Source organism: Terrapene carolina, unplaced genomic scaffold, assembly GCF_002925995.2.
Source record: "Terrapene carolina triunguis isolate 2854851 unplaced genomic scaffold, T_m_triunguis-2.0 Scaffold141, whole genome shotgun sequence".
NCBI lineage: Eukaryota > Metazoa > Chordata > Testudines > Emydidae > Terrapene > Terrapene triunguis.
The window spans coordinates 11,163,484-11,232,499 of NW_020664492.1; the positions used below are offsets into that span (position 1 = coordinate 11,163,484).

At 43.2% G+C, this 69,016-nt stretch overlaps 1 protein-coding gene across 2 annotated transcripts; it reads left to right on the plus strand.

The window, feature by feature from the left end:
* The first annotated feature begins 30,376 nt into the window (after positions 1–30,376).
* LOC112121023 (serine-rich and transmembrane domain-containing protein 1) lies at positions 30,377–55,783 on the plus strand. 2 transcript variants are annotated; one of them, XM_024220147.2, is made up of 2 exons: positions 30,377–30,436; positions 55,175–55,783. In XM_024220147.2, the coding sequence occupies exon 2, from the start codon at positions 55,361–55,363 to the stop codon at positions 55,682–55,684; it is 324 nt and encodes a 107-aa protein (XP_024075915.1). In that variant the 5' UTR covers positions 30,377–30,436; positions 55,175–55,360; the 3' UTR covers positions 55,685–55,783. The 2 variants fall into 2 exon arrangements, with proteins under 2 accessions (XP_024075915.1, XP_024075919.1); XM_024220151.2 differs by lacking the exon at positions 30,377–30,436 and adding an exon at positions 30,649–30,707.
* Positions 55,784–69,016: the final 13,233 nt, after the last annotated feature.

Below are 69,016 nucleotides of genomic sequence, written 5' to 3' on the forward strand. Positions count from 1 at the left end.
TTGTTCTCCCACCTCAACCTTTCCCTGCATTGTCATTTCCTGGTGGGGTTGTTTAATTTATACTGCAAACTCTTTAGGGCAGAGACTCCATCCTTACCCACTTTTGCAAAGATGCATGCACATCTATAGTGCTATATAAGTAGCACCCCCTGTCTTGAAGTGATTTCCATCATATCCAGGGTTTACAGTTTGGTTCAATGGCTCTGTGGCGGGGCGAAGACTCACTGGCGTGGTGCCGCCTGCTGGTTGTCTCGGGAATTAGCTCTCCAGCTCCAGAGCGCCCTCTGCCGGCTGATGTCTCACCTGCCGCTGGCCCCCGTGTCCCTCCCGGACCCCAATGCCCTTTGCCCAGGGGTTCTGCCCACTGCAGCAACCCACAATCTGGGTCTCCCCACCCAGGGGAACACCCGATCCCCTATCCCCACCTTGCCTCAGTGGCTACTGCCAGTCTCCATTTAGCCCCCGCTCCCTGGGGCAGACGGCAGTCTGTTAACCACTCATCATCGGCAAGGGGGGTTGGACCAGCTGCCTCTGCCTATTCCTGGGCTGCTTCTCTCCAGCCCTAGTACCCTTTTTGTGGGCCCTTAACTCGGCCTGCACCCTAGGGTTTAGCTAGGCTGGAGCTCCCCAGGTCCCTCTGCCCTTCCCCAGACTGCTCCACCCTAGGTACCTGCCTCAGCTTCCCAGGTAGCCAGGTCCTTCTCTCTCAAGAGACTAGAGAGAAAGTCTGTCTTCATCCGTCTGGCCCACCGCCCTCTTATAAGGGCCAGCTGGGCCCTGATTCCACTGTGTGGCTGCTTTCCCAACAAGCCCAGGTTTTCCCCTGCCATAGCCCTCTCCCAGGGCTGTTTTAAGCCCTTCAGGGCAGGAGCGGGGTAATCACCCCACTACAGCCCGCCAACCTTAAGCATATTCTCACCAGCAACCACGCACCGCACCATAACAACTCTAACTCAGGAACCAACCCATGCAACAAACCTCGATGCCAACTCTGCCCACATATCTACACCAGCAACACCATCACAGGACCTAACCAGATCAGCTACAACATCACTGGCTCATTCACCTGCACGTCCACCAATGTTATATATGCCATCATGTGCCAGCAATGCCCCTCTGCTATGTACATTGGCCAAACTGGACAGTCACTACGCAAGAGGATAAATGGACACAAGTCAGATATCAGGAATGGCAATATACAAAAACCTGTAGGAGAAAACTTCAACCTCCCTGGCCACACAATAGCAGATGTAAAGGTAGCCATCTTACAGCAAAAAAAACTTCAGGACCAGACTCCAAAGAGAAACTGCTGAGCTCCAGTTCATTTGCAAATTTGACACCATCAGATCAGGATTAAACAAAGACTGTGAATGGCTATCCAACTACTGAAGCAGTTTCTCCTCCCTTGGTGTTCACACCTCAACTGCTAGCAGAGCACCTCACCCTCCCTGATTGAACTAACCTCGTTATCTCCATACTGATTTATACCTGCCTCTGGAAATTTCCATTACTTGCATCTGATGAAGTGGGCATTCACCCAAGAAAGTTTATGCTCCAATACTTCTGTTAGTCTTAAAGGTGCCACAGGACCCTCTGTTGCTTTTCACCCCACTACAGGCTCTCAGCCCCCTTGCTATAAAAATGGTTCCAGCACCCCTAGGGAAAGCTGAAGTTTCCAAAATGACCTTTATTATTCATTCATTTCCATCAGACTAATACTTTCTCACAGTCTCTCAGGATATTGCTAACCAGTGCTTTACATCTGCATCTAGTAAAGATACTGAATGATAACAATCTTTAGCACTTGTACTGCATGTTACATTTTCAAAGAACTGTACAAACACTACATAAATTGATGAATCCTTTGACTCCTCCAGCATAAAAGGACATGCTATGAATTGCAAGACATATGCCAACCTTTTTGTAACATATGCACAATACACTTATTTTCAGACATTGCAAACAAGACAGGAATAAAATGAAGAATATCTTAGCTTACCCTTTGCTGCTGCTATGTGCTCTGAGCAAGCTATGGCTAAAACCAACCTCATACTAAGCATCTTCACTTCATCTATTTCTACCACAGGTAGAAATAATCTGTGTGGAATGACTGTGCATAGGCACTATTGCTGGGCAGACAGTACATGTGCATAAATATATAGACTGCACCCCCTGATCCTTAAGCCATCACTCTTTATGTCCTTTCACTTTTCCTGACATAGAAAGCTTGTAGAGCACCCTCTCCTTATTCTTTTGGACCACCAGCTTCTATCCCGAGCTCCCACTTCTGACTCTATTAGGTGGTTCAGGTACTATAGTGAGGGGTATGATATGGGAAACCAGGTGATAGGTAGAGTGATATTTTCCAGCATGCACATATGCAAAACACAAGCCACAAATGACTCAAAGAATGTATTAATGCTAATTAGACTGCATAGGTTAAGATGTTAAACACATAATACTGGTACATAATTAATTACTGCATTCCCCTTGTAAACTCCGGTGACTGTCTGTGACGTTATTGATATAATCTGGGACCATATAGATCATTGTTGCAACCAAGGTCCTTTAGTGGCACCCAAATCTTGTATAAAGGGGGTCAAATGGGGTGTCTAAGACAAGGTTATGGTTTACTGGTTATGATTAGGCTGTCTATATGTGTGTATCAATTTTGTAGTTGAAGTTATGAATATTAGCTCTATACTGTCTGTATTTCAAACTTATGCTATGCTGCTGGGTGACATCCCAGACAAACTGGTGTTAGCTCTGCCTAGCCTGCTTGATGGCCCATTAAGGACCATCAGCTATACAATGGACCCATTGAGAGAAGGCAAATATGCCTTGAGACTCAGCAAAGTATGCAGGAACTTGCCCATGTGACTCCAGACTCCATTTTGCTGTAATTTTCCACAGTAAGGACAAAGAGGTGTTCTTACACCTGGAAAAGACTATATAAGGCTGACGCCTCATCTCCATCTGGTCTTCAATCCTGCTTCATACCTCTGGAGGAACTTTGCTACAAGCTGAAGCTTTGAACAAAGGACTGAGGACCCATCCCAGCGGGGGATGTATTCCAGAGACTTGATTTGAACCTGCAGTTTATTCTATCGCTGCTGCAAGCCTGAACCAAGAACTTTGCCATTACTGTATGTAATTGATTCCATTTAACCAATTCTAGCTCTCATCTCTATCTTTTTCCTTTTATGAATAAACCTTTAGATTTTAGATTCTAAAGGATTGGCAACAGTGTGATTTGTGGGTAAGATCTGATTTGTATATTGACCTGGGTCTGGGGCTTGATCCTTTGGGATCAGGAGAACCGTTTTCTTTTACTGGGGTCTTGGTTTTCATAACCATTTGTCCCCATAACGAGTGGCACTGGTGGTAATACTGGGAAACTGGAGTGTCTAAGGAGATTGCTTGTGAGACTTGCGGTTAGCCAGTGGGGTGAGACCGAAGTCCTCTTAGTCTGGCTGGTTTGGTTTGCCTTAGAGGTGGAAAAACCCCCAGCCTTGGGCTGTAACTGCCCTGTTTGAGCAATTTGTCCTGAGTTGGCACTCTCAGTTGGGTTCTGCCAGAACCGCATTGTCACACTGTCTTAATAATATTTTCAACAAAAATAGGAAACAAAAAAGAAAGCAATAATATTTCTAACACATGGTTTCCAAAAGTTCAGAATGTCCACATTTTTCTCTTTGAAAATCGACTGTTTTAATTGAAATGCATAATACCACCCATTCAAAAGAAATCAAGCCTCCTTCCTTTGATTCTTTTTGAATGGCTCGGAATTTATCCTTTCATCTTCTTGTAAATACATAGCTGAGTGCATGCCAGTAATATGACTGGTAATTTAATCATCCGCTACCCTCCCTCCTTGCTCTCAAGAAAGAATGAGTGAGACAATTTTAGGATCAGGTTCTATATCACAGTAGTTCCAAACAGCTTCAAAATATCAATGAGAAGCCTGAGCCACTATAGCTTCAGTTTATTACTTTCCTATATCGTATGTCCATTTGTGCCTACTGTAGGGCATCATTAGCGAGACACATTATCATTTATTATTTATATTGTAGTAACACCTAGGCCAGGACTATCTCTCCCAACCCCTTGCAACCTAGCAGGATTACAACATTGTCCATGCACATATCAGTAACAATAAATGCTACATTTTACTGTGATATCTAGCTCTAGTTTAAACCACACTCCACTCCTCCCCATGCAAGGGGAGTTGCTCATGATGATTCCCAGTTTTTACTTAGTAACTTTATCAGTCTTTGTCAAAGCATAGATTGCTATATGGCAAAAACTTTGATACAAATTGTCCAGCTGTGGTTTCCATAGTTATTAACTGTTCTATGTCCAATAAGCTAAGTAACTAAGTTTTTGTATTCAGTAGGAGTTGTGGGCACTCAACACTGTACGGGGTTGAGCCCAGACCCTCAAAGGCAGTTTGCAGCTAACACCCATTAATTTCAATTGGAATTAGGTGCCTAAAATACCTTTGAGCTTCTGGGCCTTAGTGACTAAATGACTTACCTAAGATCACATGAGTCAGTTGCAGAGGTAAAACTAGAAGCCAGGTCTCCAAACCCCAAGTCTTATGCTGTAACCACACGACACTCTACCTCCAATATTGCCTACTTGTGTATAATGCATGTACTTACTTGCACATGCATTTATTTTTTTGATGAAATTAAGGCAATTGAAAAGAGCCCTTAATATCCAATACAGTGGTTCTTTATTTTTATTTTTTAAAGTTTATTGGGCCAGATTTTGATCTCCACTACACTGATGTAAATCCAGAGTAACAATTGACTTCAACTCAGTTACTCTGGATTTACACCATTTTTACTGAGTGAGATCAGAATTTCCCTATTTTCTCTAAATCACAAGGTCCAGATGAAATCCTACCACATAAAACCAACCAATAAATCTACAAAAATGTAAATGAAAATTTCTTTGTAAGCTTTATAAAACTCAGTTAAGGTTCCTGGGACTTTTCCTAAATCCAGCAGATTAATAAAATTGCTCACTTGAGCAATAACATAGTAAATTCAGTCATTTCAGTTACATGCAAAATCAGATAAATCAGTCTCAAGCTCGCTAACGTCTTGACATGAAAGTGACTCGATAGCCATTGGTTTCAAATAACTTTCTAGTTAAGAGGAAAAAAGCATCACCTCAGTGAGGGAAAATGTTCTATATTACTCTGGAGCAATCTGATTAATAAAAAGGGCCATATATAGCTCTAGTAGCTCATTTCATTTCAGAAATAGCCCTATCCTCCTTGTCCCACTTAAGCTGCCACCGTAATAAATTGCCTGTCTGTTCCCCCATGCATAAACCTTGGATCAGTGAGATTATAGCTGCGTTTCAAACTACCTCAATCAGGAGTTTATTAAGCTCTCATGGTGAATAATATTGTATCTGTTAAGAAGACATCAGGACAATGTGTTTTCCTCCTGTGGGTCTCTTCTAGTTATTTAATTATCCTACCTAGATATTCATGCTGTGCTTTTTTCCCCCATTAATGCTAATAAAATTAGGTTTAATCTTATAACCATTTTCAGTGTCTCCCAGAACAAGATTAAACAAGGGACGGAGCCCTTTAAAAAATATAGCACAGCTCAGCTTGAGGAAGAGGCAACACATACACTGTCCTTCACTTTTGCATAGCTCCTAACGCAGTGGGGCTCCAACTTCATTGAGGCCTCTTGGTGCAACTGCAGTATAAATACTAACAACAATATAATGTCACCATTAAAAAAAAAATCAATATTTATCACCAGTATCATCACAGTAGGATCTGACATATGGTAGACTTGACCTGTTCTAAGGAGAGAGAAATACTGCAGTATTTCAGCTACCTCACCATGGTAACTGGTCATAAAGCTGACTTTTCAAATGGCTGCCATTGAGGATGGTGCGAAAAGAGAGCCCGCGTGCACGCAGCTTCTGAGTCATATCAGCCTTTGCAGAGCTTGCTGATTTTGTCATCCTTTTAAGACCAATACCCCTGGACTAAAATCACTTAATACACAGTCTTATTTTGAATTCCACTGCCTCAATAACAGTAGTCCTACTAAAGGCCCAGTGCTACTCTCTCATAATCTTCATCCACATTATTTCTAGTATTGTTATGCTGATTGATGACTGCTTTCATCACAAACCTCTTTGAGACCGGATGTGAATGCAACCTTCAAGTAACAAAACGGTCAGGTTAATCAGGAGCCCTCCACCCAAGACGAACCCACCCAGGAGTTTGTTTGGGGAGGTGTGCGTGTGAAGGAAGGGCGAACACACAGAAGCCGAGAATGGACAAGAACAGAAAGAGAGGCAGCAGCACAAAAGCAGAGCACCAGCCAGGGAGCCCCGTGTGACTTTGGGAAAAGCTAGAGAGCGAGCGTTTGGGTCTGGTGTTGGCTAACAAGGCTTGGGGCTATAAGATAAGAAACTGTTCTTTTTGTTCTTGCTTCCTGAGTTTGGTGAAGCCGGACTTTGTACATTCTTAGTAAATAAACAGGATTGGAAGGGCCCATAACAGGGTGGTCTGACTTAATGGTTAGAGCTTGGAATTGAGTTAGGGTCATGATCAGAAGCCACACCAAACATCCAGCCAAAGTCAGAGTTGGGAATCATGCCAAGGGTCCAAGCCAAAATCAGAAACCACACTCAGGATTAAGCCAGAGTCAGAAGTCACACCAAGGGTCAAAGATGGAGTCAGCAGCAGGGTCTGGGTATAGAAGCAGGAGCAGCGATGAAGCATGGTAACAGGAACAAGGAACAAGGCAAGGTAGCAGGGGGAAGGATCAAGGAGTTGGAGCCAGGTGAGGAGGCAACGACTTGATTTCAGGGGTCTAGGCAACAACAGGCCTAGCAACTAGTTGCTCAGACAAGGGGTAGGACAAGAACAGGAAGCTTTATACTTGATGGTGTCCAATCAGCAGTCTGCTGCTAATCACCTGACCCTGCTGAGTCAGCATGTGCAGCCTCTGGTGGCAGATTATTAGACACAGTTCCCTCATCTGACCTGGTAGTACAGTGAGATAGAATGTAAGGCTCTCTGCTTGGCAAGCCCATGGGCCTGGCTTTGAGACCTGCAATGCCTGACAAATGCCTCACAAGCACCAGTTTTTTGTCCTAACTGAAACATTCCCCAGGGTCCTGAACTTTGACTAGCTGCTCAGGTCAAAAAGGGGCAACAATATTACACTGGTGCCTAGAGGCCCCATCCAAGTTCCGAGCCCTATTGTGCTAGGTGCTGTACAAACACATAGCAAGAAACTGGTGTTGCCCTGAAGAGCTTACAGTCTAGCTAGACATGGCAAAGAAAGGAATTATTATTGCTCCAATTTTACAGATGGGGAATTGAGGCACAAAGAAATTAAATGACTTGCCCCACATCACAGGGAAATCTGTGGCAGGAAGCTGAACCCAGTTCTTCTAAGTGCCAGTTTAATGCCTTACCCACATAGCCATCCGTACTCCTGTGGAGTTGAGCCCTAAGAGAGGAACGGGTACTCATTTCCCAGAACATGTGCTTTAACAAAAATCCAGAGGGGAAAGGTGAGGAGATTGGTACTAATATCGGAGGAGCTGGATATGAGAAACTTCTTTCCTCAAACACCTGGATGAAATGGCCCAAATAATTATCTCATTTCCACTAATGTAAAACCTGAATTAACTCCACTGAAGCTAATTACCTTATACAATTACCTGGATGTAACTGAGATCAGAGTCTGGGCTTCTTACAGCCACTTTTCCACCTTAGGAAGCTTGAGCCAGGTTGGCACAAATTTGAGGGGGAAATAATTAAAGCCACAGGCATGGCAGTACAGAAGCAAATGCATCAGGCTGAACAGCAAGAGACTAGAGCATGAGCTGTGTTTAAAAGTTCTTTAAAAATTAAAGTATTTGGCACTTTGTCACAGCCAGGAAACACAGAGGCCAGAGTTTGCAGTGACCCAAGACATGGGGGGGAAAGGAGACAGATGGATCATAGCCAGCCTAAAGCAGTGCTACCAAGATGGGGAGTGAGGTGGCCAGACTGCAGATGGCTAGAAATGCTGCTCTTTTAATGAAGATGAAGCTTATCCATCTGCTAGCCTACCCCACAGCCAGTCAAGGTGAGATAAAGCCTGACACAGCCCAAATCTGCACAGAGACAGCAAGAGAGACAAATCCTATCAGCAATCCATAGACAGCACAGAGGGAGGGAGAAATCCCATTCATCATCTCAGTAGTACAAGGCAGAGAGAGAGTCTGTCAGAAAGTTTGACTGCCCACTGCGAATCTGGAGAGCGACAGATTGTCGTCCACAGCCAGTCAATCCACCTAGCCAAGAAGTGTCAACCAGACAGCCAAGAAGAAGCCAGCTGGCTATCTTAGAAGTGCCAGCCATGCATGGAGGTGTTGGGTAAGAGGTGTCAAAGGGTCTTTGGGACTCTGACAGTAAAGCATGATTGTAAGTAAATCTTTCTTCATGATCTTAAAGCCACAGGAGAACACAGCCAGGGAGAAATGGATCCAAGGGCTGGGCCTAGATAATTCTGCATAATGCAGGACTTGTTGAGTACTGCAAAATCAGGGTTTCTGCATGTTCATTCAAATTCACAACAGTTGTTTACTTCACCTTGTTGCTACTTGCGCGCATTCATTCAAACAGGTTTTTTCTACATGTGTATGCTTTCAGAATGGTTGTTCATGCAAGTGACGGTTACCTCAGACGCAACCAAAGTATTGGTTATTCAGCTGGGTGAATAATGGATTTTTGGCTACAGTTCGGGGGGAGGCGGGGAAGAGGGAGTTCTGGGTTAATCCAAAACCAAATTTTTCAGCAAATTGAAAAGAAAAAAATTTCATTTCAGGTCACATGAAATGTTTTGTCAATTTTAAGCATTTTTTAATTTTTGTTTTAAATTAAATGAAAAATTATTTTGAATAAAAAAATGGAAATGTTTCATTAGAAAATGTCAAAATAAAACATTTTAAAAACATTTTGACCAACAATTCAGTGAAATGTACACAAATTCATGAAATGTTTTAGCCAATCCAAATTTGCATCTTTTGCCAAAAAAAAAATTTGGCCAAATATTTTTGCCCAGCTGTAATTTGTTATTTATTATTCACAATTATGTCATCAAATCATAGAACAAAAACAATACCATGTGACTTAGGTGCCCAATCACACCTAACAAATAATCAACAGTGCACAGCAAATATGCAAACAGTTTGTGAAAGACAATTAGATGAACATTGTTCATCCTGACTATTTGGCGTATACCTAACAATTATGGCTGCAGAAATCAGTATTCATGGACAATACAGGAACTGAAATAAGGGATATACGTTTATCAGATAACTTAGTCACAGTGAACAATTCAACATCTCTAGTGCAATATATGTTTATTCAAGAGGCAAAGTAGAGACGGTCAGGGAACCAAATCTCAGATTTGGAGCTGAGCATCAGGCAAATGTGCTTCTGTGAGAAAAATTAATGAAACAAGGGGGTGGTTTCCCCCTTAAATGTGAGCATTTTTGCTAAGTTAATGTGCCCAAATATATGAAGTGCTGTGCTTTTGATGGCAGTAGACCTCATATCATTTTTATAAAGCTGAGTTTGGACATAAACTAAAAGCTCTTAACTGAGAATCATTTAGCACCCACAGTAAATAAGGAGTGTAAGGACTATTTATCCTAAGGCAATGTTTGAAGTTAGTTTGAATTTTTTATGATTGTGTGCAGCTCTGTTGTACTTTCTGGTCCTGGTTCCTCTCTCACTTATCCCTGTTGTAGGCCAGTGTAGCTCTATTTACTTCAGAACTGTTACTTGTGATTTACACCAGTGCAAGTGAGAGGAGAAACAGGCCCTGTGAAAGCAACATCTGTACATCAGTGAAAATTAAAAAATGTTTTTGATAACTTCATTTGATATCAATTAATTGCACTGCTAGCTCTGATTAACTGGAAGCTGGGAACCATCATATCATGGACTGCATGACAATTAACAGCAATGATAGTTTGATAAGGGCTTATTTTTGGAAAATGTTTAATGGCTTTGCTTCAATTTAATTGATGACTGAATTTTGATAAACCTTGCTGTGGGATTGTGTGAGGCATGTCAGAAAGGCCAATACGATTCTGGTGTTCTGATGTCCGTTGGGTTATTCCTAAATCAAATGAAGGTACTATACAAGGGACATGATATACATTGTTTGTATATAATGTTCTTATATCTGTAAAGTGATTTGAGAGCCTTTGAGATGGACAGTACTACATGAATCTGTTTACTAAGCATGGCTAATATATTGAAACAATCTCATTTCACATGAACCATAAAATAATTATGAAGTGGTAACTCTGCAACATTTGGTTACTGCTGACCTGGACTGGATATGAACCACTGACCTTGGGGCTAAGGACACTATACCCCAGTACCTATCTTGTAAGTACTTAGAATGCCAAATTCTTTCTAATTACTGTAAGACCTCATAATTATATATTCAATTGCTGTACTGGGAATCCAGTGCTGATGTATAACAATAAACCATTTTCAGTGGTAACAGAATTATGCTATTAAATAGCAGTTACCTCATCTTAACAATTACAAAATACTGGGCCAAATCCTCCCCTCAGCTAGACCTATGCAACTTCAGTCAATGGACAATATTAATTGATGTATTCCAGACTATTTGCATCGCCAAAGCAGTGTAAAGCAGCCCAAAATGTATCAGTGAATCTGTAATCAGAGACAGAATTTGTCCCTCATATCTTCTGTGTTGTGCTGCATACTACTATGATTAGAAACCAAGGTGGTAGGCATCTTACAAATATGACAGACACATAGACAGAGTTGCATGAGTGGAAATCAGTGGAATGTAGAACTACACAAATCCAGATCCTAAGCAGTGGTGGTAGTGTTTTAATTACAGAGACTAAAAAATCTTCACCAGCTGAGCACTTTTAATCAATTACAAAGGACAACTTGAAATGGACAAAGAGCTATTATCAACCAAATTATAGTCTTGTTTTCAGTAGCTCTGTTAGCAGCATTAGCAAATAGCTGCCAAGTAGTAATCATTTCACAGATATAAATATTGGAAAGGGGGCGCAAGTCGACTGCATTCCAGAGTATACAGTGGAAATTAATCTCTCAATTTGTGGATAATCAGCAGGGTATTTGAATTAGTTTCAATGGTCCAGCTTGTACTGGCACTAATCATTGATGCCAATGAAGTTACAAAGGTATAAAACTGGTATGAGAAGAAAATCAGTTCTGGTCCCATTGGCTTTGCCATTAACACATGGTCATCAGCCATGGTCCACAATACCCTGAAATTCCTCAGCCAATTTTCTGTCACTGCTTGAGCCCAGTTGTCCTCACTGCATTGCTGATATGTTTGATTTCTCACTATATTATTATTTAATCATGAATTTTATGAGAATAATATATTTTATAGCATCTTTCATTGGAAGGGATCTCAAATGCTCTAATACATTACAGATGACACTGTGGAATTCTGGGGAGAGCTCTCATTAAAGACGTTGAGACAAATCGTTCCTTCTAGGCACAGGAGGTACAAGTTGCATCTCTCTGAACCAGCACACCCCTTAACACACATGGGGAAGTTCCCCCAAAGGGAGGGAAGACAGATTTAGTTTAATCACTGCCTTTGCAGAAGTCCCTGTAAATGAGACTGTCAATGGGATGAGCTGAATTATCCCCACCCACAGAATTATCCCCACCCTAGCCTCTTCCTATCAAGCACTGTTCATATTTTCGGTCATGCTGGATCCTCTTGAACTCTTCAGTGAAGGGAAGGATGTGGATGTGTTTTCATAGCATCCACATTTCCGTAACTTCAGTGGAGCTGTGCTGCTTCATACCATCTGAGGATCTGGCCTATGATTTTTAAATTGACAGTGTCTCTATAAAAATAATATTCATTCTATAAGTAAATCCCTGATTTTTTGTGTGTGTGCAAATTGAAGCACACTCCTCTTATCATCATGTGAAGGAACTCATATTCTTAGAATGGCTGCAGTCCTTCTGTTAAACTATTTATTTAATATGTGCCTTATTTAAATAACACCAAGGTTTTGCAAATTAATGGAAATTATAATTTAAAAATGGGGAGAAAATATATCCAAGATTAAAACTAGGCAGACTGCAGGCTCAAAACACAGGGAACCCAACTTGGAACTCTGTTATATGTAAGACTCTGACTTACATGTCTCCTGTCCTCATAAATGTCAATAGGGCTGCAGCAGGTCTTTGTGGAAATGGCACCTCTTCCTCTCAATGCTCTTCTTATTGTTTTCCAGTAGTGCCTTAAAACCCCAATCAAGCTGGGGGCCTCATTGTGTCAGGCACCGAATTTACTTCTGGCCTGGGAAACAGCCAAATCTGAAACAATAATAGGAACCTTTGGACAAAGGCACATAAAATAAAAGGGCAAAAGTTAATACAATGAACCTCTGGACTAAGCCCCCTATTTGGCATCATGCAGAATTTTACAATTGGGAGGGCATTATCAGAAAGAACCAAAGGAGGCAGAAATAAGAGTTCTGTGAGATTTATAACAAGGATCAAGCATGGTTACATAATACAGCTTACATCCTGGACTTGCTTTAGGGGAAGAACAACATATGTAGATGCAAAGATCCACATCCTGCAGTGTGCTGGGCATGTCCTGTGAACCTGTTAATTCTAGGGCACCCTTTGCTGTAGTAAATGAGCAGCAAATGCAGAGCTGGGAGATGAGAACCTGCAGCATATGGCAGGAGGTGCTTGTTCAGCACCTCACAGGATCAGACCCATAAGGTTTAAAGACTGTCTGTAAAAGTGGGCAGCCCAATTAGCACTGTTGAGTCAGTTGGTGATCCAGAGAGACAGTATTTGTTCCTCTTTCATAGGTTTTTGTATCCCAGGTCAGAGACAACATGCCAGCGAATGTCTAAAATCTATCCATTATTATTTATCCCAAGCGTTATCAACCTCCAAGGCTGGATGGGAATTCACAATTTCCTTAGAGCTATGAATGAGAATAAACCACAAGGGGGAATGCTAACAGTTATTATTTCTCCACTCTTGCCTGGTGACAGAAACTGCATTATTTTAAGGGGTTGAGAAGAAAAATTAGTCTCATAGGAAAACCGTACTCAGATGTTCCTTGGCTGGGCTTGAGCCAATGCATACTCAGAAGGCATAAGCTTGATATGTTATCAGAATTCTTTTAGCACCCCAGCTAATGTCACAGAATTTTATGCTACTATACTTTTATATAATTTTATGCCCCTGGTCCATGACTAGCCTCCACAGGCACTATGGTAATTCTCTGAATAACTCTCTATGGTGATAATATAGTAGGTAGATTTTCTTTTATCCTGATGAGGCCAGGGGTTTTTTGGATGAGAAAATGGCCTCTCAAGAACTGAGGGAAGAAGCAACCATTGACCTTTCAGATGATAAAATTGTCAAAACCTCTCATGTCCTTAAATTCTAATGAAGGTTGTTTTCCCCCCCTTCTTTCTTTAGATTGGTTTTGAGATTCCCTCAGTTCAGAACCTATTGTTAGTTATGCTTTTTAATGCCTTTTAGAGAGATGGAGGCTCCCCGTGGAAATGTTACTTTTGACATAGAAATATAGATGGGGTGATAGCGACTGAGCTTCACTCACGAGGGATAGCAGATTGCTATGTGAGACAGGACTTTTATGTTTTGTTTTTGTTTTCCCTTTTCACCATCTCCTTCCCATACCTTTTTACAGGACTGAGACAGAGGGCTGCTGATGAGAATCACATATACTTGTGTCAAATCTATTTTTTTTGTGAAGGAGAGGTTGATCTTTTCCTGGCTCATTTATCTTTGTGATGGAGGTCCTGATTCTCATTTATACAAGGGCCACTGCACACTGCTCTAGCAGTGAAATGGGGCCTTTAAGTGGGTTTGAATTACATTTATGCTCACTTTAAGACCGCTTTACACTGCCAGAAAAGTGTAAAATACCCTTGGTATAAATTAAATAGCAAAAAAATGTGTTAACACACAATTGAGGTGGCCGGGTGATAGCTTTTCCCCTTCCAGAACATTGCATTCAACAAAACTCAAACTTGTAAAAAACAGAAACTACAGAGTTAAGATGAATGCCCACATACCCTTAACTCTGCCCTCTCTGAGTGATGCCCCAAAACACCCACAACACACTCACTCACATTCTGCCCTATGCTCAAACACTGAGCCTACTTCCCTGACTGAATACTACACTTGTAAAATTTAAGAACCACTTCATACCCTTTTACAACCCTGTCACACTTGCACAGAGGATACCACCTAAACCTAAATTTTCCTTTACCCATAATTAAATCCACAGACTGCTCTTAGATCCCACCTCACTACTGACAATACCCAGGGAAAAAAGACCCCATTTCCCTGCTACTGACACAACCTAAACAATTTTGTATTATAAAGGGGGTTAATGCAGTAATTAAATTTTACAAGTGTAAAAGTTGAAAGGCAGAGTGCAAATATATGTGTTTTGGGGCATCATTCAAAGTGGACAAAGTTAAGGTTATGTGGGCATTTACCATAACTCTGTATTTCCTGGTTTTCACAAGTTTGAGTTTTGCTGAACATTGCTTCCCCAGCCATGCCCCAGGCCCACCCAATCTGCCCTCCTCCAAACTGGGCCCCTCCCCCACACTCTCTGGACAGTCCTCCCATCCCACACTGGGATAATATGTATCTTAACTATTCATTTTATGGAATGAGATGTTAATTTTGTGTTACCTTCAGCTAGGGTTACCACACCTCCAGGTTTTCCCAGACATAGCCTCTTTTTTGAGGCGCCGTCCTCTGTCTGGGTGAATTTTTCAAATAACAGGAAACGTCTGGGATTTTTGCAGAGCAGACATTGCAGCTCAGAAAGAGCCCCATGTGGTCCACTTCCTGATTGGTCCCTCCCCTGCATCTGCATCTGATTGATCCATTTCCCCTGCAGCCACAGCTGCTGGATCCTACCCATCCAGGCCACGGTTCCCAGCCCTGGGGAGGGGGTCCCACAAAGAGGTGCTGCCGCTGCATCTTGGGCTTGCGCCAGCCACCCTGCCACCATGACAGACACTGCTCCCCACCTCCAGTAGAGTTGCCACCTTTCTAATTGCTGGTAACTGGACCACTGAGGCCCCACCTCCTGCCCTGCTTCTTCCTCCACAAGGCCCTGTCCCCTTCTCCACCTCTTCCCCCCAAGTCCCTGCCCCTGCTCCTCCTCTTACCCCAAGGCCCCACCCCTGTCACTCCTCTTCCCTCATCTCCCCATCACTTATTGGGTTGTCTCCACCTCCCTCCCCCCCTCAGCTGGGCTCCCTCTGCTCCAGGGCTGGGACGGGAGCTGCTGCAGCCTGAAAAGGAGTCTGCCTGCAGGTAGGAGGCAGCCCTGGCTGAGCAGGGGCTGGTGTGGCTTAATGACCTGGCACCTTCCCCCACCCCATGGTAACTGGACTTTTGGTGTCTGGTCAGTACATCTGACTGGACACTGCCAGGTCCCCTTTTCAAACAGACTTTCTGGTTGACAACCAGGCACCTGGCAACCCTAAATGGCTCCCGGACACAGAAGCCAAAAACTGGACTTTCCAGGTAAAACCCGGTAGCAACCCTAGCCTCCAGTGAGTACCCTCGCCGCAGGTACCCTCTCCAATAGGCCCAAATGTACCCCCCCTTCAGCTCCCCCTCGGTAGTGTTCTCTTTTTGGGAAACTGAAATATGGTAACCCTACCTTCAGCTCCCTCCGCCCCATCCCCGCTCACCTGGTGGGCAAAGAGAGGGGCTTAGATGCCCATGGAGGGACAGGACTCCCCAGATCCAAGCTCACATGGAGGGGCAGGGAAAGGGGCTCTGAAACCCCAAGAGGAAGAGTGTCCTCCAGATCCCAGAACACAGTGGGCAGGGAGAGGGGTTCAGACTACTCCAGAGGGGGAGGGCTCCCTCAGATCCCAGCACAAACATGGAAGGGGAGAATTCAGGGCTGACAGCCCCCCTCCAAAAAAATCCCCAACTTCCTCTGCTACTCCTCACATTCTCCAACCCCTTCCATCTTCTCCCCTCCTATTCCCCCCAATCCCTAGCCTTTACCAAAGCCCCCAACCCCTCTTCCCTCTGCTACCACCCATTTCCATTTATCCTCTTCCCCATAATACCCCACTACAGACCCGAAGCCTCTCCTTGTATTCCCACCTACTCTTTCATCCCAATCACCCCTCCCCCAATGAGTACTCACTCGTGTAATTTATTTTCTTTTCAAAAATAGCTTGAGAACCTTCTTAATTATCTGCTGTACTCAGATTACGTTTCTCAAAAAACAAGACAACACCAAAACCCCACAACCTTGAGAGAGGCAGTTTTTCCCAAAGTGTTTGCAGTTCATTCTCAGATTTCTGCCCAGGATAGATTTCAAACTTTGAAGTTCCTGGAATCTGTGAACTTAATGAAATGTTTTGTTTTGTTTTGTTTTTCCTGGGGGCTGTCTCTCAGGAGCCCCTTGCTCCAGTGACCCCACATTTAGATCAGCAGCCATACCCTACATTCCCATGAGGCATAGCAAATTTCAAGACAATCTGTGTAATCAGGTAGATTTTAGAGCACAAGGAAGAGTGGTCCTTTTAACAGGAAGAGCTGCCAGATCTTAGCTAAAGCAGAGCTGGCACGCCACTAGAATATTGTGTGAAACTAGATGGAGGATGGAGGTGAGGGCTCTACAGGTCCATCAGCAGCACAGCAGGCTCAGAGAGGTGTGAAGTGACCCATTCATCTCAGTGAGATGTTCTCAGATGAAAGGAAATACTCACTGGAGATGAAAACAGGCTGAAACCAAATTATTTCACTCTATCTAAAACTGAGAAAAGCTCAAATGGACTTTCAGAAGTTTTTTGTGAAAGTGACTGTTGAACTGTTGGCGGCTGATTCACGGCATGATTTTACAACACCTCCAGGCCAGGCCCTGCCACCATACACCTTATCACAGCAAGATGATCTTAAAACTTTGGATACAGCAAGTACAGGTTCTCTCAGTACAGGTATGACTGAAGATGGTGTGAGAAATGTAGTTATTCCTACAGATCTCAGAGAAAAAAAGCAATGGGCCTAATCAGCTACATCTGCCTGATTTTCCAAGGAGAATGTTTAGGACACACAACCTTTCTTTTTCAGTTTTCCATTACAACAAAATTCCTTGGGCTGAATATTCTGTTCAACAAGATGCTGTACTCTGCTTTCCCTACCATCACTTCCACTCTGAAACAGACTATGTGGATTATTCATTTATCAAAAAAGGTGTGCTGAATTGGAAGAAAATCTCTGAAAAATTGTCTAAATATGCTGTTCACCAGGTTCACATGAAATGTATGTAAAAGTGGCAATTCTTCCAACATACCGAAGAAAATGGATCAGTAGCAGTGAAGATTTTGGCAAGTCATAAAAGTATCGTTGAGAGAAACTGGGATTACCTTAGTAAGGTTGGTGATATTGTCAAATTACTTTAGAAAATTGGTTTACCATTTTGAGGCACAATGAGGGAAAGGAACCTAAATGGAAAGGGAATTTCCATGAATGTTGTGATTTCTTTTCAAAGTATGATGAAACTTTCAAGAAAATGCAGGCAAGTTATTTTAATTACACAATCCCTGCATTTCAAAACAAAGTGCTGCAGATTTGTACAGATCTGGTTTGCAAAGAAATTGTACTGGTAGTGAATAAGACTGGTGTGGGTTTTTTTGCTGTAATTACAGATGAGGCCAGGTCATTTAAGAGATTACAGAAAGGTTCCTGTGCTTCATCAATTGCTCGTCTTCCCAAAATGCAAATGGCATTTATACTGCCATAAAGACAGCTTTGGAGAAGAGTGGATTGCAGAATGTGCCGATAGTTGCTCAATCTTATGATCGTTCTTCTGTGATGTCAGGACATGTAGCTGGGGTTCAGCAATGAATGAAAAAAGACCATCCATTTGCAATGTATGTACATTGCATGGCACATAAACTCAACTTTGTCCTCTTGGAGTGTTGTAAAGTAAATCGTAATGCTGTGGGCTTTCTAAATGTACTTGAGAAATTGTATTCAGTCTTTGCAGAGCCAACCAATTATCAGATGTTTCTCGACAAGCAGACAGCTTTGGGTCTTATGCATCAAGAGATCGTGCCGCCAAGTGATATGCGTTGGGCATGTAAATGGAGAAGTGTGTTGGCAGTAAATATGCAATACATTGCCATCGTGCTGTGTCTAAAAGATCTGAGGGAACAAGGCAAAAAGTGGCCTGTGGAAGCAAACAGCCTTTATCATCACATGACTGGAGTTTAATTCATTGAATGCTTGATTATCTTTCAACATATTAATGCAAGTTGTTCATGTCCCTCACAAAGGACTACCAGGCATCAATACCACACTTGCAAAAGTTTCCTCTATCATAGAGAAAGTGAACGTGCATTTTGAGAAATGAAGAAGTGAAGAAGGCTGGAATGAAATGTGGAAAGAAATTACAAAATTCTGCCAAGACCATAACATTGCAGGGCCAGATGACACACTTCACTCATCAAAGCAGCTCTTATGGACTGAATTGTCCCAATAACTTTGGGTCAAAGAGAGCATGTAGAAGAGGCAACAAATGTTTGTGAAATGCCCGAGACTGTAACTGCACCTGAAAAAAACAGGTGGCATCAGCAGCTGTACCTTCCTATTTTGGATGCCATAATTGCAGAGTTACGGAGACGATGAAAGAATCAATGGAGATTGCTGAAGCGTGTGTCTCAGTGTTAAGGTGTGACAAAAATGGCATTCATCCACTCTTGCAAAAATATGCAGACCCACTCAGCATAAGTCCTCACCATGCAGCTGGAGAACTAGACATTTTTACCAGTACAGAATCTATTGTTACCTTTCTAAGACTTCAAGAAGAAATGTCTCAGATTCTGTACCCAAACTATTACAAACTCATTCAGTTAGCTCTCACATTGCCAGTCGGGATGGCCACAACAGAACAAAGCTTTTCTGCAATGAGATGGATTAGAAACTGGTTGTGTTCAACCATAGGAGAAGAAAGATTTTCTTCATTGGCTCTTCTTCACATAGAAGCTGATTTAACTGCAAAGCTGATTCCAGATAACATTGTGGACATTTATGCTAACCAAAGGGAAAGACAATTGCTTCTACATTAAGATAAATACAGTATTTTTATTTTAAGACAATGTTTATATATCTAAAAAACCAGGGAGACATGCTTCATAGTTACATGAAAGTGCTCAGTTCTGTTTATTCAAGAATTTGGTTTTATGCTAATATTGATTTTTCAGTGGTAGTTGGTAAATATGGCAAATAAGTTAAAATAAAAATAAGGGTGATTAAATAATGAATGTAAACTGTATATGTAATTTTAAGTACACTGTAATTTAAGTACCACTAACAATCAGGAAATCCAGAAGTTAGACCTATATTTATTATTAATACTATTAACCCCCTGGCACCCCCAAATACAGAAGTCAAACTACACCTATGCAGGGGACCCCCGATCCTGGCACACACACACACAACAGCACAATGTGGATCTGACAGATGCCCTGGCCCTATTCTTCCCCAGTACTCCTGCCATTCACCCCCTCGCCAGTTTTCCTCCCCCTCTCCCTCACCTGAGCCCCCTAACCCCTCCAACTTCCCCTACCACCCATCCCCATTTGTCCCCCTTCCCATAATCCTCCCTCCCATTGATGCAGTCCCAAATTCCTTTCACCTTATCCCCCCCACTCCTCCACCACCTAAAATTTCCCTCTCCTGCCATCAAGATTTGCAAGAATAATTTTTTTACACAAATACTTTGATTATATTTGTGACGCCCTGGCACCCCAGTATTCACCAATGTCATATAATTAGGATATGTTTTGTACAAAGTATGTCTTGTGAGGTATCATTCTAAAAGTCTTGATCTGCTAGGCATTAATATATTGTTGGATTATATGTGCTATCGTCATATGTGAAGTTATGAAGTTTGGCTATGTATGTGTTACTGAAACATGTTGTGAGGTTGAAAACACCCACAAGCAGCCTTTCAGGTACAACAATAATAAGGCCAAGCAATGTTAATGGCTTATTGAGGAAATACACACAAGCACAAGGATTCCTCCAGGAACTGTGTACAATAGAAACCTCTCAGAGCTAGCACTACACACTGGGAACTATTTGACCCACATCACAGCAAAAGAGCTTTCCAGAAAATATAAAAGGGGGGAAATGACATCATGGGGGGACCTCACTCTCCCTACAACAACACACCTGAAACAGCTGAGGAATAAAGACTGAACAGTGGGGAAGTGATGGTCCCAGGCTAAGGGATTTCTAGTCTGTGTATGAAAGCCAAGCTGAAAAGCCAAGGCAGCTTTTGCCTTAAGAATCTGCCAGCCTGTTTATCACTCAGGGTGAGAAGTGTGTTAAGCTCAGTTTGCGGTTTTGTTTATTTATTAAGTAGTCTACTTTGATCTGTTTGCTATCACTTATAATCACTTAAAATCTATCCTTTTGTAGCTAATAAACTTATTTTATGTTTTAATCCAAACCAATGTGCATGGTCCTCTTCACATTGCGGGAGAGGCGGACCGGGTATTAAACCCATATACTGGCCAGATTTGACCAGGGCAGGGCAGTACTGCTCTGCGGTCCCAGACTGGGAAGCTGGTGGTTAGAGAGCCTGCATGTAACTGCAGCTGGGTGTGTCCCTACCTGTGTGAATGCTCGTGCCAGTGCAGGCTGGAAGGCTTTGCAGCTTGCCACAGCAGCACGGTGTGAGAGGGAGCCCAGGCTGGTGGGTCAGAGGACTCAGTGGTACCCCAGTTCCAGGTGGCACCCAGGGGGAAACCCGTCACAGTGGTGTTGTTGTACAGGATTAAACGCACAGTTTGTTGTTCTGAGGGAGATTGGCTCTTCAGACACTGGCGGTGATTTTAAGTAAGTTTTAAGTGTGGTGGCTAGAGATCAGTCAAAGTGGTTACCAGTTTGTTTGGCCTTTTTATTGTTGTACCTGAAAGGCTGCTTGTGGGTGTTTTTAACCTCACAACATGTTTCAGTAACCCATACATAGCCAAACTTCATAACTTCACCTATAACGATAGCACATAGAATCTAACGAAATAATATCTAGCAGATAGAGACTTTTAGAATGATACCTCACAAGGCACACTTTGTACAAAACATATCCTAATTATATGACAGTGGTGAATATAGGGGTGCCAGGGTGTCACAGAGCCCTATGGCAGGATTGGAGCCTTAGTGACAGGACTCCTTTTAATGTTAATGGGAGTTGCATGGGGAAATCCTCATCTGTTGATCTGAGACTACAGTGCATAATAGTTTCTGGATACCAGGGCCTAGTTCTGATTTCACATACACCCATGTAAATCAGAAGTCACTTCATTAAAGTCAATGGAGTTAGGCTGGTGCAAACCAGTACAAATTAAATGAAAATCATCAACATTGCTAGTATATAACACAAGTTCTGAACCCTATCCTGCACCCTTTAAAGTAGATGGCAAAATTGATTTAATTGTGAACAGGATCTGGTCTTATGTTAGAGGGTTGTTTTCTGCTGACCAGTGGCCATACATCAACTTCCTAGTTCCCAGAAGTGAGAGTTGATGCAACCATTGGACATGAGAGAAAAGAATGGCTGACCTTGGGAAATTAATTGTGTTTATTTGTTCTCGAGCAAGGTATTAAACAATGAATATATAAATATGAACACTAAAAGAAATCTAAGATATATGTTAAATAATAACAGATTGAGATGATGCATTTTAGTGTTTTATATAATATATAAAAAGTGTGTGAGGGGGCTTGTCCTTTTTATTAGCATGGGAATTTTTTAATATAATACAGATGACATTTAGGAAAATGAATTACCTGCTATCCCATAGGGCTCTCATTAAAGATGTTGCATCTCATGAGGTTACTCTGGCTGACAAAATTCTTAAATGAATTAATAGGAAGCATGGATTGACTGAATGAACTCTGTAGTTACTACTTTTTAATAATGACTAGCTGAACTATAGATAATTAAAGGGGCTAAAGATATCGTACCAGGAGTATTCTAGGTCTTACAATATATTAAAGACACGAAATTATGGAATAAATAGAGCTCTAAATCATTTAAGAGATTATACATATCTGGTTTAGAGAGTAGCTTTATTGTGACTGAGGAATCAAAATTTAAACATCACCTCAAAACATCTTTAAGAACTTTTTCTACTTGCATCATTTACCATTAGTTTTAAAACAGTAATATGTAAGTAGATGCTAGTGGGGAAGCTCTTTCGATGTTTGAAAGCTTTACCTTGCAAGCACATTTGGTTTTGTCCATTGCAAGCAGAGAAAGCCTAAAAATATGCTGAATGTCTACTCTATTGCTGTACAATTTACAATTCTGTAAGAACAGACTAAATGCAGTGACTAAAACTATATGGTCAAGTTCAGAATGAGATTACTACTAAAGCTGAGTGAATAATTGATCTTTTTTGGTTCAGTCACCAAACTAAACAATCTGGAAAAAAAATTCTGGTCCAATGAAAAATTTTGTTCAACCCAAAATGAATTTTTGAGGGTTTCTGTTTGTTTTATTTCATTATCTTTTGGGGTGTTTTTACCCTTTAATTAAAAAAAAAATCTACCTAAATTTCAAAATGAACTGTAGTTCCAAAACACAAAGTTGAAACATTTTATTTTGAAAATGTTGAAATGAACCATTGAGATATTTAAAAATAATTTTTATTTGGCTGAAATTATTCTCCAAATTCAACCGAAATTCACAAATAGTTTTGGTTACCCCCAAACTGCATTTTTCAGTGAAGAAACTAGTCAACTGAAAAATTGTGCCCAGCTCTAATCACTACCTCATAATCTTGTTCTGTGAGGTTTAATGGGGAAAGAAAGGAGAAGGCTGAGGTGTGTGAGCAAAGAACAAAACATCAAAGAAACCAAGGGACTTTTTTAACCTGGCCGTTGGTGGACCTGCTTTTTTTTTTTTTTACCCACAATTGTTTGCAAGCACAGATCTCACTCGGATGTACAACTATCTGATCTGTGTGAAATCATGGTCTTGGGTATATTAATGATGTAGCATTGGTGAGTGCAAAATGAGAAGGTGGTTTTTAAAAAAATCTGGCCGAGAGAGATCCACAAAGGTAAATGAAGATCTTGGATTAAATATTCAAAGTGCACTTTTAAATATTTTCTTGGTTAATAGTTTGATTCCCTAATAAAAAAATATTTCAGCCTTCCACACTACAGAAGCTCATACAAAGTTGGGCTTCCTGGCCCTCACAGAGAAAAAGAAGGCAGTGTTAAGACACTTAGGAGGCATGTTTAATTTTTTATATTGAGGACTCATTAAGGAGACAAGGGAAATATCTTGCCAGCCCTGTCAAATAAGAAAACAAAAACACCCTAGGCATGCAGTGAAAGTGGATGTGTCCTTGTTGCTGACAGACTTTCTGGCTGAGTCTCTTTGTAGATTCAACAAAGTTGCCTGCCTAATATATACACCCACACCCACTCCCCCTCACACACACACTTTGGGTATCATAATCCATTAATATAAACAACTATTATTGCAATTTTTCACGTTTCTCTATTCTGGGTTAGGGGGTCCATGAAAGTGACACTGAACTATGGAAAGTTCATGTATTTTAATAAGGATAAAATAAAAAATTAAAGAAAAGGATGCTGAACGCTAGAGGCAGAGTGGGACTAGAGTTATTAGCAAGGTACTGGGCTAGAATCTGATCTCAATTACACCCATGTACATACAGGATAACTCTATAGATGTTACTTTGGATTTGTGAGTGAGATCAGAATTAGTCTCCTATTTCCTTTGCACCCCCTGACATCTGAAAGAACCTGCATCATGCATGTATTTCTCTGCCTCATTTACCCATCACCTCTTTTCACACCTCATCTGCAAACATGGATTTTCTGTCTTTCTGGTACTTCTTTCCATCTCTCTCTCTCTGCCTCTTCCACAACTGAATGCTGTAATTGTATTATTTAATGCTGCAAAGCAGTCTGAGTTTTATGAAAGCGTCTGACCAGAGTAAGGTTGGATCATACTGTGTTGTACTCACAAAAAAATGAAAAGGAGGAAAAGCAATAAAAGAGTTAATTGCTGTAGAACTCCGGTGCGTCATACCACCACAGCCTCTGCGTGAGGTTCTGACGCATCAACTGAAGTCTCTGAGGGTGGTGGTCTTGCTGATAACTCCTCTCCTGCTGTTATATCCAGAGGAGCCCACAGCAAATGAACACCTCATGAATAACAGCATGGTATCAGTGATGTAACAGAACCTGAAAAAAATCAATGAATATCAGTGACTCCTGAGGAACAAAGGCCCACTGCTCCTTCCTTCTCTGTTGAACAAACATACCTGAATTTCAAACATGCACCCCACTGCATCTCTATCTGTACGTATCACCGACCCTCCTCGTTGCTTTATGTAGGAAAACAGAGCTAAGAAGCATGATCTCAATTCTCATTAATTTCATGAGCACTAATAAACATTTGTAGCTGTACAAGCTAAGATAATAGAGTTTGGCCTGAGCTGCAATATTTGGCTCTAGACTTTGAACCCCACCACATTTCAGGGATCTTTAAATATGGGCTTTTAATCTGGTTTATTATAGAGGTAGGGACTGGCTGCTGAATTGGAATCAGAATCCAGGTTTGGCTTCTGACTCTCTCCCAACATCAAGAGTTATTAGTAAACCAGGTCTCCCTCGTTTTTCAGGAGCAAACTGATCACTTGTCAGGGGGCAGGAAGGAATTCCCCCATTGTTCAATTCACTCAGGTCCTGAGGTAAATAAAGCTCATTGAAGTTGGGAAGACTTCATTATGGCCAGGAGGGAGGGGGTTAACTTCCTTTGGAAGCATTGGATTTTGGGAACTGCTAGACACAGATGCCACCTAGAAAGGCCATTGTTCCAATCTGGAAAATTCCCATTGCACTTGCACATTCATTCCCATTGCACTTGCTTTTTCTCCTCTTCCTCTTCAGAGGGAGATTCTTTCTGTCCTAATTTCCCCACTTTTAATTACTCAGTCAGAAAATTGACCTGTAAGTCTGGGGAATTCTTCTTCTTCTTCTTCCTTTTTTTTTTTTAAAGATACTATACTTTAAAGGACATTTGCTCACCAGGCAGATTTCTCCAGTCCTTTGCAGTTGAGTGCCACCATCCATACTAGCAGAATAGAACTAGTTTTGGAGCCTGTGAAGTCATCATTTATCTACGTTTGTAACCAGTGACATGCAAATACAGAGCTTGCCATGAGGATCGCTCTGGGCACAGTATCCAAATAAGAAAGAATATAGCAAATTCTCTGTATTTTTGTTTAAATGGCTTCAGCGGGGTTCCTTGCCTCCACTGGGAACTGATCATTGCTAACAGTATATTTTCAACTTGATTTGTGCTTTATTTGCCACAGCAAATTTGCCATAGTAACTCCTTAGCCATGTGTCCCTTTCAGCACCGTTTGCAAGTTAAGCTGAGCCAACATTAAGTAATTCCACTTTTGGGATTTGATAGTATAAAACAAATAGTCTACTCGGGTTCTTATACCATGCCCACCGCCGTGATGTCCAAACATCTAAATAAAAAAAAAAAGCAGAAATTACTTTTTCCCAGGGTGAAACCTAGAAGGAGATTTTGCCAATTTGGGACCAAATTCATCCCTCTTGATTCATCCATCATGACCTCCATTGATGTCAATGGGGCTCTACCAGGGATGGATTTGGTCCATTCTTTGGGAATAATTTTACCTCTAGGATTTATATTGTATTTATTTCTGCTGCTCATTCCTCCAAAGCTGGCTTTATATCATGATATACCAAGCTGCCCCTTTGCTGTTATGAAATTATGTAAACTGCATCATGAAAAGCGATATGTTGAAGAAGTACCTAATGGCACATTATGAACTGCACAGCTCCCATAGAGCAATTAAAAATGATGAACAATCTTTTCTAACATTCTCCTCAAAACTGCACATGGGCTTCAGCCAGTCACAGGACTGAGCTGCAGCGAATGCATTAAACGACCCATCTGCTCTTCACACTGTTCATCACTGATTTATAACCCATTTGGCCAACAAAAACAAAGCTGATGAGATGAGTTCTCCAGAGACCGACTACAGCTTTTCACCTACAGTATCCAGAGAAAGAAATGTGTCCCATCCAGCTAGTGTTTTCCCAGGATTTGGACCCAGCAGATATGTTATTTGCAGGCTTCATGCACATGTTATTGTCTGCATGGACTTACAGGACCTTGTTTAGGTCTCAGTTATACTCCTGGAAATACGATAATTCAATTGCCTTTAGTGGAATTGCTCTAGATTTACTCCAGTGTAACTGAGATCAAAATGTGACCTACGGTATCCTCAAAAGGCTCAGCATCCTCCAGAAGACTCTGAGGTGGTATCTCATGGATTTCCCAAGGACACTTTCAACCTTTCACTTGCTACTGGGACTGATATATTTTTAACTCTTCCCTTCAGTGAGCCACAGCCTGGCCCCACTGGTGCAATAGAACTATAAAGCTACCCTAAACTGGCAGCCAAAGATTTCCCAGCATGCCGCAACTAATATTTTGGTGTACAGCCAGCATAGTCAACTCTACATCACCTCCTTCCAGACTCCCAGGATAAGGGGAAGCCTGGGGATGGTAGAGAAAATGGCCACAGTATTCTTTCTCCAGTGATCCCTGGCTAGTTTAATCTACCCATCTGGGAATTCATATGGCCCTCCTTACAGTAGCATCTGAGTGTATCACAATCACTAATGTATTTTATCCCACAACACGCCCCCCCCCAACGGTGAGGAGGGAACAATTAGCTCCATTTTACAGATGAAGAACTGGGTGACAGGGTAGATTAAGTGACTTGCCCAAGATCACACAGGAAGTCTGAGTCTGAGCCAGGAATTGTATCCGAGTTTCCTGACTCTCACTTCAGAGCCCTGACCATCTTCCAACCCCTTTGGTGTCCCTAGCCTCTGTTTGCCAGAAGCTGGGAATGGGCAACAGGGGATGGATCACTTGATGATTACCTGTTCTGTTCATTCCCTCTGGGGCACCTGGCAGTGGCCACTGTCGGAAGGCAGGATACTGGGTTAGATGGACCTTTGGTCTGACCCAGTATGGCCATTCTTATGTTCCCTTTGGGCCCTTACAAGCTACTGGAACTTAAAAGTTTCTCTCAGTAGTGCTGGTGCCACCTTTGCCCTCTGCCTTGGCTCCTGCAACAGACAGGGGTTGGCCAGAAACAAGGGAAAGGGAGCATAGATTTACTGTTCTTCCTTCCACACATACTGTCTTGGAAGTCACTCAGCCTCCTTCCGTGGGTCTTTTCATTGACTTCAGTGGGAGTAGTCATGTGCTTAAGTGCTTTACTGAACTGTGGCCAGAATGTGTAGCTCCCAAATGACCCTCAAATGGTCTGGAAATTCTGCTGATCAATAGAGAGCTGCCTGAAATTCACAAGAGCCTAAAAGACATACTGAGATGATGTGCTGAGTGGCTGCTGCTCTCACAACCCCATGTAGCACTTTGTGTGTTCAGTGAACCTGCAAAGTCTGTGGCAGAAGATAGGGGGGAGAGAACAAGGACTTCCCTGTCTAGCAAGAGATCTAATTGTGTCTGCAAGGGTTCTGTGCCAACCATTCATCAAACTGCTCATCCAAAAAGTGAGCTAGAGTCCACCAGCGATGAGACAAAAGGGAGAGCTCTAATTCCTGGGCTTGCATTCAGGGTAGACAGAGTATTTAAGGACTACTCTAAGGACAGGAGCAGACCAGGGGACACAAGAACCTGTCCCTCCTCCCCAAACTGGAGATAATAACACTTGATAGAACCTTCCATTTGAGGACCAAACATTCCATTAAACACATTAATCAGTTGATCTTTACAATGCCTCTGAAAGGCACCCTAGGTCATTATCATTATCTTTGTTTTACAGGTGGAGAAAATGAGGCACTAAACAGCTTAAGTGAGAAAGTGACTCACCCAGTGAATGAGTGGTGGCAGCGGGACTAGAACTAGAACTCTAGAACTCATTGTTGCAAGAATTAAGCTGTTTTCCCACCTTCAAATGTGGAGCAGTAGCAATGGGAAGTGCTGATAGAAAGCAGGCCGTAGGGGGTGTACACATATCAAACAAAGGTATGAGGGAAGGCTTAAAAAGGTTACGGATAGCTCAGTGATTTGACCATTGGCCTGCTAAATCCAGGGTTGTGAGTTCAATCCTTGGGGGGCCATTTAGGGAACTAGGGTAAAAATCTGTCTGGGGATTGGTCCTGCCTTAAGCAGGGGGTTGGACTAGATGACCTCCTGAGGTCCCTTCCAACCCTGATATTCTATGATACCTGTTTCCTGAAGGAGGAAATTCCTTCCTCCCTCCTACTAGCCATCACAATGAAGAGCTAAACTTCTCATGACCAGCAATTCAACCTCCATGGACTAGGACCTGTGGAGAAGGAGGGAGGGTGGGAATGGGATTCGGGCTCACCCACACTGGGCTGGCAAAGGGGAAGAAAGAGTGAGCATTGGAAGAGAGATAGAGTCATATACACACAGAGCCAACACACACTGAAGGAGAGAGGAGACCATGGGGAAAGAGGGATTCTCTATCAAAAACATAGAACAAAAAACCCAGCAGGAGAATGGGGAATAAAAAGATGTAGAAAGGGTGTTCCAAAGCACAGGTCTTAAGGTGTGGGAGGGGTTTTTTCACATGCATATACAAATGGGAGAGATTTGGTGTAGACAGATGGGAAGGAGCCTTCACACACACTTTGGAGCAGAAACACTAGGAAGGATATAAGGGGGACAAGGAATTGCATACAGAGCAGGGACAATATAGCAATGTAGTAGAGGGCAGAGAAATGCAGTGAGAGAAAGCAGGAGTTGTGGGGGATGGAGCGAGTGTAAGTACAGAGGGATACTCTCATGCACAAAGGACAGTGAGGATGGAGGGATTGGGGAAGGATTCACACAGAATGGGGTGGTGGGGATGGAGGATGTGTGGAAGGATTCACACACACAGAGGGGCGGTGGGGTGGGAGGAGTGGGGGAAGGATTCACACACACACAGTGGGGTGGTGGGGATGGGGGGGTGGGTGGGAGGAAGGATTCACACACACAGAAGGGTGGTGGGGCTGGAGGGGTGGGTGGCAGGATTAAGAACATAAAAATGACCATACTGGGTCAGACCAAAGGTCCATCCAGCCCAGTATACTGTCTTCTGACTGTGGCCAATGCCAGGTGCCCCAGAAGGAATGAACAGAACAGGTAATCATCAAGTGATTCATCCCCTGTTGCCTATTCCCAGCTTCTGGCAGACAGAGGCTAGGGACACCATCCCTGCCTATCCATTGATGCACCTATCCTCCATGAACGTATCTAGTTCTTTTTTGAATCCTGTTATAGTCTTGGCCTTCACAACATCCTCTGGCAAAGAGTTCCACAGGTTGACTGTGTGTTGTGTGAAGAAATACTTCCTTTTGTTTGTTTTAAATCTTCTGCCTATTAATTTTATTCGGTGACCCCTAGTTCTTGTGTTATGAGAAGGGGTAAATAACACTTCCTTGTTTATTTTCTCCATACCAGTCATGATCCCCCTTATTCATCTCTCCTTTTGTGGGTTCCAGAACTATCTCCTACAAGAAGCAGCAACACACACAGAGTGGATGGGGTTGGGGGTAGTGGTGGATGGATTCACACACACAGAGGGGGGTGGGAAGGGAGGCGTGGGTGGAAGGATTCACAGGGAATAGGGGAAGTGGGAGTAGAGGGGGAGGGATTCACAATGAACAGGAGCAGTGGGGGTGAAGGGTGAGGGATTCACACACAGAACAGGAGTGGTGGGGATGTTGGGTGAGGGATTCAGGGAGAACGGGGTGGTGGGGTGGGGGGGTAGGGATTCACACAAAAGGGGGGGGGGGGGGGGGGGGGGGGGGGGGAAGGATTCAGGGGGAACAGGAGTGGTGGGGATGGAGTGTGAGAGATTCACACACAAAACGGGTGGTGTGGATGGAGGATGCGGGATGCACAGGGAACAGGGGCGCTGGGGTGGAGCGTGAGGGATGCACAGGGAACAGGGGCGCTGGGGTGGAGCGGGAGGGATGCACACACCCAGTCCCTAGGCACCGTGCAGCAGCCTGGCTGTGGAGAACCGCTGTCATTACAGCTGCAGCAGGAAGGTGGCGGGCCCGCTGATTGGCTGCCTGCCGCCCGGCCCCGCCCAGGACAGGGAGCCGCGCTGCCCCTGGCTGGCGCGCGGCTCTGTGGAGTAAGACTGCCGGGGGCAGCCGCTCCGCTCCGACTCGCCGAAGCCAGACTGGGAGAGCTCGGGCCATTTCCCAGAGCAGGTCAGTGAGCTGCCCGCCCCCCGCCGGCTGGGCTCTCCCCCCGGGCCCTCTTGGCGATCCGTAGGAATAACGGGGGTTGCATGGGGAGACGCGGGGGCTCTCCGGAGTGACCCAGGTGGCGCGGCTGGGCAGCGGGAGCTGAGCGGCGCTGCAGTGGTTGCGATCTCCCAGGGCTGCCCATGCCTCATTTCAGTCCCGGCCTCTAGCGATGGAGCCAATTCGCGGGACTTTAGAACCGGATAATCAAGAGCTGCTGAATCTCCTTCAGTTGGTGAGCGCTGGGGAGAGGGAGGAGCTGGCCCTGGGGGCTGATTTCCAGGCAGACTCTCTCTTCTGCTGAAGGAGTTTGCTCTGTGCAATGTCAGCGAGGCATGACCCCCCCCCCCGCCCCACTTAAAACCTCATTTATTCAAATGGTCCCAGTTTATACCAGCCTCTGGAAACGTCCCCCCGTGCGCCTGTCTGAGCCGCACCGCCCTGGGCTTGCTCTTCTCTGGCGCTGCTCGGGGCATGGGGCTAGGAGGCGTTTTCCTCCCAATGTGGTGGAGAGATTCGCCAGCTGGGCAGCCTCTGAGGCTGCTCCAGAGCTGAACCTTTCACTTTCCAAAGGGACAGGAGAGAATCTGCTTTGGTTCATTGCTTGACTTCCCCTCCCACCATGGTCACTTCCCAGAGAGGCAGCTGGGTCCATTCATCCTGCGCGGCGAGGCAAGGATCGGTCAGTTGCAAAAGAAGAGTGATAGGTTCAGATGTTTACAGCGCTGGGTGTGGGGATGCTGCTATGTTGAGGGGTCGGGAGAAGGGTTGGGAGTCCGTCCCTTTCGGTGCTGGGATTTGTTTGCTGTACAACTTTCTCTGCACCTCCTGAAAAAATTAGTTGCATAAAAATTGGGTTCATTGTGGATCGATTTCAGGCATACGATAATTATAATATAACCCCGTTAAGGGTGTATGCAGCTTACCTCTGGAGAGTGGTGTATAGTGGACAGTTCTCAGTTCTTCTCCAATTAGAATAGTAAGATGTAAACGCAAGTAGTGTGGATCGAGCTAATGGCAATGCCATATAATTTCTGAAGCGATCCTTCTCACTTTTTCATTACTGATTTATGCATCATTAGTTTTCTCGCAGTACCCTACTGAAACTGCTAGTTGCATGTGTTGGTGGTTGGGTGGGTGGGGAATTAACATACTTTTTGCTGTTTCAGATTATAGTTTTTCTTAAGTCGTTTGCTGTACATTTTCCCTGCTTGGGCTTTTAATGCAATGTGATACCCACAGCGCTGCATAAAAGTCACTAAACGAAAATGATTCATGCTTTTTCAGCAAGAGAAGAAAACAGTTGCAGAGCTTGAATCTGCTTCCCCTGAAGTCAGTGGGAACTTTGCCTTTGACTCCGCTGAGATCAGGATCTGGTCCTTAATTAAGAAGGAAAAAAAATCTTTGCAGTTGATTGGAGTTCTAGCTTGCTGCACAGGAGTTGGGGTATTTTTCTGCATTCTACTGAGCCAGTGTGATGTGCTTTCTTCATGATCTGAGTTATCTGATTTCAGTCCTTGGTCAACATATCACACTCAATCAAAGGTGCCTATACAGATAGATATGTACTATTTATCTCAGAATCTATCCATTTATCTCAGGCTTCCCACATATCTTGCACCTGATATTGGTGAGATCAAGGTTGAACAACATATTAGCAATGTTAACAGAGCTTTCAAAACAGGATTTGAAAGCCTGACTTAATTATAGGAAAACCCCTTCTGTCCCCTTTGCATCCGGATGAATTACTTAGTTACTGTAGTTAGAAAGAGAATACTGGATATTTTCTTTTTTTTGTGCCATAAAAGAAAGGGTAGTAATCAATGACATCTAATTTGTGGATTGTTTTGTCTGTTTTCCTTTGTGGCTTTATTGTTTTCAAACATGATGTGATGGAGTAGCATACTATTTTTGTCCTTATTGGCCTTTTCTTGACTCATTCAAGTACTAAAAAATAAAAAAATACTTTTTTCATTTCAGAGAAATTGTTTTGTTTTCAGGCACAGGGATGGATGGACTCTTTCAATGAGCCCAGGTGATGGACTGTGTCCATGAATTGGCTCTTTTCAGAATGGAAAAGATGCAGAGTCAAAATAGGCACATGTTGGTTTCTATTCTTTAACTATCCTGCCAAATAAAAGTTCTATAGTGCAGAGCTAGATTTGTTACTGTACTACATATTCTGGAGATCTGGACATAGTTAAGGTTGCCACTGGCATTACATCCCACATTATTTGTGTGTGGATATGACAGGAGTTGTTTCCATTGAAAATGCATGGCAAAATTCCCACTGAGTTTATAGCAGGATCAGGCTTAGACAGTACAATATAGAAAAAATATAAGTTGATGCATCTGCAGAAAAGTACATGCTCCCAAATCAGTTTCTTCCCAAATAAAGACCAGGAGGTGTTGCAATATCATCGATATAGCATGTTTAATGTGAGGTGATGAAGCCTGGGACAGAAAGCAGGGAAAGGGAATTCTCACTATCCTTGCATTGCAAAACAATAGGCAGGAGAGAGAGAGAGAGATGTGAGGAGATGGTTAAAAAGCTAAACATTTTCCAGAGAACTTAACAGTTATAAAAGCATATAAAAGATATCATGCATAATAAATCAGATTAAACATAATTCAGAGGAAATCATAGTAACATGGTAGAATGTACTAATAGTAGAGCCACATTTTGACGACTGCAGAGTTCTAGCATACTGTATATAGTACTGGTCATTTTATTGTGAAAAAGGATATGACTGAAATGTAGGGATGTATGGGGGTAATCTTCCCAGTTCAGAGACTCAAGAACCAAAGATTATGGAGTCATGGATCAATGCAGGACTGGAGCTGTTTCATACTAATCCCTTATGACTTTGCTTTTTAAATTCAAATTGGCCATGGTCTTAGATCTCCAGGCTGGAATGGACTGAAATGAATCATGGCTTGGAACCACCCATACTTCCTCTTCTTTGACATTTTTATTCTAAGGGCTTGTCCACATGAAGGATTTTTGCACTGGTGTCACTGCCTATTGTCTGTCTTGCTAACCCATACCTTCCCTTGGGCAGGGTCACATCATGTGATCTGAAGGGTCAAGAAATCAGCATATCCCTCCATCCTCTGACAGCCTTTTAGATGGTATTAAAAGGTGTTGTTAAAGATGGTATTAACTGTCCTCTTCGGGGAGAAGAGAGGAAGTTAATTGAGATAGGCAGGAGCAGCTGCTGTTGATGAAGTCAGTTCTCGTTTCCTAGAAGACAAAACAAGACAAACACACACAAGAGAGGAGAGGAGAGAACAGCAAAGATAGAAAATGCAGCTCTCTGTCTCTGGTGTGGACTCTCACTTGAAACCTCACTGCTGGAAGAACACAGGTACAGCACAGAGTCTCATCAGCCACTCTGAAACCTGGCAAACTTGTACCAGCATCGGGCTTTCTAGAGCATTGCATTGACTGCCATTCTGGTCACAGGCTTTTTTTTTTTTTAAATTAAATTAATGGAGATATCCTATCTCCTAGAACTGGAAGGGACCTTGAAAGGTCATCAAGTCCAGCCCCCTTGCCTTCACTAGCAGGACCAAGTACTGATTTTGCCCCAGATCCCTAAGTGGCCCCCCTCAAGGATTGAACTCACAACCCTGGGTTTAGCAGGCCAATGCTCAAACCACTGAGCTATCCCTCCCCCGCAGTGTTGCAAAATAAGCAGTCCTGGTTGGCTAAGCCAGTCTCTTATTGGACAGTCACATGGGGAAAAAGGAGAGGAATAAGAAAGAGAAGAATTTAGGTAGGGGGAAGGAAAAGGACACGTGGGGGCAGGAGGAAGGGGGAGCGAGGGAAGTCTCACATGCCAGGTGGTGTTTGGTATTCACCTGGAGCCAATGGAGGTGATGATGTCATCTGAGTCCCTCCCTCTGTCCTGCTCTGGTCAGGACGTCTCGCAGGATTAGGATGAAGGAAGTCTAGGGTCCCGGGAAACGGTGGGAGTGGCAGCCATGATGCTGAAATTCAGCCCTTTCTCTTCTTTCAGCTAGCAACTGTCATGTTCATTTCCACTCTGCTAATTTTCACCCCAAAGTCTCTTTTTAAAGACCCCAAAAGGGAGTGATGAGTGGAATAGCCCATCCCCTCATTATTTTGGCCACCAATTAGGCCTCATTTCTGACACACCAATTTTGGTCCATTGATTTTCAGTCCCACGCTTTTCTTGTTTTCAGGCATGATCTTAACACAACCCTTAAGTAGGCCTTTTTGTTTAGACTAGTCTTTTTGTCTCCCTTTTGCATCTTTTCCCATCAATATTTATTGTTATTGTGACATTTGATGAACTTTCACTCACTTTTTACAGTTGAGTTCACAATTAGGGTAAATATGTAGGCTCAATTACCACAACACTCCTCATTAGTTAAGGGGAAACTGACACCGTGAGTGCCCTTAGACTGTATTCTTTGGAAACAAGGATAGTGGGGTCCAATGTTGAATTTTCTGATTGATGTTATTTTGAGCGGTATCAAACCATAGGGGCCCAATCCTGCAAACCCTTAGTTTCACAAGTGAATGTGTGACTAAAGATTGCGTTACTTGTGCAATGTGAACGAGGGGTGCTAATAAGGACAACATGCATAGGGTTAATTGTGTCTTGTAGGTGTAGCCTATAGTAAATGATGCTGCAGAGCTGCACTGCCCCAAATACCAGGAAGCAATTCTGCCTCAGGGTCACAGAATACCTGCCAGAGCTCCTAGCTGGGCAGAGACTGTCTGCCTGCTACCAAACCCCTTGAGGAGGTGCAGCTTAATTCCCCTTGTGTAGCCAGCCAGCTTTGTGAGCCAGTGCATTGTTGCAGCGGGAGGGAGTGGAGCATGGCACAGTGCATTCCTGGGGGATTGAGGATGGAGTAGCCCTCTTTGCTCCCTGCAGTGCAGGCACTGGAATTCTCTCTGATCCTTACAGGGGCCACACACGCCCCACTCCTCTACTGCTTTCCTGCATAAGGGCCAGGCAGGATTTGCTCCAAAGAGAGCTCCTCACTGACCAGAAGACACTTCGATGGGAACAGAAAGGCATGTCACTATTTGAGGAAATGGGCATGAACGCGTGCTAACAGCAAATCACACACTAACAGAATTCAACTGCCATTTGTTTACTCTGAGGGCACAGATGGTGCCACCATTACTCACATTGACCAGCACCTTAGTCTACGAACCCTGCTCATTTCCATTGGACTTTTCACAGCCTAAGGTCCTACTCTCTGTGTGTGAGGGTGGCAGAACCTGACCCAGCTTGAATGACAAAGAGAGGCCATCAGACAGAGTTAGTTGAATTTTTGTCAACAACTTATTTTCATTCAAACTTAATTGAGAATGTAATGTTTCATGAAAACGTGGAGTTTGAATTAAATCTTGCAGGTTTTCATTGAAAAAACAACAGTCCCCTCCACAAAATTTGCAGTTTTAACAGAAAACTTGTCAGTTTGGGATGCCAACAAACAAACAAAAATCAGATTTTTGAGGGTTTGTGGGGATTTTGGTTGGTTGGTAGTGTGGGGGGGGGGGGGGGGGGGGGGGGGTTAGCCAAAAAAAAAACCAAACCAACCCGGAATCCTGACAAACTGAAACAAACAATGAAAAAAATCATTGACTTTTTTGCAGGGGAGAAAAAAAACGTTTCCCCAGCAGATCTATTACAAGACCCCTTCCTTTGGGGAGTCAATGTGGGGGAGGTAATATCTTTTTATTGGACCAACTTCTTTTGGCAAGAGAGACAAGCTTATGTAACACCGACAGGCCCCAGTTGTTGGCGGGCAGAATCGAACCTGGGACCTCTGGAGCTACATGCATGAGCCAAAAGCCATATGGCTGGTAGCTAAGGCTGTACAGCAGACTCATTAATCTCTCTCTCTCTCTCTCTCTAAGTGGTCTTGGTGCCACTAGATGGGACAGAACACCACACCCAGGAAGTGTGGGGGTTACATACATCCCCTAGCTGAGGAAGCACATCTCAAGCTTCAGAGACTTCCCAGTTGAAATCCCAAATGAGCCTCCACTTGTAACACTGACAGACCCCAGTCGTCAGCAGGCGGGATTGAACCTGGGAGCATAAGCGCCAAGTTTTCCCGGCACTGGTAGGTGCTCGTGCCCCCACCCTGGCCCCGCCCCGACTCGACTCGACTCCATGGAGTCTGCGCCTATGCCCGGGAGCTTCAGAGCGAAATGCATGAGCCTCTACTGCATGAGCTAAAAGCCATGTGTCTGGTAGCTAAGGCTGTAGAGCAGACTCATTAATCTCTCTCTTTCTAGGTGGTCTCGGTGCCACTAGATGGGACAGAACACCACACCCAGAAGGTGTGTGGGTTACACTTACACAGAGCTCTTCAGGTCTGGGAAAGAAGAGCACTGTGTAAGTTTGAAAGCTTGTCTCTCTCACCAGCAGAAGTTGGTCCAATAAAAGGTAATATCCTAGGACCAACATAGTTTCAGCAACACTACATACAATAATTCCTTTGAGTCAGATTCAGCCTCCTCCTTTCTTGGGAGGGCACCGGCTTTCCCTCCTTGTGTGGTCAGGCACAATTGCAGTCCTTGCTGAGGAGTGCAGAGATTGCTCCCTATTTACTCCCCCAGAGGTGCAGAGAGGAGGCAGGATCGTGGCCCCATCCTCCTCCCCCAAACTCACTGGTCCATAGAGCACGTGTGGATATATGCTCATCAAGGCAGAAGTCCTCTCTGAGTTATAACCGGGGCAGTACCATGTTGCACTCCCCCTTAATAATAGGCTCTGCGTAACTGGCACAACTGAGCCTTTGGGAATAGCTTTTAAAGGCATTAAACAGATATTAGAAGGAATAAAAAGTGTGTGATACAACCGCTTATCCAAAGGACCTATTGTAGATGAGCTTCCTGATCTCCTGGACTAACTAGTCCTTCTCAAATGGTACTCCTCATATAATTCAAAACTCTGCCCTATCTGTCTCAGTGAGTGCGGCTGCCATTTGAATATGAATGAACACATTCCAATAGACTTGAGGATGAATTAGTTTTTGCATTGCAGCTCCAGCATGTATAATCATTTTCGGCTTGTGTAGGCACTGTTTTCTTTGCTATGTATGGGAGCCACTGCACTGTATATAACAGTAGAATAAATAAGCAAGTGCAGTGTTCAGTGTGAAAGGAATTTGTTCATGAAAGTCCTCTATAGACAAAAGAGACATGGAACACAAGTGCAATCATTTGTATTTGTCTTGTTTGAGGACAATGTGCATTTTGAAGAGACTCATGCTTCTTCCCTCCAGAGAGGCTTTCTGAAAGAAATGCGGAGTAGATAGAGGTTCTATCCTGGGAGGTGCTGGGTATGGAGGGTGCTCAGCTCCTTTCAGGATTTAGTTTTTGAGTTGTCTACTTAGTAGGGTTATTATGTGATGGTGACCCATTTCCTTAAGGGTCAACACTTAGTTCCAGAATGGGGAGAGGTTTCCAGGATAATGTCTTGATGCTTTTGGGCAGAACAGTGTAATAAATGTAATCAAAAAATTTGGATTTCAGCAATGTACTTAGCAGTCTTGGTAGCACTAGGTAATTTTCTTTATTGAATTTGGACAGGCTTAAGCCATAAGTAATACAGTGATAGAAGGGATAAAAGCAACATACCGACGTGTTAACATTTATCCCTAGAAAACTATTTCTCAAGAGTAGTTCGCACCAAATGTGCTGAAAGGGTAGAGATTTGAAATATAAAGATTACGTGGGTCTCTTTTTCCTTTCAGGGGGGATCTTTTTGAAAGTGGCACTATTTGTTTTAATCTGCTTGGTCTGGACTGTTTCCTCATGTACAGTCAATTTAATCTGCATTGCTGAAGACAGCACATGGGTCAGATTCTAATCTTAGATATGTGATATGTAGTGCTACATAAAATCTGTTGCTGCCCTTGTGCAGACCTTGTGCTTACTGATGGGTTTTTCATGGTAAGAAAACAAACTGTAAGCTCTTTGGGACAGGGGATGTCTTTCTGTTATGTGTTTGTACAGTGTTTAGTGTAGCAGAGGGGCCTTTAGGTGCTACCACAATATAAATAATACCTATGAATTATTCGTAGTAGTATTTATTTTATTAAGATCTGAGCTAATGCAAGCCCACCTGAGATTAGAATCTGGCTCTATGACTCCAAAACTGAAAGCAGTGCCACAGGAAAGCAAGCTGTCAATGCTCCTCATTTACTCCCTTGGGAGGGATGACGAGAAGGGTAGTAGGATGACATGGTGGTAAAACACAGACTAGAAAGGATTTTTTTTATAGGGCTGTCAACTAATCACAGTTAACACAAGCGATTAATACAAGACAAATTAACTAGATTAATAATAATCGTGATTAATCACAGTTTTAATCACACTGTTAATAATAGAATACCAATTTACATTTATTATAAATATTTTTGGATGTTTTTCTACAGTTTCAAATATACACAGAATTTGTTTTATTACAAAAATTTGCATTGTAAAAAAGGTAAATAAAAGAAATAGTATTTTTCAGTTCACCTCATACAAGTACACCTCTACCCTGATATAACGCGACCCGATATAACACGAATTCGGATATAACGCGGTAAAGCAGCTCTCCGGGGGGGCGGGGCTGCGCACTCTGGCGGATCAAAGCAAGTTCAATATAACGCGGTTTCACCTATAATGCGGTAAGATTTTTTTGGCTCCCGAGGACAGCGTTATATCGGGGTAGAGGTGTACTGTGGTAAGATTTTTTTGGCTCCCGAGGACAGCGTTATATCGGGGTAGAGGTGTACTGTAGTGCAATCTCTATCGTGAAAGTGCAATTTACAAATGTAGAATTGTTATTAGGGCTGTCAGTTAATCACAGTTAATGCATGCGATTAACTCAAAATAAACTAATACATTTTTTTTTTAAACAAGTGTTAATCGCACATCTCTGGAGATGGGACTTGGCAGCGGCCAGGTGGGGAGGGAGGCACCGGCCGTGGTAGTAAGGAGGAGGCGGTCAGGGAAAAGAGACTCCATAATATCCAGGCCAGATGCACAGATTACTGAAGTGCCTCACGCCCCCTACTCCCCACGAAAATCTATTGATTTCCTTTACGAGAGGAGAAGGGTAAGAGCAATCGCCAGCAGCCACAAGGACACAAAGGGACAGGGAGCTTCGGAGACGCTGCCACAGGACCCACCCCCTGGGTGACTCCAGCAGCAGCCCCCCCGCTGCACTAATTGATTGTGACCCTGTCCTGTGGTCTGTGGGCGATTTGAGGCAGCCAGTTAAACACCTTTCAGGGGGAAGAGAGGAGCCCGGCCCCCCGCTGCCTGCACCATCCCCTCCCTGCTGGACAGGACTGACTTTAAAGGTGGGCCACCACCCAGGACACCATGCTCAGGGGGATGCCGCTGCATGCCTTGGTGCAGGGGTGCCCCTCCTCCCACCGCCCTACTCCACTGCTGCTCCCCCCTCTGCCCTCCCACCCCATGGAGCTGCCTCTGGCCAAGCTGGTGTGAACCGGGAGCCTGCCTTCTGTCTGCTGTGCAGAGCAGGGGCAAAGGAGCTGATGTCGGGGTGTCCCCCTCCTCCGCCCATGTACCCAGTCACCACTGAGCTGTGGTCGGGGAACAGGGAGAGCCTGTCTGCGGCTGCTGCTGGCTCAGGAGTGACTGCTGCCGACAGCAGCTGCTGCTTGCTGAAAAAGCGTTCAGGCTCCTGAATGCTCTGCTTAGAAAGACAGTGCCCCCCCCCAAAAAACACACACCCCCCCCCCCCAAACCCACCCAACCCCCCCCCCCCCCCAACCAAAATCTGAAATGGCATCCCTGGTGAGCCAGGAGTGGCCAGAGGGCTGCAGGACGGCCACTGGATCCGGCAAGATACAGCCCCATGCAACAACATGGAGCCTACCTTGAGCCGCTGGCCAAGTGCCCGGCACCACGAGCCGCAGCAGCAGCACAGAAGTAAGGGTGATAATACACCATATACCATGCCATCCTTATTTCTGATTGACTGAACAAGAAGTCAAAAACAAGAACAAAATTGTCAAACACATAGATGAACATGATTTGTTGGGGGAAGAATCAACATGGTTTTTGTAAAGGGAAATCATGCCTCACCAATCTACTAGAATTCTTTGAGGGGGTCAACAAGCATGTGGACAAAGCAGATCCAGTGGATATAGTGTACTTAGATTTTCAGAAAGCCTTTGACAAGGTCCCTCACCAAAGGCTCTTAAGCAAAGTAAGCAGTCATGGGATAAGAGGGAAGGTCCTCTCATGGATTGGTAACTGGTTAAAAGATAGGAAACAAAGGGTAAGAATAAATGGTCAGTTTTCAGAATGGAGAGAGATAGTGGTGTCCCCCAGGCAGGGCCATCCTTAGGATTTATGGGGTCCTACGCAGTATTATTAAACTGGTGCCCCTATGCCTCACCCCAGCTCGCAACCTGGTGGTGGGGCCGGGGGCGGGATGAGGCAGCAAAGGATAATGAGACGCCCATCCCGCCTCACAGTGGCAGAGAGTCACAGTTCCCCGCAGTCAGAGACCCCCGTACCTTTTCCCTCACGCAGAATGGATATGCAGAAGGTACCGAATTAAAAGCACTAAGCTTGGGAATAAAAAAATGGCAGTCACAGGTATTTTGATATGCCCTGGAGTTTGTCAGACATTTATTTGCAAAAACTTTGTAGTAAGGGTGAGTCAGCTGTCTTGCTGAATACAACATTCAATATTATGGAATACCTGATGCAACTCTTCTCTGTTTCACATTTTCTTAATCAGTATTTCTAAGATGATTTTATATTTTAAATGTACTCTTAAGCCTTCATAAAGTAATCCTTCCAGATTACTACATATTTAACTCACTGAAACAAAGACATTATTTTAAATTAATCAGTCACAGAGATTTAGTATGTTCATAACAATGCTCATTGCTTTTAGAAAAAGGGAACACTAATTTACTTTGTGTGATCTCCATAACAATAGACATGTTTATGAAATTTCATCAACTTGAAAAAATATGTTTCCAAAGATTTTAGGCATAACAAAGGATTTTATATCTTACTAAGATATTGATTTTGCTGGAGGGTTCTCTTAAAACTAGTTCATCAGATAGTCAGAAGTAAAGAAAGGGAAACTCTTTGTCCAGCTATCCGGAAGGAAAGGGGTGTTGTCCCTTTAAGAGGTGTGGGGGTAGGGGGAGAGGGGGTGAAGGGAGAAAGGGATGGACAGAAAGGACAGGAAGACTTTGGAAGCAAGTTTTTTTTACTATAGTAATTAAAATGTGTATTTTAGATAAGGGTGGTCTTTTGAAGGATTTATTTAAAAAAACATATGTCTGAAGATCCAAGCATTTAAGGCTAAAGATGATTGTGCATCTAAAAATCTATGCAAGAATTTTTTAGAGATGTGATTTTATCATCTTCACCAACTCACTAATGAAATATTTTTAAAGCAAATTTTAAACTAAGGTCCTGTAGACTGACATGTTCTGAGTAAATACTACAGTAATGCACAGCTGTTTTTGTCAGCAAATTCAGAAACTGACAGTATATACCTGGGGTTTAGTAAATGCCTGTTAAATGGATTCATTACCCCTTGAATGGCTCTTTAACAGTTTCAATGTTGTGCTAATAGGTCTGGCAGGCTGGAAGACTCACTTTTAACTAATAGATCCCCCCCCTGAGGAAGACTCACCAGGCTGCAGCAGCCAGCTGTGGGAGCCTGCAGCAAGGGTCAGAACAAGGATAGGAAAGCCAGGAGGGTGGACACCAAGACCAAGTGGAGCCCCAAATTTTCAGGTGCCCTACACAGCTGCGTATGTTGCGTATGCCTAAGTATGGCCCTGCCCCCAGGGGTCTGAACTGGGCTCAGTCCTATTTAACATATTCATAAATGATTTGGGAAAAGGGTAAACAGTGAGGTGGCAAAATTTGCAGATGATACAAAACTACTCAAGATAGTTAAGTCCCAGGCAGACTGCAAAGAGCTACAAAAGGATCTCTCAAAACTGGGTGACTGGGCAACAAAATGGCAGATGAAATTCAGTATTGATAAATGAACAGGAGTACTTGTGGCACCTTAGAGACTAACAAATTTATTTGAGCATAAGCTTTCGTGGGCTACAGCCCACTTCATTGGATGCATAGAATTGAACATATAGTAAGGAGATATATATACACATTCAGAGAACATGAAAAGGTGGGAGTTGCCCTACCAACTCTAAGAGGCTAATGAATTAAGATGAGCAATTATCAGCAGGAGAAAAAAAACTTTTGTAGTGATAATCAAGATGGCCCATTTAATAAATGCAAAGTAATGCACATTGGAAAACATAATCCCAACTATACATATAAAATGATGGGGTCTAAATTAGCTGTTACCACTCAAGAAAGAGATCTTGGAGTCATTGTGGATAGTTCTCTGAGAACATTCATTCAATGTGCAGCGACAGTCAAAACAGCTAAGAAAATGTTGGGAATCATTAGGAAAGGGATAGATAATAAGACAGACAATATCATATTGCTTCTGTATAAATCTATGGTATGCCCACATCTTGAATACTGCATGCAGATATGGTTGCCGCATCTCAAAAAAGATATATTTAACTTGGAAAAGGTTCAGAAAAGGGCAACAAAAATGAATAGGGGTTTGGAACGGCTGCCGTCTGAGGAGAGGTTAATAAGACTGGGACTTTTCAGCTTGGAAAAGAGACAACTAAGGGGGGCTATGATAGAGGTCTATAAAATCATGACTGGTGTGAAGAAAGTAAACACAAGAATTTCATTTGGTGACCCCTAGTTAATAGGCAGCAGGTTTAAAACAAACAAAAGGAAGTATTTCTTCACACAACGCACAATCAACCTGTGGAACTCCTTGTCAGAGGATGTTGCGAAAGCCAAGACTATAACAGGGTTCAAAAAAGAACTAGATAAGTTTATGGAGGATAGGTCCATCAATGGCTAATAGCCAGGATGGGCAGGGATGGTGTCCCTATCCTCTGTTTTCCAGAAGCTGGGAATGGGCGAAAGGGGATGGATCACTTGATGATTACCTGTTCTGTTCATTCCCTCTGGGGCACCTGCCACTGTCGGAAGACAGGATACTCGGCTGGATGGACCTTTGGTCTGACCCAGTATGACGGTTCTTATGTTCTTAAGCAGGACTGAGTGAACTTGTAGGCTCTAAAGTTTGACATTGTTTTATTTTTGAATGCAGTTATGTAATAAAAGATACTTCTACACCTGTAAGTTGCACTTTCATGATAAAGAGATTGCACTACGGTACTTGATAAGGTGAATTGAAAAATACTATTTCTTTTGTTTATCTTTTCTACAGTGCAAATATTTGGAATCAAAATAATATAAAGTGATCACTGTACACTTTGTATTTTGTGTTATAACTGAAATCAATATATTTGAAAATGTAGAAAACATCCAAAAATAAATAAATTATATTCTATTATTGCTTAACAGTGTGATTAAAACAGCAATTAATTGCTACTGTTTTTTTATCTCACGATTAATTGCAATTAATTTAATTGCTTGATAGCCCTCATTTTTTACTATATAAACATAATTTTCTAGCTAAACTATCGGAGGACATACCAATCAAAGATACAAAACATACCAGGTGCCCACTCAGTTTGTCTTTCATACAAATGCTTGACCCTTAGAAATTCAGTCACTTTCCCCCATAGTTACCTTTGCCTTGACAATCTGGTCATCTTAAGTTTGGGTTTACTCTTTTATAGGAGTTTTTCTCAGCATGCCCTTCTCCTGCTAGCTGTCCCTTTAAATCTGGCTGAGATAACCAGCTACAGCTCTAATTTAAATGGCCATTTGGCATCTGACTTCTAGAGTTTGCACCTCCCTGCTAGTAAGTATTTTGTTCCTTTGCTTTACTTCCTCTTTCTCATCTTCCTAAGAAAACAGCTAAATGTTACACAGGTTGGGCCCGATCCCAAGTTGCCCTGCACCTTGTGTAGCCATGGTACAAAGTGAAAGTAAAGTGCAATTGAGTCAGAATGGTAACAATTTACACCCTTTCTGCATTGGTGTAACTGACTATACCACATACAGAGCAATGGAAAATGATGTTCTGGATGGTAAAAACACAGACCCCACACGTCAGCCTATTTAATCAAGGGCAGGGTAAGTATCCCTAAGACTTTGAAGCAGGTTAAGTGTCCTTTTTCGAAGCCGAGGAGAAAAACAAACAAACAACATTTTCTCTTGTACAAATACCACCTGATTTAACTGGTAGCCAAATCACCTGGGATTCCTATCTTGTTAGTTCATAAGCTAAAAAGTGATGGGCCTAGCTAGGACTTTAATGGGGAACTGCTAAGGAAATAACTAGTTGTGGCAGGCAGTAGTTTTGGTGATTCATTAGGTGGCACTCTTCCCACTGAGGCAGTATTTAGCTGATCCCATGCCCCAGCATAGTGTGGGAGGGTCCATCTTTCAGATGAATGTAAAAACAAGATTCTTATTATTTGGACTTTTAATTGCTAATGGCAATATTTACAGCAATAGGGAGTACTGATCATGAAATTCTGGCCAAATTCTCACTGGGGAATTATGTTCTGTCTCCCCAACTAATCACCCTATAGCTTCAATTGGAAAAAGTGATCTTACATCTCTCTTCTGAGCTACTGCATAGTTTGGTTGTATGCAACTTAAAGGCTACATCCTCCCACACCAGTGTTGGTTGCACTTCAGTGCTGAAGGGATCCCTGCATGTCAAGTTCGTTGAATGCTTTGTTAGCTGAAAGGAGTCTTATATGCATAAAGCTCTATGCAAAAAGGAAAACAAATGTAGGAAAACAATAAAGTTACATTCTCCAACCAGTACTGGCAATAGATAATACTTAGTCCTGCCATGAGTGCAGGGGACTGGACTAGATGACCTCTCTGGGTCCCTTCCAGTCCTACGGATTCTATGAATAGAGAGATCACTAAAGCAGACCAACTGCTGCCATTTTAACCACTTGTCATCCAGTGACATGGTGGTTAAAATGCTACAGGCTGGTCTAGATTAGTGCTCCAATGAGTGAAGCTATACTGACAGTAGAGCGGAGTGGACGGACACTCAGTGGTTAGTATTCTAAATTAGAACTTCAGGAGCCAGGTTCAATTCCCTGTTCCACCACAGCCTTCCTGTGACCTTGGGTAAGTCATTTAGTCTTTGTGTACCTCAGTTCACCTTCTGTAAAACGGGTGATGAGGCACTTCCCTGCCTCATGGGGTTGTGAAAGTAAATACATTTAAAAAAATATGATTGTGAGGTGCTCATTTAGGATGGTGATGAGAGTCATATAAATACCAGAAGCAACAGAGAGTCAGACGCATGCGTCTGACGAAGTGGGTATTCACCCACGAAAGCTTATGCTCCAATACATCTGTTAGTCTTAAAGGTGCCACAGGACTCTCTGTTGCTTTTTACAGATCCAGACTAACATGGCTACCCCTCTGATACATAAATACCAGAGAAAAGGAGAGAGATGGTGGGAGATTCTAACAAAAATATTAGTGTAGCAAAGTCTAAAACATTTCAGTTTTCAGTGATGTCAAACTGGCACTCTTCATGAGCATTTACAAACCTCTATGATAGCTAAAATATCTCTCAACTCATAGTCCCAACAGGTCAGAAAGAAACAAGAAATCAAGGTGCCATTCCTGAAAAAAAACTTATAAGGTCTGTGACTGATACACTCAGAAGAAAATGAATATCCCAGGCTTATCTTGGTTCCCCACTCTTCAGCCTTCCCAACTATTTGTAGAGCTCCAGCAATTGTGAAGAAGATCCATTAAATTGCATTTTTGCCAAGGCCAGGCGATGAAAGAAAGTGGTTGAATCAAGATATGGAGAGAGAGCATTGTAACAGATTTATAACACTGTGTAACAAAAGTTATCTAAAAAAGTACCCTAATACTGTATGTCATGTTGAGATTTCAGCAATCATTTGTAACCCAGTTTAGTCTGCAGTTGGGGACCACTACTGACTCACATACTGCTCAACATTTAATGAAAACATTAAACATATTCGGGTATCAGGATATTGTATTAATTGATGTTGTCTGTGCTGTTGAAAACAGCTCATTGTAATTTTCTCAAGAAATAGCCTTTCAGAGGGGTGCCATTCAGGGAAAGATGTAAACAGGCAATAGATTAGAATAAGATTAGTCAGGTTTAGTCTGTGAATTACACTTAGAGATGAATGGAAGAATAATAGCTGACAGGAAAATATTTAAACAGCAATTCTACTCTGAAAAATGACCATATAAGAATGGCACAATCATATTCAATAGACTGTCTCCTGGTACGTAGTCAGTCATATCTGGTGTCTTAAGTGACAATAAGCATTTATTATTTTTTACGCCTATTAGGGCTGAAGAGCCAAAACAAAGAGCGGAGCTAGATTCTTTTCCTTTTTAGCATCATCAGCAGATTTGTTTACTAAGCTCCAATCAGTTCAAGCTATGCCAACGTATTGAAAGGTCATGGGATTGCACAGCGAAGGCCTAATCTGAAGGCAGGAAGGTTACGCAAATGTAAATGAGAGCTCAATTTGGCTTGCAGAGTCTTCACTATTTGGACTGATGTGGGATGGAGTTATGCAGGAATAAACTATTCAGGAATAACTCCATGTGTGGACACTCTTATTCTGGAATAAGTGTCCACCCATGGAGTTATCCCATTTAAAATTTTTCTATTCTAGCTGCTGAACTTTAAATTCACCCCAGCCTTAATCCACAACAACTTTCAAGGGTAGACAAAAGAATGCCTTTTTTGTTTCGGTTTTCACCAAAAAAGTTGGCAGTGATTGGACGACTAACATACTGAACATCAGTGTAAATGGGGTAGGCTAAAATTATGTCAAACCAACCTAATATCCTTCTTTGACAGGGTAACAAGCCTTGTGATAGGAGGGAATCAGTAGATGTCATATATCTTTAGTAAGGCTTTTGATACTATCTCACATGACCTTCTCATAAACAAATTAGAGAAATATAGCCTAGACGAACCCACTGTAAGGTGGGTGCATAACTAGCTGGAAAACCATACTCAGAGAGTAGTTTTCAATGGTTGAAAATTGATCTGGAAGGGCATATCGTGGGGTCCTATAGAGATCTGTCCTGGGTTCAGTTCTATTCAATATCTTCATAAATAATTTGGATAATGGCATAGAGAATACACATATAAAGTTTGCAGATGATACCAAACCGGGAGGGATTGCAAGCGCGTTGGAGAACAGGATTAGAATTCAAAATAATCTTGACAAGCTGGAGAAATGGTCTGAATTAAAGGACAAATGCAAAGTACTACAATTAGGAAGGAATAATCAATTGCACAAATACAAAATGGAAGATGACTGCCTAGGAGGAATACTACAGAAAAGGATCTGGGGGTGTAGTGGATCATAAACTAAATATGAGTCAACAGTGTAACACTGTGGCAAAAAAACAAAACAAAACAACCATCATCTTCTGGGATGTAGTAGCAGGAGTGTTGTAAGCAAGACACGAGAAGTAGTTCTTCCACTCTATTCAGCACAGATAAGGCCTCAACTGCAGTACTGTGTCCAGTTCTTGGTGCCACATTTCAGGAAAGATGTGGACAAATTGGAGAAAGTCCAGAGGAGAGCAACAAAAATTATTAAACATCTAGAAAACATGACTAATGAGGGAAGATTTTAAAAAATGTGTTGGTGTGGTCTGGAAAAGAGAAGACTGAATGGGGACATGATAACAATCTTCAAGTACGTAAAAGGTTGTTATAAAGGGAAGAGTGATAAATTGTACTCCTTAACCACTGAGAAGACAAGAAGTAATGGGCTTAAAAATTGCAGCAAGGGAGATTTAGGTTGAACATTAGGAAAAACTTCCTGTCAGGGTGGTTAAGCACTGGAAAAAATTACCTATGGAGGTTGTGGAATCTCCATCATTGGAGGTTTTTAAGAACAGATTAGACAAACACCTGCCAGGGATGGTCTAGACACCTGCAGGGGACTGGACTAGATGACCTATTGAGCATATCTATGATTTCTAGGATTCCAGGAAGGAATTTGGCCCAGGATGTTTAAGCAAGATTTTTTCCTCCAATTATTTGCACACTTGTACCAAAAAGAGCAAGGCCTCAATCCTATACTGTGCTAATTGTTCACTGGGCCTGGAGATACTGTTTGTGGCTCCCCAAGCTTGGGGCTGGTAGGGGAGCCAGTTTGACCAAGCAGAGTTTAAGGCAGTCCAGGACCCTTTAGCCACACTCCTTCACCCAGGAACATCTCAGTCACAGCCTGTGATGAGACCACTCACCTCAAGTGAGTGCCCCTACTGGACAGGTGTGTCTGCACCTGCACTCTCTCAGCTTTGCTCTGCTTGCGATGGCCTCTGTTGATAGTTAAACTTCTCGAGCAGGTTTTCAGTGACTTGGCCCTCTGGCTGAGTCACACACCATCTGTAGGTGTACAAACAAAACAGACCGTTTCCAGGCTACAAATCCAATAGGGGCTCTCATGGTGCCCTCTGTAACATCGTGGTCTGTAGCTCTGTCTCCAGGCTCAGTTCTCAGTCCGTCTAACAGGGCCACAGTACCCTGATTAGCCTTGGCCCCTTCTGAGCTAGCTTCCAATGGTACCTGTTCTGTTATGGAGCAGTGCCTCTGGGCCCCTCCCTGCTGACTCTTCACTCTGTAGCGAGCCTTCCAGACCCCAGCTCTCCAGCTGAGTCACTAGTTCAGTTTGATCCCCTTTTGGGTTAACATGGTTCAATTAAATGCTGACCCTCTTCAGGGTCTTCTGGCCCCTTCTCTGGGCTTGGTTAAGCTCCCTTCTCTGGGCTCAGGCCACTCTGCCTGTGGGGGAGGTGATCTGGGCCCACCCAATACTCCAGGTCACAACCCAGGGGCCCTATAAGTAGCAGCCACCAGCTGCTTCTCTTTAACTACTTGCTGCTCCATTTCCCTGGGCCACTTCCCTTCTTAGCCCAAGCACTTTCAGCTTCACCCTTACTTTAGAGCTGAAGTCTTGCTTGAGTCCCAGTCATCAGCAGAAGCACCTTCCTTCTCTGACTCCAGCCAGGAACTGCTCTGTCCAGATATTGTAGCTCCTGCATCTAGCTAGGAGCACCTGATCTGCTTTGTCAGCAGCTCCTTTTATATGAGCCTGCTAGGCTCTGATTGGCTGCTCCCTGCAGCCTCTCTCTGGTTGGCTGCTTCCCCTCAGCCTCTCTATGCAGCTTGGAGGACCCACCACTACTGCTATTTCCTGGAGCGGAGTGTGGTAGGACCATGAGGCCTCCAGCAGGGGGCCTCAAAGGGCCTGATATACCCCATCACACAGCCCTTACATCAGTGCTAGTCACATATACTAGCAGGGCCTAGATGGGGAGATCTGGCTACTTTCCAGCTTCTTCATGATGCAGAAACTGCCCAAGGGAACATAGCAGGATAGAGCCTACCTGTCTATTTCATTTTCTTTTCTCATAACAGGTTCTGTGCCTTTCTATGAATAATACCAGAACTGCAGGGCCAATCCTGTTCCCATTGAAGTCAATAGGACTTTGACATCAATGTCAATGGGATAATGAAAATTTGTCAAATGCACCTGAGATACATTTGAATCTAACATTTCTATGTGAAGTTCCTTCCTCTTAAATATGTATTTTAAATAAAACACCTTTTTTTTCTGGGTTGCCCCAAAATGTTTCCAAAGTGTCCCTCTCATCTTGTGGTAGGCATATTCACATCACTTCATGCTTACGTTGGGCCAGATACTCAGGTACTACTCAGTGTGAGTAAGGGAACTGGAGTCTAGCCCATTGGAATATAAGATTTTATACTGTCTATGATATTGATACACAATATTCAGTTTTTTAAAAAACAGCAATCTAATTGATATTGTAATCTACATTGAGCATAAAGGCCCCCAATACAGCAAGTCATCTCTCTCTATATATAGATATATCTATATATATCTATATATAGATATATATATGCATGCTTAACTTTAAGCCTATGATTAGTTTCCTTGAAGTAACTGAAACAACTTGTGTGCTTAAAGCTAAGCATGGGCCTAAAATGCTTTGTTGAATTGGTCCATAATTCTTAACTGCAAAAGTAAGACATACCAGATTTAAAGTTTTATAAAGAATTTTGAATAAATCTCCCATGTTTTACAAAATTAAAACAAGCGTGAATTAGTTTCTTAGATTATTATAGAGAAATGCAATTAACAACTGATCTGCTGTTCACTGTGATGATTAATCAAGGACATAATCTTTTATATCAAAGCGTATCTTTTTAAACATAATCTAGCCATAAGACATTTAAGTAATTACAGACTAAGAAATCATTACATTTTATCCCATTACTTCACTTTGTGCTACTAAAGTAAAGGAGAATCTCTCCCTGTTGAGTCTAATATAACTGGTTTCACAGTGTACTTTAAATATTATTCCTTGCTGTAAATAATATTGGGGTTAAAACAATTGTTTGTTTCAACATATTTTATGAATCAGTATAAAGATATATACCAAAAGGGTCAGATTTTCAAAACCCGGCCGCCTTTTTTGTGCCTGAAATTTGCAGGTGCATTTTTGCACCTCTATTATTTTGTGGACACAATTTAGGCCATTTGGATGCCTGATTAAGAATGGCAAAAGTGTGTGCAATAAAACCAAGGCAGATTTCATACCACAGTGTAATTATTTATTTATCTATGGAGACACTTAGATTGCATTCACTCACACTGGAGTCTAGGTATGGAAAACAAATTAAGGTTTACAGAAAAGAATTGTAATATTAAAAGACTCTTTACTGCTTAGTTTAGTCATTATTACTTGGATACTTAGGGCTATTTATGGCGTATAATGTTTCTCCTAAATTTAATTTACAGTGCAAAGCATGATGGGTAACTCTATGCTAATTATTATAGAAACTGCAAGTCAGATTTTTTAGCACTCTCAATAGGTGTCTCCTTAGGCTTTTATTAGTCTGCCAGAGAAGAAACAGCATCAGCAGAAACTTATTTCATCCTTCTTGAGGATCATTAGTACAATTTCTTGCTTTTCTCACAGGCAGTGAAAGTGTCAGCCTCGTGAAGAAACAGATTCTTAATTAAGTTAGGAGAATTGACAGGAAATATAAATTTCAAAGGTAAAATTATAAGGTGGAGCATTATGGGCAAGAGTGTTGGAACATTTTCATGGAAACATAGCAAGATGCTTTAGTGTGACATCCAAAAAAGATGACAAAGTGATAACATCATTATTTTAAGGGCCTGATTCTGCCACTGCTATTTACACAGCATAGAACCTACACTGCAGGAAGCTTTAGTGAAGTCACAGGGGATTATCTATGAAGTAAGATGCTACTCAATGGCAGTAACAATGACAGAACTGGGCCTTAATAACGATATCAATGTTTAGTTAAAACTAGTTGCATTTGAAAATGTGAGGCCTCTCAAGACGGCCAATGTAGTCTGTAATAAAAACCACTTATTTTAGGAACAGGTAATTCAGTTTATTTAAGGGTTTTATTTGAGTGTTTTTGTTTTGTTTTGTTTTACTATTGGGTAATCTCTTTGCCCTTTAAGATGATGTCAGATGAAGGCTGAAGAGTTCCTTGCATCAAAAGTTCAACTTCCTGTTTCACTCATGGCTGATTCTGAACTGGACATGTGCAAAGAGGCTTAGGGTTAGATAGGGTACAGTGCCTCCTGGAGGTCAGGGGAAAATGACGGCTGTGTTAGTTTTGAACAGCATTCAACCTGCGCTCCTTGGTCCAGGCTCCTCCCTGGTCCCTCTGGATAGTCTAGAGCTGTTAGTGACACTAATCTTTCACAGTCTTTTCCATACCTAGACTACAATTTTACCTGCCCTTTCTCAGGGACACAACAATGAAAGAGTCACTTGTGTTCTTCCTCCTCTCTTTTGCACCTGTGCAGGGTTGGATACATCAGAGCCTTAAGGCATCTGTAAAATCAACTTTGGTTACTTTCCCCGGTTGGAGAGTATAGAATGCTCACTGATATAGTAGAAAGGTGCAGATACAAACCTAATAAATGTAGGTTTAGAAGGAAAATCTTGGCAAGGGAAAATCCTTCTCTTCTCTACAAAGCATTAAAAAGAGTAGATAAAAATGTTCCTCAAAGCCTGGAAATGAAGGTTAAAAATACTTAAACTGAATTGAAACTAAAGTTTAAGGTTCAAAGCAAGTTCGTCATAGGTGGGACCCCGTCTTCTTCAGCTTCATGCTGTAGATGTTCTCTTCTTATAGGGGAAAAAAAAGTTACTACCTTTCCCCAACAATATAAGAGGATTCAGCAGATGCATTCAAAGGATGGACGTACATGTAGACAGATAGATAGGTAGTTGGTGTGATTCTCCAATGCCTTATCGCTTGAGTAGCTATTGACATGAGTACAAAGTTAATGGACAGTGGTGTACAGAGCTACCAAAACAGAATATTAGCATTTTACACCCATTTTCTACTCACTAAGCCCGTTCTAACTCTGGTGCAGCATATCTACACTGGGGATTAGCTACATGGTGCAGAAGCCACTAGTATAGACCTCCTGTTGGCTCAGTTTTACCCTGACTGTTGGGATCATCTGAGGCACCTGAGCCTCCAGATTTAAACATGAGGGGTCTGGAAGCAAAGTATTTTCAGTTGAAGGGCCCTCCTCATCTATGGAATCCACTCTCTGAGGGCTTGTTTATACAAACCTTAAATCTTAGTTCATGGCAGGCTGGGGTATAAATCTACCCTGCACTATCCTGTCCCACTTTAAGTGTCAATGCGGACCCTTCTGCCAGCCTACCACCCATGGAAAGTTTTGTGGTGTGCTTTGATTGACCTGGTTTTGAAACAGGAGTAAGTTAAAGCGCACTAGGTAGCGTGTAGTGTGCAGCAGCAGGGTCCACACAGGCATCTTACTGTGTGGCACGTTAGTGCAGGGTAGATTTGCACCCCAGAGTGCAGTGAACTAAGTGTTTGTCTAGATGAGCCCTTAGATTGGGGTGGGCAAACTACAGCCCATGGGCTGGATCTGGCCCACCAGCCATTTTAATCCAGCCCTCGAGCTCCCGCTGGGGAGCAGGGTCTGGGGCTTGACCCACTCCAGCTGAGGAGCAGGGTCGGGGGCCGCTCTGTGCAGCTCCTGGAAGCAGCAGCATGTCCTCCTCCGGCTCCTATGCATAGGGGCAGTCAGGGGGCTCCACTCCGTACTCTTCCCCGGCCCCAAGCGCCACCCACACAGCTCCCATTGGTCGGGAACTGCGGCCAATTGGAGCTGCAGGGACAGTGCCTGCAGATGGGGCAGCACGCAGCAGAGCCTCCTGGCCGCGCCTCCGTGTTGGAGCCAGAGGGGGGCATGCCGCTGCTTCCGGGAGCCACTTGAGGTAAGTGCTGCTCGGGGCCTACACCCCTGAGCCACCCCCCCCATGCCCCAACCCCCTGCCCCAGCCCTGATCCCCTTCCCGCCCTCCAAACCCCTCAGTCCCAGCCTGGAGCACCCTCCTACACCCCAAACCCCTCATCCCCAGCCCCACCCCAGAGCCCGCACCCCCAGCCAGAGCCCTCACCTCGTCCCGCACCCCAACCCCAATTTTGTGAGCATTCATGGCCCGCCATACAATTTCTATACCCAGATGTGGCCCTCAGGCCAAAACGTTTGCCCACCCCTGCCTTAGATTGAGGCCAAGTTTGCTGAATTGTGGGTGTTGGAAGGAAAAGGTACAGTTTTTGGCTGAAAAGTTTATTTTATTGAAGCCACCTTATCAATAGCAGATCAGCCTGGTAATGACTTGATTCTTGCATTTTAATCTTTGTATATGCACTTTGTGAAATTAGATCAGCACATTTTATAAATGTAAAATAAATAAGCCACAGCAAATTCTCTGGTTCTGGTTACCTCAGACAAGACATCACAGAGACATAGGTTTAATAGTGGTAGTGGGTTTACCATCTGTCACCGTGCTTAAAAACCTGACTCTAGGATTACAAGTTTAACTCTTTACAAGGATTTTTAAAAAAAATTCTGGTGTGGAAACAGATAGTTGATGGCCAATTCCTGAATTCCTGCATTTTGTAAAGATTCCCCATAGCAAAGAATTCATACTGTAGCACAAACCTTCACCATAGATTATGAAACAGCATTTATTTGGCCAGCACGATGCTCCAACAGGGTTTGGGAGTAGCTGGGATATCACCAGTTTAGTTTATGTTGGGGCATCACATGACGCATGAACTGGCAAACATGACTGTAGATGACATCAATAGAGATGGCCTGAGGCACTAAATTCAGATCTGGATCTTCATTATGAAACATCTCCTTCCTCTACAAAATTCTGGGGTTCATTTGGCTCCATGTGGATATAGTCAGCGAGAAATTTGGATCTGGATCTGGGTTTGCAGTCCAAGACTTTCTCCCACACCAAATTCAGAGCTGTTTGGATCAGGAGTTTTGGATCTGGCTAATCTCTAGTAAAAGCTGTGGGAAATTTATGTGCAGAATTTTCCTTCTACCCCTGTTTTTTGGAGAAATCAGACCACAAAGCAACAGATACTGATTTATTTTTTCTTTTCTTTTTTAAGTTCTTGAGGTCAACTTTATGAGGAAATAATTTACTGTTTTTAAAATTATATTGCCTCAAGTGAACACTTAAAGCACATGGTCTAATAGTAAATTAATTCTATTTTTCTTTTCTTTCAGGACTGAAAGATACAGCGTCTTATATGACCTGTGGGTTTGAGAAGTGAAGAATAACTCTGATCACAGGGTGACTCGTTATGTCTATGTTGTGATGGAAAAATGAAAGCATCTAGAATACAGCATTTTTTATACTTCTGAAACTGCCTTTGACTACAACATCTATTCCCTTAAAAACACACACGCAAAATGTCAGAACTTGACCCTTCATCTGGATTAGTAGGAAACATGGAAAATGGGACTTTTCTGGAGCTATATCCCACATCCCTGTCAACTTCAGTGGATTCCTCATCTGGCCGCTTATCAAATGTCTATGTCTATGTTTCTATATTTCTCAGTCTCTTAGCATTTCTTCTTTTGCTATTAATCATTGCACTTCAGAGGCTGAAAAACATCATCTCTTCCAGTGCCTCCTACCCAGAATACACTAGTGATGCTGGAAGTTCTTTCACTAATTTAGAAGTTTGTAGTATTTCTTCCCAGCGATCTGCTTTCTCAAACCTTTCTTCATGAAAAGAAATGAAGGAAATACATTGGGAATGGAACAACTTTGTCCAGCTTTTGAGGGAAATAGTGCATGCAATGTTTACCATTGAGGACTATTAATCATGAAAGAGGTGACTTAAAGTTCTCTTTGATTTTTCTTTCTCTTTTTAGTTTCCATTTTCCCTTTTATTAACAATGCTTTTCATCTTGGAGCATAGAAAATGGCATCTGGTCGTAGCTTCATGTATGTACTGGTAATGCTGCCTTTCTCTCATACATATACACATCCATTCATACCCACCGTCTTCCTGCCAAATTTAAATATGGTTCTAGGTGGATGTTCTAATTCTTCTCTGCAGTTGTATCCCTCTTACCTGGATTTCCCTTTGTTAGTGTGTCGTTGACTTTTCACTGGATAGCGCCTTCTGGACAAGATCGCTTTCACAAAAATGCCACCACACTGATTTAATAGACAAATTGGCGCCTTGGCTAATTTTAAAGTTGTTGGGTGGGGTTTTTTGTTTGTTTGTTTTGTTTTTAATTGTGATGTCATTTCAGTATTTAAATTATGTTATTAAAACAAAACTAAAATAATTCTTTTGTTAACAAACATTAATTTTGTCTATGTATACCTATTCATTGAATCTTTCTGTATAAAGCCTCTACAAGTCAACTTTCACATACACTTTGACATATTTGCTTAATTTTATTTAGCAAAAGCAACTAGAATAAATATGCACAGTTGTAAACTCAAGCTGTACTGTATGTTGTAAAGATATTTTTAGAACCTACTTGCATGCAGTTGACAGGACTACCTGCTTCTCAGGGGGATGGTTTCTGCCTCTGCATCACAAATACAGCACACCTCCTTTCCACACTTCAGTGCTACTTTAGCTTATTGTTAATGGAGCAAATACAATCTGAGCAGCCTTTTCTCTCCTTGAGAGACACATAACTCCCATTACTGTTGCTGGCAGCTGATTGCCTGTATTAAGAGCCCTTATAGGCATGAGGAGTTCTTACCTCAGTGGAGCTACTTACATCGGTCAGAACTAGTGAAGAGCCAGATTCTGCCTTCTCCTTACATGGATGCACAGTGGGGTGGCAGAGCAAGGCGAATCCTTCTTGGTATGGCCTTGTAAGGGCCAGGCAATGTCACAGTCCCTTCACAGAGCCTGCTCTCTCCCTACTCCACCAGTGATGCACAGTGTCCCAATGAGGATAAGAAGAGCTGGGGGGAGGTGAGGCCATGGCCCAGCCTCTCCTCCACACTATGGAATGGGCTCAGTATGCATGGTGGGAGAATAAGCTGTACCCCATTAAGAGGTGTAGTAGTGGGCATGCCTTCCTCCTGCTCTAGGGAGTTCAGAGTCACATATGTTGAGCCTAGATGCCTCCCAATGCTCCACACACCCCCATAGTTTGGGCTGTGCTGAAATGGCATAACCTAGCCCCAGGGGAATAGGGGTTTACAGGACTGATCCCAGCATAGAGAACAGACCCATACACACTTACATAATTGGTATGATATACTCTCAGTAACTCTCCATTGTGTCCAAATGTAATACAGTAGCTTCCTTGATTAAAACAGAGTCCTGTATTCGGTTACTGTCATAAAGCAATTATTATTATTGCAAAGCAGAATTCTATGAGGTCTCCAGCACACCTGACGTGGGTTTAGTCCCATTAAATTGGCAGTGATATGATATGGAATGCAAAGATTGGTTTGTTATTGCAGCCTCCAAATTGTTCCAGGTTATTACATTATAGCATCATTACAGAACGTGATCCAATGGGAATAGTTGTACGTTGGGCTCAATCCTGCTTCACCTAAAGTCAATGGGTGCTTTGCCCTTGAGCAAGATCCAACTCAGTTAAAGGACTATGAGAAGAACAGAGACATGTCATCGCTGGTTTTAACTAGCAGAGCTGCACTAGTAGCTCTAACTGACTGGTGTTACCGTTCCCCTTACAAACGGTGTGCCCGATCCTGCAGAGGTCTGTGCGCCTCCTGCAAAGTACCAGCACCCTCCACACCCGTCACCCCGCATCTCTCAAGAGATAATTGGATCCTTGGAGGATCAAGTCATGTATTATTTGGCCAGCATGTTGTTAAAGTTAAGGAGTTGTTGGTATATTACAGCCTATGGGGTCACAGCTGAACATGGAACACTCCACAACTTTTTAAAACATTTTTATCCTCCAGGTTATCAGTTTGCTACAGGCAGGACACATATCCCAACATCCAACATTAATTGGATACTCTATGAAAATGCAGGTTTTTTACCATCAAATGTAAATGTAGTAATTAGAAATATCATTATTCAGTGCCAAACAAGGGCAGATTAAATTGGAGTTGGTGTTTTCAACTTTTAAAAATTAATGTATTATACATTATGTATGTATTATAGATTCTTATAAGAGCCAAAGCATTTTGTTGCAAAATAAAGACCTTAAGTCACTGGGATTGCTGATCCACTCTGCTTTTATAAAGCTATTTAGTCTCTCAATTACTCTATTCATCCAGACATAGTTTTCCTGAAACAGATTCACTCAATTTTCACTAGAAACCGGTAAAAGGACATGGGGAACTACTAAGTTATTTATTTGAAGTTGAACAAGAAGTAACGTTTCCTTTATGAAAGCTGTTTAAGATCCCAAAATCTGTAACCCAATGTGTTTGTGTGTAGACTTCTAAATACAAATAAATTAACTTTAAAACAAGACAGCTGAAAACCAGCTCCATCTTCATTTACCTGCCAACGCCTGAATTCAGTCGCCTGTGTCTCCTTTGCAGCAAATGAGGTTAATACCCATATAAAAAATGGAGGTGGGAGCCGCAGCATGAAAATGGGTAATATTATCTAAGGGTATGTCTACACTACAAAATTAGGTCGATTTTATTTAAGTCGACATTGAGCCTCCAATTTAAGTCAGTCGATTCTGCATGTCCCCACTATGCACATTGTGTCGCGGAGCACATCCTCACTAGCAGGGCTTGCATCGACGCACGGAGCACTGCACTGTGGGTAGCTATCCCACAGTGCATGGAGCCGAGTGGAATGTTGGGTTGGGCTTGCAAATGCCTCATGGGACCAAAACATTTGCGCGGGTGGTTATGGGAACATGGCATTAGCTTCCCATGATGCACTTACCTCCCTCACTCCCTCCTTGAAATCAACAGCAAACAAACCAAGCCCTTTTCGTGCCTTTTTCCCTAACCCTGGGTTACCTGCGCAGACGCCATAGCACAGCAAGCATGGACCCCACTCAGCTGTACACTGTTGTTTTGAGCATTACAAACACCTCATGCCTTATCCTGCAGTATTTGCTCAGCTGATAAAGGAGCCGCCACGCAGAACAATGTGATGCCATGCAAGCAGCCCTGCTAGAAGCCATGGAGCGGAGCAATTTGCAGATGCTGGTGACAGTTGTGCATCACCTTTACATGGTGGAGCGCTGCTTCTGGGCCCGGGAAACAAGCACTGACTGGTGGGACCACATAGTTATGCAGCTGTGGGATGATGAGCAGTGGCTGCAAATGCGCAAGGCCACTTTCATGGAACTGTGCGAAGAGTTTTCCCCAGCCCTGAAGTGCAGCAATACTAAAACGAGAGCTGCTTTGACAGTTGAGAAGCGAATGGCGATAGCTCTGTGGAAACTTGCAACGCCAGACTGCTACCGGTCAGTGGGGTATCAATTTGGAATGGGTAAATCTACTGTGGGGTCTGCTGTGATACAAGTTTCCAGGGCAATCCACAGACTTCTGCTAAGAAGGGTAGTGACTCTGGGCAACATGCAGGACATAGTGGATGGTTTTGCCGTGATGGGGTTCCCTAACTGTGGTGGGGCGATAGACGGAATGCATATCCCTATCTTGGCACCTGACCACCTTGCCAAAGAGTACATAAATCAAAAGGGTACTTCTCAATGGTGTTGCAAGTGCTGGTGGATCACAGGGGCTGTTTTAACCATCAACGTGGGATGGTCGGGAAAGGTGCATGACACACGCATCTTTATGAACTCCGGTCTGTTCAGAAAGCTGCAAGCAGGAACTTTCTTTCCAGACTGCAAAACAACCATTGGTGATGTTGACATGCCAATTATGATCCTGGAAGACCCAGCCTATCCCTTGCTCCCATGGCTCATGAAGCTGTACACAGGCAGCCTCAACAGCAGTAAGGACTGGTTCAACCATAGGCTGAGCAAGTGCAGAATGGTGGTGGAATGTGCCCTTGGGTGTTTAAAAGACCCCTGGTTTAGTCTGCTTACTAGGTTAGACCTCAGTGAAAGTGATATCCCCATTGTTATTGCTGCCTGCTGTGTGCACCATAATATCTGTGAAACAAAGGGAGAAAAGTTTCTGGCGGGGTGGGAGGTGGATGCAGATCGCCTGTCAGCCAATTTTGAGCAGCCAACCACTAGGGCAATAAGAAGAGCACATCGAGGCACTCTGCATCTCTGTGAGGCTTTGAAAACTAGTTTCATCAATGACCAACAGTAATGTGACACTTATGTGTGTTGTTCCTTACCTAGCTGTCCCCTTCATTGCATGTACTCCCCTGTAAACTGCACCCCGCTAACTGCTGTGTGCTGAATGAATAAAGAGCCTTTTCTTCTCAATCCATTAAGTTTTATTATGTTCACAAACACTGAGAGACAGCAAAGAAAAGTAAGATAACCTGGGGCAAAATGGCTGATAACACTGAGGGGGCGGGGGAAACAAGGACAGCTTGCTTACAATTGCACTGCAACAACCATCAAAGGCGTGGGAATGGGCGCATTCTGGTCCTTGTACCCTCCCCTGGAGTTGAGTGCAAGGGATACCAAACTCCTCGCCTCATAGAACGCCTCATAGGAGAAGTGGATTTGGAACTTGGCAATGATAGCAGCAGGTTCAGCATAGGCTACAGTGGGACTCTAGCATCCAGCTGCCTTTCTTGAACCTCAACCAGATGCCCCAACATGTCTGTTTGCTCCCTCATAATCCGCACATCTCGTCCTGCGTGTCACGCTTGTGTTCCCTGCATGGTCTCCTGTCCTCGCAGTCATTGTGCAGGCTCTCCGACAGTGCAATCCTCCATGTGCTGAGCTCCGTCTCGTCACGCTCAGAGGCACGCATTAACTCATTGAACATGTCCTCCCAAGTCTTCTTTTTCCGCCTTCTAATCTGGGAATGTCTGTGTCCCGGCGTGGAGGATGCGCCTACAGACAAGGTCTCAGCTGCAAAGAATACAAAGCACCAGGGTAGCATTGACAGTGCATACATTGTTTCTGGTGCAAAGTTAAATCTTTTTATAAAAGAAACACCCCTCAATGTACTTCCCTGCAAGCCACAACTTAAGCAGAAAAGCAGGCTACTGCAAGAATCAGTTTGCTGCTCCAGCCATGGTGAGTAAGGCCATGAGGCATGGGCAAGAGGTCTTCTGCTGCAGCTTTTGTTAAGACATCCTTGGGATCAATGGTTGCAACCTCAACACAACCCCCTTTCCTCTAGCAGCCTGGATGGTGCTTGAGGACAGGCACCAGCGTAAAGCCCCGCAAATAGTTTGATTGTTACAAAAGTGGCACCGGGTTGGGGGAGAAGGGAGACAAACAGGAAGCACCCCCCCTCTTTTTAAATGCTGGCTGCAGTACGCGGTGATCCCTTCCAACCACAACCAAGGTATGCTTGGGGAAGTGTCGTTGTGTGACCCAGAATTCACCAGATAGGGGCGGATTACTTATCGAATTGCTTGCAGTTTAAGGGCTAGCATTTAAAACTTCCCTCGTTTCCCATAGGTGAGCCTATGCAATATCACTCTCCTGAGGATAACAGAGGTGGAAAGGGAGCAGATGCTGCAAGCATGTGGATACAGACCTGGTCCTTATGCTGCAGTACTGTGTGCTGCAATGATGCCAGAAGGGTTAATACTGGAGTGGCGCGGGAAAATGTCCTACCGTGGTGGACGAAATAAGGCAGCCCTTCCCAGAAACCTTCTGCAAAGGATTGCAGAGTACCTCCATGAAAACTTCCTAGAGATCTCAAGGGAGGATTCCTGGGCCACCCCTGGACACATAAACAGTCTTTTTCGGAGCCCACCCTCTGAGTAGCTGGAGTGGCCGCCAATAACTTCTATCCCAATTTTTAATTTAGATTCAACATTAAAAATAACAGCATGTAACCCTGACAGTTTGATTGAAAAAATGCACTCACCAGAGGTGCCTTTCCTGGCATCACATTCTGCCGACAATTGGTGAGGGGATGGGCTCCAGAGTTAAAAAAATGTTCTTGGTGTAGCCTGATTTGGGGTGTGTTAGTAATGTTGATTTAATTTATCTACTTAATTTAATTTTATTTAATTAATTAATTTTAATTAATATCACTACTAATAATAATTAATAATAAATTATTGTGGGTATTAATTAGTGTGGATTTAGGCTCGCCAATTTGTTTGATCAGAAGATAAAGTTCGTCCTGAATCAGGCTTCACAGAGTTTATAAAAGGACCTTCGGGGGAATGAAATAGTAAGTAAATGGTAAAACAGTTAGAATTACAGAGTTACAATTGTATTACTGTTATTCAAGAGATACATAAGATAATACAATATTGTGTGCTGCAAACTTTGGTTAATACACTCTGTTTTAATAACCTGGTGTTGGAAGATATGGGACCACGCCTATGGCAGTTCCGTTTTCACGCCTCTGGCAGAGGAAGCTAATGCAGAGCTGTTAAAGCTGTTTACTCTTTAACTTAACTCAATAAGCCTTAAATTGAAATAAGGCATAGGGAAACCAAGCTTAGCTTAGTCACCTTAAAACTTAAAGCTTGAAAGGACATAAATTACGGCCTATTAATAGTTAATAGCCATCGTAGATGGGTAGCATCGATACGTTGTTGAAGGTGAAGGCAATGAAGAGTAGATAAGTGGGTAGCTTGCCTCCCAAATGGCGAGATGCATCACCTTTTTATAGGGCGTTGGTCGGAAATCCTTCCTCTTATGCCTAAATTTCATCCTTCCCCCACAGAAATGTTAGGGTACACTTACCCCATTGGCTAGTATGTTTGTGTGTATGGATGACAGGTATGTACGCACTTGTGGTGTACTTGTTAATTCTGTGGGTACAACTTTGTAAAAATCCCCTATGCCATTCTCCATTGTTATTGGTTTAGGCAAAAGGTATTTTTACTTTTCTGGGTAAAGGTCCCAAAATGTGCTAACTTTGCCTTAGCTTAACATACAGGGTTTTGGCCTGTAGGCCTCTTGCATTTCAGCCAAACTTATTTTTAATATAAATCTATAAGCCTATTACATCAAATACTCAAATTTATAAGAAAAGATATAGTTATACAAACAAGCAGATTAATCCTTAGGGCTACATTGGCTGTCAGGGAGAATGGATCCTCCGCTTGCCTGCTACGCATTCTCCTCCTCCTCCTCATCAACAATGTCCTTCTTGTTGTTGCCCAAGGTTGCCTGGGGCTCCTGAGAGGTATCCATGGAGCGTTTTGGGATAGTGGTGGCTTCGCCACCTAGAATCGCATGCAGCTCCTCATAGAAGTGGCATGTCTGTGGCTCAGAACCAGAGCGACTGTTCACCCCCCTTGTCTTCTGGTACGCTTGCTGAAGCTCCTTTATTTTCACGCGGCACTTCTGTAGCCCTTCTTCCCCATGCCCTGCGCGATTTTGGCATAGATGTCAGCGTTTCTTCTGCTGGTTCAGAGCGCTGCCTGCACAAACTCTTCTCCCCACACAGAAATAAGATCCACCACCTTCTGTGTGCTCCGTGCTGGAGTGTGTTTGCGGCCTTGAGCATCCATTGTCAGCTGTGCTGACAAGCTCACCACACCGATCAAACAGGAAATGAAAATTCAAAAGTTCCTGGGGCTTTAACAGGGAGTCGACTGTTTTCTGTGTACCTGGCTGAAGTGCAGGGGAGTTGAAAGTGCTCTCCAGAGTGGTCACAGCAGAGCACTATGAGATACCTCCAGGAGGCCAATTCATTCAAATTACACAGCGCAGTGTCTACTCTATCCCCATGTCGACGCATGGATGTTGACTGAAGCGCTACACCTCTCGCGGAGGTGGAGTACAGAAGTCGACTTTACAAGCCCTTTAGGTTGGCAGAAGGGACTCGGTAGTGTCGACACATACATTATTAACTTGACCTAACGCAGCATATGTCGTCCTAACTTTGTAGTGCAGACCAGGCCTAACTAGTAGCCACTCAGCTAAGAGAAACCATATACATAATCTCAGGTAGCATCAGACCAACCAATCTGGCCTGGTTGCTGGTCCTGTCCAACTTTGCCACTCCTGACACCAGGTGACACGTCACCTTGTAGAATTTGCTCCCTAAAGCGCAAGACATGCCACAGCTACTCCTTTTTAAAGATGTATTTAATTCACCAAGTCACCACCTTAGCTCAAGGCACCTCTGTTTGGACAATTCCCCTAAAGAACCCTGGGTATCACCCCCAGGGGCATACTAGGACACAAGAACAAGCTTGAGACAGAGCCAATGCTTCTCTTGAGACAGCTCCCACAGTCCAGCCCCGTGGTTTTGACGGTCTCTGGGTAAAGTTCAATCGTTTCAGATGCGGAGCGATCAGATGCGCTGATAATGATTATAAGTGCAGCCTCATGACTCCTCCCCTTTGCTGTGGTGACCCATTGGAAGACGTAAGCCACATACTTTCAGGCTGCACCCATCAGCAAGGGTTGCCTGGTTCCCTCAGGAACTTGCACAATATTCTTCCCTCAGTTGCTGAATGGTTAAACCACTTAGACTAACGTGCTTGACTTGACCAGCTATGTAGATGTGTATGTGTGTGTGTATATATTTAAAAAATAATTTTTTATTCACAATGATGCAGTGTTCACCATTACTATTATGTCCTTATAAGATGTTAAAGATCTTCAGTTTTCTACAAAAACTGTAGGAAGTTGACTTTGCTGGAAATGTTTACCTGTTTTTATAAAATTATTATTACTTCCATCCTTCAATGACATGTGGGACTGTATTCAGCCATCAGGATTGCAGAGGAGTTGTACCAGACTGAATCTGGCTCATAACAAGTAAATTCCAACAGAATACCTGCAGGAGTAACCACAGGCTAGTAGATACTCACCATCAAGTTTTATGGGATTACCAAGCGCTAGTTCTTTTATGGAAAAAATAGTACGTGAGCTAATAACTAGACCTGGTCAGGACATTTAAATTTGACAAAAATTAAAATGTTTTATTTTTGTTAATTTTTTTCTTGTTTTCATTAAAAAAAATGCTTTTGTTACCTTAAAATTTTTGCTGAAAAAGTTTGGAAGAAAACTTTTTGATTAGCTTTGCTAATAACAGATACTTTCTTGCTGCAGAATGTGAATACAATTATTTGTATTCCACATTATATCAAATTCCTCAAGAATACACAATCTGCAAAAATCTCCCTTCTAAATTATGATGGGTGCAGCCCCAGAATGCATATAAAGTTACACTGGTTATAAAACCTTACAGAAATACAAGTGATGAAGGAAGCCAGAACAACATCTGGTTTTGCATGTGACCAGCATGTCCTAGAGTGGTATGCTCCCTAAATCTGTCTGTGAAGGAACTCCAGGGGACTCATGAGAAATTCTGAAAAATAAATCCCTCAGCTACACTGATACAAAAATAGTTCCCAGTACCCCCAAGGGACCACCCAAAAAAAGTCATGAGAAACTGAGAGTGCCATTTTCTAAGATCAAGGGACAAATAATGGATCAAGATAAAGATCTTACTCGAGCAAAACTCCCATTGGCCTAAGGTCTTTAGAGTTTGACTTATTTTCTTATTCATTAGTTATATGGTGCCCTAAGCAAACTTGATATGCCCCAAAGAGTTTACAACCTAAGAGCGAGATCCTTAAATGGATTGGTGACTATGGACCCCTGCGCCCTCTTATTGACTTAAATGGGGCTGTGTGCAGACTCAGGGGTCTACCTGTGTGGCTCTGTGATGGGATGGCCTTCCCCTTTAGGGGCTGGAGGCCTGGAGCTGCCTAGCCCCATCCAGTTAGCTTCCCCCGCACATGGGATGTGGCCTGGGGTTAATTAGTAGAACCTCTGGGGCATGGAGGAGCTGATTCTCCAACAAAGAGCAGCAGCAGGCCGCAGGGTTGGGGAATGCTTAGGAAGCTGTAGAGAGAAAGGTGGGCTCTTGCAGGGAAGGGCTGGGATTAACCTGCTAAAACAGGAAGGAGCCTGGGACACCAGGGGAGTTTGGGGCTGTGCCCAGTGTAGGGCTGGGGGGAAGACTTTTGGATCTATTTTTGAACTCGAAGTTAATAAATCAGACTCTAAAGAGGGCTGATGTCACTGGACTCATGAAAGCTGGTGTGGAGTTTAAGAAGCCCCTTGAAGAGGAGAAACTGAGGCAGGTCTTCTGCAGAGTCACCTCTAGCCATGAGGTGGAACTTGGGAGGTGGTTGGCTTGGCTCCATTGCAGAATCTATCCCTAAATGGCCATAACAAACAGATGAGGAAGAGGGAGATGGAATGGAACAGCATGTGAGGTTTGTGAGACTACTTGTATGAGTAAGGGTTTGCAGAATCAGGACTTGAATCTTTACCCAGGTGAATTTCCTATTGAAATTTAACTCTGTGTTTAAGTAAAGGTTCAGACTAGGGCCAGTTGAAAATTTTCCATTGAGATTGTTTTTTCAACTAAACACAGTTGTTTTGCAAAAAGTAACTGCTTTTCCTGTAGGGTGGGTTGTTGTTTTCAGCCAATACTAACAATATTTTAGCCAAAATCTTTCGGTTTTTGAATTTTGGGTAAAAATTCAAAAATTTCTGAGAGGAAAATTTTTTGGACCAGCTCCAAATTTCTCTACATTGGTCATGCCTGAAGTTTCAGCTGACTTTGTTGCACAATCTCATATTCAAATATAGATGATAAGCCCAGAAAAGACCATTTTGCTCATCTTAATTGAACCCAATTCAGAAACTTAGTCTTGAGCTCAGTGCCTTTGAAATAATCTGTTAAAATATGTCTCCAGAGCTGACCAGCTAGCTGGTACTGAAAAACTACACATTACTGGTTGGTAACTTTGCTCACTAATTATTTAAGAGGTGCCAAGATAGTTCACAGTATAGTCCTCCCCCTACATACACACTTCCTGTTTCAGCCTCTGGGTTAGTGTTTTTGATACATGCAGACTCAATGTTCCTACGCTGGGGGAAGGTTTTGCCTTGGAGCCTCTCTCTCCACTGGTGGTACCATGTATTGGTTGTCTGCCTGGTGGCTGCCTTTTTAGCTATATTTCAGCAGTGCTATATGTAACTACAGAATTATATGAAGTGCTCTGGGAACCTTCAGACCAAAAGGCACCGTATAAATGTAAGATATTCTCAGAAAAGTTTAGCAAGACACCAATAGAGCAGCAGTGGGGGAAAGAATATGAGGATTTGCTGGAGCAGAAAAAGACACTTTTTGTTGTTCAACAAACACTCCCCATTTAAGTGTATCTGAGCCCCAACTTCCTGCTGAAGCTTGCAATACACTTTATCTCCAAAGAATATCTAGACTGCTGGCTGCAGTGGCCTTGTAGCAATTTATTCCAACCCTGCAGTTCTCCCTGCCTTCTTCTTAAAACAATGCATTGTCTTCTGATTTTTAAATCCTCTACCTGTGTAGTTTATTGCACCTTATCAATTTTCCCCTTTCTAATATCATATATTGCTTTTGGCTCACCTGAAATGCTCTGTATCTCCATAATCTTGAACTCTTATCCTCGTCTCATAACAAACAGTCTTAATTGTGACATTATTCTCGTCCCCTTACCTTGCACTCAGCGGCAGTGGAGCGATAACCCTGGTCTCTTCTGCCTCATAGGCTGCCTATCCTCTCTACTCATGGTGAAGCTGAGTTCCCTGTGGAATTTCATACTTTGGTCTGAGCGTTTTCCTTCAGATTTTTTTTCTTCAGCAAGATTAGCAGGAAAGGCATCTGTGTGTAAGGCCTGGTCTACACTATGAGTTTAATTCGAATTTAGCAGCGTTAAATCGAATTAACCCTGCATCCGTCCACACAACAAAGCCATTTATTTCGAAATAAAGGGCTCTTAAAATCGATTTCTGTACTCCTCCCTGACGAGCGGAGTAGTGCCGAAATTGATATTGTCATTTTGAATTAGGGTTAGTGTGGCCGCAATTCGATGGTATTGACCTCCGGGAGCTATTCCACAGTGCACCATTGTGACCGCTCTGGACAGCAATCTGAACTCGGATGCACTGGCCAGGTAGACAGGAAAAGCCCCGCGAACATTTGAATTTTATTTCCTGTTTGCCCAGCACAGGAGAGCACAGGTGACCACAGAGAGCTCATCAGCACAGGTAACCATGCAGGCCGATAATCGAAAAAGAGCACCAGCATGGACCGTACGGGAGGTACTGGATCTGATCGCTATATGGGGAGAGGATTCAGTGCTAGCAGAACTTTGTTCGAAAAGACGAAATGCCAAAACTTTTGAAAAAATCTCCAAGGGCATGATGGAGAGAGGCCACAATAGGGACTCAGAGCAGTGCCGCGTGAAAGTCAAGGAGCTCAGACAAGCCTATCAGAAAACAAAGGAGGCAAACGGTCGCTCCGGGTCAGAGCCGCAGACATGCCGCTTCTACGCTGAGCTGCATGCAATTCTAGGGGGGGCCTCCACCACTACCCCACCTCTGACCGTGGATTCCGTGGCGGGGGTAATCTCATCAGCCACACCTGAGGATTCTGCGGACGGGGAAGAGGAGGAGGAGGAGGACGACGAGCTTGCGGAGAGCACACAGCACTCCGTTCTCCCCAACAGCCAGGATCTTTTTCTCAGCCTGACTGAAGTACCCTCCCAAGCCTCCCAAGCCAGTACCCAAGACCATGACCCCATGGAAGGGACCACAGGTGAGTTTACCTTTTAAAATATAAAACATGGTTTAAAAGCAAGCGTTTTTTAATGATTAATTTGCCCTGAGGACTTGGGATGCATTCGCGGCCAGTACAGCTACTGGAAAAGTCTGTTAACATGTCTGGGGATGGAGCGGAAATCCTCCAAGGACATCTTCAAGAAGCTCTCCTGGAGGTACTCCAAAAGCCTTTGCAGAATGTTTCTGGGCAGTGCAGCCTTATTCCGTCCTCCATGGTAGGACACTTGACCACGCCATGCTAGTAGCAAGTAATCTGGTATCATTGCATAACAAAGCCTGGCAGCGTATGGTCCCGGTGTTTGCTGGCATTCAAGCAACATCCGTTCTTTATCTCGCTGTGTAATCCTCAGGAGAGTGATATCGCTCATGGTAACCTGGTTGAAATACGGGAATTTAATTAAGGGGACAGAGGTGGCCGTTCCTACTGGGCTGTTT

Bases quoted from the DNA above. Each gene is read 5' to 3' on its own strand.
- LOC112121023 (XM_024220147.2), top strand. From the start codon at position 55,361: ATGTCAGAACTTGACCCTTCATCTGGATTAGTAGGAAACATGGAAAAT.